At 36.5% G+C, this 60,948-nt stretch overlaps 3 protein-coding genes and 2 long non-coding RNA genes across 6 annotated transcripts; 1 reads left to right on the top strand and 4 right to left on the bottom strand.

Moving 5' to 3' along the window:
• Nucleotides 1-23,510: 23,510 nt before the first annotated feature.
• On the bottom strand, nt 23,511-24,208 carry LOC132798857 (uncharacterized). 2 transcript variants are annotated; one of them, XR_009633984.1, is made up of 3 exons: nt 24,097-24,208; nt 23,950-24,014; nt 23,511-23,798 (listed from the first exon to the last, which is right to left on the bottom strand). It is a non-coding gene; the product is annotated as an uncharacterized LOC132798857 (long non-coding RNA). The 2 variants fall into 2 exon arrangements; XR_009633983.1 differs by having other exon boundaries at nt 23,950-24,208.
• Nucleotides 24,209-39,268: 15,060 nt separating this feature from the next.
• LOC132783742 (protein shuttle craft) lies at nt 39,269-43,275 on the bottom strand. Its single transcript, XM_060789099.1, has 5 exons — nt 43,164-43,275; nt 42,705-43,076; nt 40,159-42,632; nt 39,745-40,096; nt 39,269-39,680 (listed from the first exon to the last, which is right to left on the bottom strand). Exons 2-5 carry the CDS (start codon nt 42,954-42,956, stop codon nt 39,579-39,581), a joined length of 3,180 nt encoding a protein of 1,059 aa, XP_060645082.1. The 5' UTR covers nt 42,957-43,076; nt 43,164-43,275; the 3' UTR covers nt 39,269-39,578.
• Nucleotides 43,157-43,929, top strand: LOC132783743 (uncharacterized). Its single transcript, XR_009632185.1, has 2 exons — nt 43,157-43,247; nt 43,486-43,929. It is a non-coding gene; the product is annotated as an uncharacterized LOC132783743 (long non-coding RNA).
• A 4,440-nt stretch (nt 43,930-48,369) lies between these two features.
• On the bottom strand, nt 48,370-49,086 carry LOC132798651 (V-type proton ATPase 16 kDa proteolipid subunit c-like). Its single transcript, XM_060810589.1, has 2 exons — nt 48,755-49,086; nt 48,370-48,694 (listed from the first exon to the last, which is right to left on the bottom strand). Exons 1-2 carry the CDS (start codon nt 48,984-48,986, stop codon nt 48,477-48,479), a joined length of 450 nt encoding a protein of 149 aa, XP_060666572.1. The 5' UTR covers nt 48,987-49,086; the 3' UTR covers nt 48,370-48,476.
• On the bottom strand, nt 49,038-51,631 carry LOC132798650 (zinc finger protein 883). Its single transcript, XM_060810588.1, has 2 exons — nt 50,648-51,631; nt 49,038-50,000 (listed from the first exon to the last, which is right to left on the bottom strand). Exons 1-2 carry the CDS (start codon nt 51,581-51,583, stop codon nt 49,152-49,154), a joined length of 1,785 nt encoding a protein of 594 aa, XP_060666571.1. The 5' UTR covers nt 51,584-51,631; the 3' UTR covers nt 49,038-49,151.
• Between the last annotated feature and the right edge of the window lie 9,317 nt (nt 51,632-60,948).

Below are 60,948 nucleotides of genomic sequence, written 5' to 3' on the forward strand. Positions count from 1 at the left end.
TATTAAGTTCATTTTTGTTTAAAAGATAAAGATTTGCATTATTTTATCGTTATCTCCTTAGTCTGTCTCATTTGCGTATGTCATATTAGTGCCTATCGTCTGCAGATATTTTATAGGCACTTCATAGTCGACGCAGCATTTTCCCATCCGTCACAATCCGATTCTCTATATTACAATAAAAATTAATAGAGTATATCGTTTGCTTGAAATTAATACTTTAACTTATGCTTAGAATGCATTCCTTAATTTGGATTTAATTAGGTTAACCTGGCAAATAGCCAGAAATCGCGTATGACCAGGGCAAACACAATATTTGGATGGACACAGTTGTCAACTCAAAAAATCTCCGGTTTTCACCAGAATCTTTAAAGTCCAAAATTTGTTTGTGTTGCTGATGTTGGCCCACTTGATCAAATTGAAATGGAAACACTAAGCGAGTGATGAAATGGCGTATTTCGAGAAAACAATCGATACGCCAACACATTTTCTGGATTGTTTATAAGTGACTATCGTAAAGCTGCCACTTTTCCATATTGTGTACTTTTGTGTTAACACAAAAAAAAGTTGGGAAAAGGCCAACAGAATTTCTAAAAAAGCTAGAGTTCCCGCTTTTCACAATTCCCGCAATTCACAAATTTTTCCCGTATTTAGCCTTAAAAATAAGTCAGTTTTGACGGGAAAAAATCCAAATTGGCAGCACTGCTTTATAGTAAGAAGTTCTTACGGCTGTACCTTAGTGTCTATCGACTTGCTAATGCCTACCAGTGATGCCAATATTTTTTCGAAAAAAAAGGACAGATTGAGAAAAAAAACAGGAAAAATAGGATGAAAATATTATAAAAATGATAGAAAAAGGGACAAAATGTTTGTTTACAATAATTTTGTTTTTTATTATTAAGATAATAGTTTTAAGGCAGCTTCGATTATTTTTCCTTCGTCATTATTGCTGTCCTCATAAGTAGCCATGAAGCCAATTATTTGGAGATAGTTTTCAGGCACAGGCAGAGTCTGTCAGACACTACATTTCTAATAAGGTTAGTGCACTTGGTTCTGTGCAATTTAACCTTCTTGGCGTCAAAATGTGTTTTTAAATGTGTTTAAAATGTGTTTAGAAGTGAACTTCTAATACTAATTCAGCTTCTTGGCGACAAGTTTCAAAAGATTTGACCGGCTCGAAATAAATTTTATTTTGTTTCACTAAACTTGATGTATTTTGCGTATGTTTTTTTGTCATCATGTGCACTCTTATTTGGTCAATTTTACAGTTAATACTGCATTTGCAGTATTTGAAATAAGCATTGTTAATGTCTGAATTATGGCTAATCCCAATCTTTAAAATCGGGCTGCAGTAGCCAACAGTCCCGAAACTTTTGCTTATACATTTTTTTTTTGCATTTTTAACTTAATAATACAAATTTTGAAATTGTGTGTTCAGTACCGAAACAGAGAGTGCAAGTAATCCGTGAATAGAGTTTTTCGATTAATTTTTTACCAAACTGTCGATATAGGTATGGCAGCCGCGAAAAGTTGCCACCTGTTTCAAATTTTACAGCTACTAATGAATTTAAATTGGAGCGTGAAAGCAACTATTTTAGAAAAATAAAGAATTTATATTAGATTTAAAAAAAAGGACAGATTTCCGGATGAAAAATTTAAAAAAAAGACAGATTTCAGGTATGCGGATGATTTTCAATTTTTTCCGGATGAAACGTTAAAAACAGGACAGATCTGTCCGGAAAAAAGGACAAATTGGCATCACTGATGCCTACCGATAGTCTTTATCGAACAGCCTCCACATCTATTTAATCGAAGACGACTTTTTCGCTTAGACCAAATGCATCTACTTCAATGATGCAGTTCTATGATGCCAGTATTTACACAAACTGCATCACGCGAACAGCTTTAAGAATAAAATGTAAACAAACTCAGGCAGGAAGAAGAATAACAAAGGTTATGGAAACAACCCAACCGAAAATTAGCATATATGTATTATAAATTATGAGACACTAGTGGCACTCAAAAAGTATAGATATATCAATTTTATTTCTATAGTACTTATATCCGTTTTATATCATAATAAGTAGCTCGGTATGCAACCATCATATTTCTATACAAAGTGGTCAAATCGGCGATTTTCTTTATACATTTTCCAATGCCAATGTTTATTTCATTTCATTCTTTCGACTTTGGTTATTTTTTAGAAGAATTGCAAGCAATTTGCAATAATTACAAGACGCCCGATATCGCACTTTTTTTGAGAAATATGTATGTATGTATGTATATAAAAATATTGCCAACTTTTCAAAATCATTGCCGCATGATCAATGATGCGGCGAAAACAAACATTTTTCGTTGGCACAAAGCTTAGAATAATTAATCTTAATAATTTGTAATAAAGGGTAATTCTGTAAATATGTTGGTTTCATTACGATTTAAATATTCATAATACGAATAGTATATGATTTTCGCTTTGCAAATTAAGCAAACCAAACTCTTAAATCTTTTGACAGCCAATCCAATTTGTCAAGTTTTTACTCGCCACACACATGGCGATGAAGTCCTAGGGAACGAGAATAACGGGAAAGATATGTTCAGGCGCACACAGTAATAAAACAGTTACCGGTAGTATTACTTAATATGAGTAAACTGTGTGGCATCAACTATTATGCATTGCATGTTATCTCCTATTATCACAACTACTGCTCTATCTTCCGCTTGCAGTAGCCTAATGTTGCCTATCTTACTCCATCCCACTCCCACTCCCCTACTCAAAGTACTTCATCAAAGTTACCAGGGCGCCAGGTCGTGACTGTAACAATTTATCATTTAAGCATGACGCACGCACATAGCACACACACGCACATTGCACACACACGCACTCGCACACACTTACACGTTCAAATGCAATGGCAATCGCACTGCAATACCACAGGCAAAGGCATTTAACATGCAATTTATGTTTGCCACAAGATCTATTACAGGAAATTCACATATGCCGAGCAAGCAATGAAACGTCGATGCGCTACGACCACGCCCACCGCATGCGGGCAAGTGAGTAAGTAAGTGGGCATGGTCATGCAGCAAATTCAAATCGAAACAAAACTTGATTATTTCATGTGGTTTGAGGGCTGTGGTATTTTACCTTAAAACAAATAAATTCTATTAAATATTTTTATCTGGAGACATAAAACATAACGTAACACCACCATTTTCTCACCTAGATTCCTGAAAAGAATCGTTCTAACAACTTCGGTCAAATATCAAATAAAGAAAAAATTATATATGATATAAAAAGAAATTAATTTTAGCATACAGTCCCATTAAAAATATATAAAGCTGAGTTCAACCATCGCTTTGAGATGAAAAATATTGCTTTAAAATCGAAAAATGATCAAGTTTAGAATGTTGTGTTTTGTTCTTAAAACAAGTGTTCCAATAAGAAAGTGAGGACCTCAGGATGCTCTGAGTTAGTAAAGACTAAAAAACATTTAAAAGTGTGATTATTTATACATAAGTAATCTAAGATAAGATCTAAAAATGCATCTTTCGCACGCTGTATTGTGCGCATTTGAAAATAAATAAAAGTGATCCTCTAAACTATGGAGTTATCTTAGAGATAAGAAACTTTTGTTAGCTATATAAGGATCAGGATTTCAAGTAATAAACCTCAGTTCATTCACCGTGATTCAAAGTAGAATAAATATAATAAAAAAGTTCGCGCAAGAAAGTAAATATTACGTTTTAGCGGGGGAGTAGTAGCATTTTCGAAAAGAAATATTGGAGAGTAAAGTTGTACCATAAGCCTGGCGGAGATGGAAGACGACACAAATGCATACCAAAAGTACATCAAAGACAGTCGACTATAGCTTAAAGAAGGTCGATGGCAAAAACAGAATTATTAAAAACACATTGTTGGACATCTCTCGAGCAGAAACCTCAAAAACCAGACCAACTATGGAAATCAATCTATATTAAGATACTAGTTAATGGTATTTAAACCTGCTACCCATAGGGTAGAAGGGTATTATAACTTTGTGCCGACAGGAAATGTATGTAACAGGTAGAAGGAGGCCTCTCCGACCCTATAAAGTATATATATTCTTGATCAGCGTCAACAGCTGAGACGATCTAGCCATGTCCGTCTGTGTGTCTCTCCGTCTGTCCGTATGAACACCTAGATCTCAGAGACTATAAGAGATAGAGCAATAATTTTTTTCGACAGCATTTGTTATGTTTGCACGCAGATTACGTTTATTTCAAATTTAATAATAAATAAGAAAGCTACAGTCGAGTGTGCTCGACTGTGAGATACGCGCTACCCATTTTGAATAAAAGCAAAATATTGCGGTACTATTCTCAAAATATACGAAAATACAATTAAAATACTAACATTATGCAAAACAGTATATTTGGTATAAATGATTCAGATTCTTAAATGTGGGACTTGTTGTATAGAGCAGCTAATTGAGGTTCATCATCTTAACGTGTTCGCCCGATTATTGAATATGAATTTTATAGACGTTGTCCCAACGATTTATCTAATCAATTTATCTAACATATACCTAGATAATAGATATTAGATATGTGTTCGTGATCTTCCGTCAATGCACACTATGTGGTGCGCCCCTCTGTTTGGTGGGCGTAGAGCTGTATGTACAACATCATGGGTCCGCCAGTCAATCACACAAAAGTTTTACATTATTGAATTGATTATGCTGCCTTGGATTTACTTAAGTTGTCCTTTGGATGGATCTGTTAAAACCAAATATATAACTCGATGTATCAGATAGTCTTTTTCAAGTCTAAACAAATGATGCACAAAACTTTGTGAAATACAATTGTTTATGTAGACAGGGCTTCATACAGTAGTAAGGTTCGTAATATTATAACATAATTATTCGCACAAAGATAAACTTCTTGTACACTGCACACGCTGACAAGATTATGGTTCCACAAGCTCATTCTGCACGATTTGCCCAGTATACTATACGTCCTTGAGCTTGTGAAGAACTTCATGAGTCTATTAAACGTTCGAACAGAGAAGTTCCCAGCACGACATAACTATACTACAAACTACAAGGGCTGTCAAGTTTACAAACTGAAACTTGCTTGCCCTCTCACGTTTTAATACCTTAAAACATTATACCTCTTCTTTTCAGCAGCAGCCACGCTTTGAAATCAGGTCTGGGAAGCCGTTCAACAACTGGAAAAACAGTCATCACCAAAATGAAACTAATAAACGGAACATGCAGCATAGAATGATGAAAATGTCCTAATAAAACAGCTTGTTTTATAAAAACAGTCAAACTAATCAATTGCTGACAAACTTGAGCTACCTCGATAAATTAACAATAATCATATTGTCGTCATGCTCACGGAGAAACACATCTCACAAAGCCCTTCGAAAAAACCGGACGAATAGCCCATTAAAACATCGGATTCCTGATAAGAAATCACATCAAAAACTCCGTTTTCAAAGCTTTTTACCTCTTTCCCGCATGATAACAAAAGTAACCAATCTGAATTCTAGATCGGAATATTTAACCTATCAGACATGTAATATACGAACACAGGGAAGCTTTTTCCCTATCAAACATAAACAAATACAAGGTTTTGCAGCCGTTCTTGTCTTCTGCACTAATACATTTATGGTGCTTTGGCTTCTTTCATTGTTCAAATCTATGATACCTATGTACACATTTTTTATACCCGCTACCCATAGGGTAGAAGGGTATTATAACTTTGTGCCGGCAGGAAATGTATGTAACAGGTAGAAGGAGGCATCTCCGACCCTATAAAGTATATATATTCTTGATCAGCACCAACAGCCGAGACGATCTAGCCATGTTCGTCCGTGTGTCTGTCCGTATGTAACACTCAGAGACTATAAGAGATAGAGATATAATTTTTTTTCGACAGCATTTGTTATGTTTGCACGCAGATCATTCCGCCCCCGCAAATCAAAAAAATCGAATAACAAGCGTAATTTTAAAGCTAGAGTTGCGAATTTTGGTATATGTAATAACTACTATAGTAGTTATGATTCCTGAAAATTTGGTTGCGATCAGATACTACTACTACTACTTATAGGGGTCTTAGTTGCTTTGGCTGACAATCTGGTATATTGTGCCGTCTATGGTATATTTTGAATGCGGTACTATGTCGATATACCAAATATACCATTTGATATATTTTAGTATTTTTGCAGTATATTCGGTATATTTTGAGAAAATACCGCAAAATATATTTCTTTTATTCAAAATGGGTAGCGGGTATCTCACAGTCGAGTACACTCGACTGTAGCTTTCTTACTTGTTTTTTATTGCACACACATTTAGTATATTCATGTAAATTATACAGCCTTAAAACAATTGACCATATTGGCTTATTGAATGCAAGATTTGGCAAACAATCAACTAGATATCTTATTTCTGATAACTTTAATTACTAATAGTACACCCAACATCACGCACAACTTGCATAAAGAACAACAACAACGAGTACGAGTGTATGAACATTAATGTCACTTGGCAATGAAATGAATATTACCAAAGAAGAGTTTTAAAACTCTGCAGAGAGAAGGCCGAGGGGGTGTGTTGCACCCCCAAAATCAGCTCTCAATATAATGCGGCGGAAGCTTTTGTGAAATCCTTACGTCCAACTTTTTAATACAAAAACTTTTGCAAAGTTTAGTATAAAAGCAACAAAAATAGCAAACACACAAACAAAAGCAATTGCAACAGTCACTTGGAGGACTTGTTGTAGATAGGCGACAACCACAACTACAGCATAGAGACCAGGCCGAAACCTAAGTCCACGCCTCTCCCTACTTTCTGCTCAGCTCCATCAACTGCTGCTAAATTAGCTCTCTCTCTGTCTCAAGCTCTGTCTTTGGCTTCATCTGTAACGCAGATTTCAGTTTCAGTTGCTCACCCCGGGTGTTTAAAGCCACTTGAGAGTCCAGAAAAGTAACGCTTTCTTGTTTACATTCTATAACGAGTTATGAAAATTAAAAGTTTAAGCGAGCCATAAACAAGCGTGCCAAGCTAACCAACAAACACACATATGTATGTATACATAGATATACACATACACGCATATATGGTACATGCACCGCAAGAAATGCAACCTCATGCCACACACTTAAGTGTCTTATTTAAACAAACCCTACGCATGGAAAACTCGAAATTAGGACAGCAGTGTTATTTACATAGGGTTTAAGCCAACAATCGTTTATTTTTAGTCTTCCTTTAAACCATATATACCTTTGTCCAGCTTCAGAAAACTGTAAGTGATTGCAATTTTTCGTTGGAGAACACTGGAATGACGTAAAACGCACTAACAGAGGATCAGAGGTGGATGGTGTGATTGTATGAACCTGGTGATGTTGTTCTGTTCTTAGATACAACCAGGCATAACTTCTACGATTTGGAATTCCTTTAATGACATTTTTATCTTCGTCTTTTTTCTCAAAAACTAGATTTTTCTTTACAAACACTTCTGCTTTTGAACAACCTAGGTTATTTGTATTACATTTATTTTTTAAAGCGGATGCTTCTTTCTCACTTATTCATACATATATTCCTCCGACTTCCGATTTAACTTTATACCTGAAGTACCTGGATGGAATTCACTAAGGACCATATTGAGAATACATATACATATATTGAGAATTTTTTCCCTTTTTTATTAAGTGTGGGGCAAGTGTGAAGTATCCAGCGTAATGCTTTTTACTTAGAATCAGTTGCATATCTTGAATATACTTATCATCCAACTCTGGATATGAGGACTGAACCCACCAGATGTTTACTTAAAAACTTTAACCATTAATTTAGCTCTATCTATTTAGCGATCGAGTTTGTTGTTTTCCCAAATAAATCCAACATCTTAAACCTCCTTGCTTCTGTAAACAACTCACTATGTCTAGACTTTACAAACGGATTAACAGATCTGACTCTAATTTTACTTTCTTTAAGAACATTCTCGTTCGGTTTTTATCGATCTTAATGCTGTGTGTTATGATAACTACTTAAATCACTGTTATGTGAACTTTATTTCACTCATATGGTAGGAAATAGTTTTTGCTAGCTCTACAGCATAAGTGGAAATAACACTTTTAGCATATAAACTGAGCTTGTGAATTTTTGCAGCATGAAAATTTTTGCGCATTACTTGGTTTTTTGGTCTAATAATATGGGCGTTAACTCGTAATAATTTAATATAAATATACATAAACACCATAGCACATTACCCATATCTAAAAAAAAGCATAAAGAATAAGTAGCTTTATACCCGTTTTGTGGGACTGTTAGAAATGTAAATCTTCAGGTAGTGCTTCATTTTCGTGCTACACATGTGTTTGTCGACATAAAGCCGTGCTTAAGATAAAGTCCAATTTTTTTTTTTTGAGAGACTACAAACTAACGAATACGAAACAGAGGATCATAAATAGCTTCGTCTTTTTTGTTTCGATTGCTTTCATCATGCATTGAGAAATATTGTTTGATCAATTCGAATTTTCATGCCATGTATGCAATTTTTCATGTTTGGTTAACGATAAATTTACATATGTATGTAAAGAAGGAGGTAGCAGGTATCTCACAATCGAGCTCACTCTGCAATATTTATAGCTTGATAATGGTGGAATAACGGTTTGGAATTTTTGCATCCATGAACATTTATGAATAGTAAAAAAGAAAGACTGCTGATTACGCCGTTTTATCAATAATGCAACATTGATTCTAAAAACGGGGTCGAATTTTCGCTAATATTTTGGTATATAATATTTATGGGAAAAAGTGCAATATTGGTCGCAATGAACTGATGGACAGCGGCATAAGACAATGTTTAACGAAAATCCCAAAGATTAAAATGACCACAGGAAAGCAAAGCAGTATTATTTTTTTAATATACCAAATGAATATACCGAAAAAATACTTAACTATACCCGAAACAAAAATTACCCAATTGTCTTCCGAAATAACTAGGAACCCAATGTGGCAGTCGTTTTTGCCATATAAAACTGTTTGTTAAGCAACCTACAAAAAACAAGTAAGAAAGTTACAGTCGAGTGTGGTCGACTGTGAGATACCCGATAACCATTTTGAATAAAAGCAAAATATTACGGTAATAATCTCAAAATATTAAAAATAAATATGGGCATTTCCAAAATCGCGCACGGGACATTCGTACGCGTTCAAAGTAAAAACACGGTAAAAAGGAAACGTTTTAATTTTCAAATAAAAAGCTTAATGTATAGCATTTTACTAGCTCTTTCATTGGTGCAAAGATTGATGTGGGCTATTTTTTCATTTAGAAGATAATTGCAGAAGTCAAGTGATTCGCACGGGACACAAAACAGAAGTGGTTTAAGAGGTCAACCAATTCAAACGCAAATTTCAGCGAATCCAGAGGCAATATTTTAATGCAACTAATTTTAAACTTTTAAAAAGGTTATAATTTTTTTCAAAGACGACTTATATTTTTTTTTAATTCAATTTGAAGTAAATTCGCACGGGACATCGCGCACGGGACATTTATTAACGCCACAATTTTTATGTTATTGTCATTGCTGTTGTTGAGAAATATTTGAAAAAATCCATCGAAAAAACATTTTTAAATTAACAAAAATAGTGAATTTATTTATTTTTACAAAAGAAGAAACTTAATAAATACTTTAATAAATTGTTGTGTTTTTTTTAAATCGAAAAAGTTTAACTTCAATGATATTTACATTAAATTAATTGTAATATAGATTGTTGCATTAATTTATTATTTATGTTATTTTAATGTTATAAATTTATTTAATACAAAGAATAGTATATTGCAAGGAATAAGCAGTCCTCGCTGCTTTTACCTCGTTATAAGACGACGAAAAAAAGTGGAACTTAGATATACCCGGTATATTTCTTACCTCTTTCCATTTTTCGTCTAAGTTGTATTTCAAAATATCTTTGTTAATTTCATCTGTTGACAAAAAAATTAGTTGTACACCTTTAACATATTGGAGTGCACACTGATAAAAAGAGAATGCATCAGGTAAAACCATACTTTTTGATTTTGTCATCTGCCAAACTTTTCGTTTTACTACTGCTCCAACACCATCAACAGCTCCTTTCCCATGAGAGCTAGCAAAAAAATTCCACTCCAATGTTGGACATTCTATTAATACTGCTATATCAGCTAGGCTTGACAATATGAATTTATTTTTAAACTGCGAACAGCAGCCATCAGAAAAAATTATAGCTCTATCTCTTATAGTCTCTGAGATCTAGGTGTTCATACGGACAGACGGACATGTCTAGATCGTCTCGTCTGTTGACGCTGATCAAGAATATATATACTTTATAGGGTCGGAGATGCCTGCTTATGCCTCCTTATGCCTGTTCCATACATTTCCTGTCGGCACAAAGTTATGATACCCTTCCTGTAGTTCTGAGCACTAGTTCGTTGCTGGTGAAATAAGCACTTACCAGGGTACCGGGTATAAAGAGGCGTTTTTATATTGTCAGGTAAAATATACTACTATTTAGTGGTTAAATATCTCCTACTGTTTTTTTAATATTAGTTCAAAAGCTTCGCAAAAATACTATACATACATAAATATTTTATGTTCCTAGTTAGTTGTGTATTAAAAATTTTTTAATTTTTTGAAGATGAAGCTTATTTTTTTTTTTTTAATCCCATTGGAAATTGGGTTATGCAGCTTATGCATACATCTGTAACATTAATTTAATAATTAAACTACAAGCAAATTTGTCTTTAAGACTTTCTTATAGTTTCTGTAAAAATTCGTGAAGTCTCTACAGATATGCACAGTGTTAGACAAAGCTACATTTCTTCAGTAGCTGCATCCACAGGTTCCTTATACCGCTAGACAACGTCCAAGTTGAAGCCTCCCAGGTACCGTTGACACGTCATACTGCAACTAATTAGTGTAGCGAACCGACGGGAGCCCACTTTAGCAACGGTGATACTCATAGTGACGTACGAACGCCGTAAACATCTGCGTTGCCCTGACATATGATGCCTAACACGATGTTGTTGTCCTAACGAACGGTTCAGTACTTCGCGTGATGCCTGTCATCTCCCTTCTACTTTAAACTATCAATTGTATTTCCTGCACAATAATAAGAAGTATGCACTTGCTTTTTGCTTTCACAGCAACCTTCATTTCCCTGCTCTCTAAATTTATTGTCTATGTGTGAAAAGTTGCCTTTCCATCTCCGATGCGCTAGGCTTCTACAAAGGTCCTGTGCTTTAAGTAAACCCTATTAAAAAATATAAATTTATAAATTAAATAAAAACCGTTTAGCATTCTAAACCCATTTTTAAAGATAAGCTCTTTTTCGTTTTTTAAACACGCCATACCCATATGGTAAAAGAATTTTACAACTTTGTGGCTGCAGGAAATGTATGTAACATGCAGAGTGAATCATCTTCGACCCCATAAACTATATTTGTATCTAGTAGGTTGCGTTCATTAAAAATATAAGTCATTTAAGAAATACTTATGTATGGCAAAAACGCAACTACAACAATCGGGACTGTTGTTTTGGCTGACATCTGGTATATTTTGTACTCTTTGTAGAGTATGGTTTTATTATACCCGCTACCCATAGGGTAGAAGGGTATTATAACTTTGTGTCGGCAGGAAATGTATGTAACAGGTGGAAGGAGGCATCTCCGACCCTATAAAGTATATATATTCTTGATCAGCGTCAACAGCCGAGACGATATAGCCATGTCCGTCTGTCCGTCCGTCCGTCTGTCCGTATGAACACCTAGATCTCAGAGACTATAAGAGATAGAGCTATATTTTTTTTTCGACAGCATTTGTTATGTTTGCACGCAGATCAAGTTTGTTTCAAATTTTTGCCACACCCACTTCCGCCCCTGCAAATCAAAAAAATTGAATAACAAGCGTAATTTTAAAGCTAGAGTTACGAATTTTGGTTTATTCAGTAATAACTATAAGAGTTATGATCCCTGAAAATTTGGTTGCAATCAGAAAAAAATTGTGGAAGCTATTAAAGAAATACTTTTGTATGGGCAAAAACGCCCACTTGCTAGGGGTCTTAGTTGCTTTGGCCGACAATCTGGTATATTGTGCCATCTATGGTATATTTTGAATGCGGTACTATATCGATATACCACCATTTGGTATATTTTTAGTATTTTTGCAGTATATTTGGTATATTTTGAGAATAATACCGCAAAATATATTGCTTTTATTCAAAATGGGTAGCGGGTATCTCACAGTCGAGTACACTCGACTGTACCTTTCTTACTTGTTAAATTGGGAAGCGTCACTGAGACTCGACTGCAGTGCTGTCAGTTTAGCAATTTAGTTGCTAGATCTAGCAACTTTTCAAAAACTTTGCACATTTTTTTTTTGAAAATGCTATTAACTACAAATTTAGAAACTTTTTATTTTATTTAGCAATTTTGAATGGCAAAAAGGGAATACAAAATAAAAAGGCTTTAAGTATAAATGAAAAATTGCGAAAATAGCTGAAAATTTTAGCAATTTTTCATTTATACTTAAAGCCTTTTTTATTTTGTATTCCCTTTTTGCCATTCACTGCAAAGATTTCGATTAATAGTTCACAATGAAATCGGAACTTGTATTTACTCAACGGTTCGAATATATGAACTACTTGAACCAAAACCCTTTTAGTGATTTATCAGATTTTGCGCTCAAAATCTTTTCCCTGCCATGGTCGAACGTTGAAGTTGAGCGTATATTCTCACAAATGAATATAGCAAAAAATAAATTACGCAACTGTATGAGCCTTAAAACATTAAATGCGATATTGCATATAAGGTTAGTTCTGAATTTAAGTAACTTAAAACACGAGCCGATATAGCAACCGGTTGATAACCCATAGAAGCAGACTCGCTAGGAGACTCCTATCGTAAACTTCACATAAACTCCTTAAACTAATATGAGGTTTCGCCCAAATAAATACATTTTTACCTGTGTTGTTAAAGTACTATTTTCTTCCTGCTGTACTGGTTCGATACTTAATAAAAAAGCTAATTATTTGAAAAAAAAAAAAATTATTAAAAAAAAAAAAAAATAAATATTAACTTTATATATGTATTAGACTGCATAGAAATGACAAATGTTGCCATATTTATGTACTTCCCTACGAGTACTTAGTTAAAATTTCAGGAAACGAAAAGTACACGGATAGTAAGGAAGCAGAAGAATTGGACGAAATTCTAAGTATTTTGTAATGTTAACAAAAGAAGATATGAAATCCTGTTTATTTTTATTTTTTTATTTTTAATTTCAATATTTTATTCTCAAATTAATTAAAAATGTATATACTATTTGATAAAGAACATTTAAAAGATTTAGCAATTTTTTTTGGCAATTTTTTTTTTTATAATTTTTAGCAATTTTTAGCAACTGTTTTTTCTCAAATCTAGCAACTTTTACTCCGGAGAATCTGGCAGCACTGCTCGACTGTGTGACTCAACGCTCAGCATATTTCATTTGTTAATTAGTGTTCTAGGGTTAGACGCGTTGTTCTAAGTAACAAAGAACATTTGTAATAAAATTTGTCACTGCACTTTATTTGCAAAAATATGCTAAGAGTACTACAATAATCACAAAATATAATGATAGAACACTTAATTGTGTTATAATTATGAACCTTTATTTTTGAAGAAAGTTTAATTAAAAAGCAATAATAAATATTTTTGGCAAATATTTTTTGGAAATTTCTATGATGCAACCCAGTCTAAACAGCGTACTGCTTTGGGAATATTCAACGAAAAGCGAACAGAAAAAATGTTTTTGTACCATCGGATATATTATTTAGGACCTAAAATTTGAATATAAAATACATACATATGTATGTAGCTACGTAAGCTACTCTCACCCTCCACTCTTTGGAGCCTCATAATTTCGGTGATGTGCAAAGCATGTTGAAGTGTTTGTATTAGTATAGTAGAAGTACTAGATTTTCAATGTACGGATTGTTTCCAAATGCTTGTCAATATTTCTTGGAAACAATCATTTCGATGCAAATGGGCATATGGGTAATTCTCTGACGGATGTCGCGTGCGACCATCTTTTCAGTAGACAAAAAAAAACAAAATCAACAATAATACTATAGTTTTTTTTTGCATTAGAGCATTGAATTCGTTTTTAACGAATCGATTAATTATCGCCTCTTTCAGAATAAAATTCATCAATGAAAAAGAGGGAAGATCAGCGAAAAGTAAAAAATTAATTTAACTGCAAATGTTGTTGTTATTCTAAATACATATGGGCATTTCCCCGGGTCGCGAACGTACTTTCGTACGAGATAAATTAAAAAATAAAATCGAAAACAAACGTTTCCTGAAACTTTTTTTTACTTTTCGATAGCATTTGTTTAGCTCTTTGGTTAGTGTAAATTATGGGGCTTATCGATTTTTAATTTTTATAATATTGTCAAAAAACATGCGGTCGCGAACGTACGCAAAATGGAAGTCGACTTTATCTTAATACAGTAAAATGGCAAACTCTTCGAATTGAGACAGAATATTTTAAAGAAATAGCTTTACTTTTAAAATAGATTCATATAGTTTTCTATTAAGTCTATTCCCAAGAAAATATCTCCATTTATTTATTTTTAATTTAATTAAGTTCCGGTCGCGAACGTACGATTTTTCCATGTTGTATTTATTAAATTTTTTTTTACCACAACTTTTTTCGTTAATAACTTAAAAAAAAAACGGATTTAATTCAATTTAATGTGTCTAATAACATTGTAAGCAAAAAAATAAATTTTTATTTTTTCAAAAATCCATGCGACGCAAGTAAAAATCGATATTTGCTTATAGGTAAGGTCGCAAACGTACGCTACTTTGACAATCAATAAAAAAAGATTGGTTAGAGTAACCCCAACGATTTTTTATATTTAAAATATATATACCAAAATTTCATTGACCTGCTTACACTAAATGCGAAGCAATTAAAACAAAATTATGTTCTCGGTCGCGAACGTACGATTTGAACATAGATAAGAAGCAAAATAAAAATAAACAGTTAATTGAAAATTTTTTCGTTCACTTTGCATTTTTTATCTTATTATTGGATTGCTATTAAGAGATTTGGTAGAAAAAATACAAACATATTTTATGTTTTCCTTGTGAAATAATTAAACAAAAAAATGCATAAAAAAGTAGCTAAAAGTGAAAAAATTACATTTTTCCAGTTTTCAGGCAAGTTTTATTATAAAAACAACTAAGATATGCTATGGATCCATTGTATTATGAAAATTTGGATATTTCTTTATGACATTATACAAAAAAATACGATGAATGTGAAGATTTATTTTTCGGTCATGGTTTACCATTTTCAGGAATTGCCCATATGCTTCAAAATCAATCTTTCAACGTAAATTGCTTTGCCATTTATACACATGTTTTAGAAATTCTCTTTTTTATACCCGCTACCCCTAGGGTAGAAGGGTATTATAACTTTGTGCCGGCATTAAATGTATGTAACAAGTAGAAGGAGGCATCTCCGACCCTATAAAGTACATATATTCTTGATCAGCGTCAACAGCCGAGACGATCTAGCCATGTCCGTCTGTGTGTCTGTGGTTCTGTCCGTCTGTGTGTCTGTCCGTATGAACACCTAGATCTCAGAGAATATAAGAGATAGAGCTATATATATTTTCTATATATTTTTTTTCGACAGCATTTGTTTTGTTTGCACGCAGATCAAGTTTGTTTCAAATTTTTGCCACGCCCCTTCCGCCCTCGCAAATAAAAAAAATCGAATAGCAACCGTTATTTTAAAGCTAGAGCTAGAGAATTTTGGTATATACAATAACAACTATAGTAGTTGTGATTCCTGAAAATTTGATTGCGATCAGATAAAAATTGTGGAAGGTATTAAATAAATACTTTTGTATGGGCAAAAACCTTCTTACTGGGGGTCTGAGTTGCTTTATCCGACAATGTGGTATATTGTGCCGTCTATGGTATATTTTGAATGTGGTACCATATCGATATACCCAATATACCGCTCGGTATATTTTTAGTATTTTTTATAGTATTTTCGGAATATTTAAAAAATAATACCGCAATATTTATATATGAGTATGACAATTTATAATCTGATTTTACATTGACGATATATAAATTTACAACACGAAAAATATACAGAAAACGTTGCTAAGATAAGACTTCGCTCATTGTAGGAATGTTGAAATATTCAAAAACATTGTTTTCAATCATCATTTATGATATGTACATAAAGTTATTAGTTCAGAATTTTAAGTATGCATGCGCATATTTAATTTACTATATAAACTAATAACTGTCTGTAATACCATAACCATTCATTTAGATAAGTTAAGCTTTTTACATAAAATGTAGAAAATATTGAAAATATGTAAATGTCAGGGTGTCCTCTAATTGAATTGTCACATCAAAATGTTCTTTGATTCCAGTTGCAATTTATTGCATGCAGCAACACATTTCATTAGAAACACCCATTACTGGCCAAAGTCCATTTCTACCTAATCCTCGGAATACTCCACCCGCTGGGCTAGCTTTCAGTTCAACGGCTTTAAGGGCGGTCTGACCAAAACCAATCTCTTAATTTGTTTACAAGATTCGGTTTTCTTTGCCAACCCGTCCATTCATCCCATTTGTTCGATCTCCTCATACTGCTCTCTGCGCCTAGCTGTGTAGTAGTTTTACTACACTTCTGAAACCCTCAAAAATATGTAAAAAGGTAAAAACTTGGCGTAAAGATATTTACAAAATTGCCACCAATGGTAAAACAGGCTATCTCAGCGCCATACACAGATTTTGGATTTATTTGTAACTTTGCATATTTTCACCCCGAGGCCAAAAAATTTCCAGCTGAACACAAGTACATCTATATGAAAACGCATATGTTAAATACTTACATCTGCTAAGTATATACTATATTTATATGCATACGAGTATATCAAGCTTGCGCTTTGTCAGAATAATTTTAGCAATGCGATAGGATAGGACGCTTCATTTTTGCAATCACCACTGTTTACCAGTTCAGGTTTAGCTCTTATGCCAGTAAAAGAAATACGATATATAATATACCGTAAAAATACTAAAAGTATATCAACTGGATTATTCGGTATATTTATGCAGTACATTTAAAACATACATAGAATGATAAATATACCAGATTGCCAGCCAAAGCAATTAAGAACAACCAAGGAATCACAAAAACTATAGTTGTATATTCAAAAATTCGCGACTCTGCCTTTGAAAATACGCTTGTTATTCGAGTTTTGTAAATTTGCGAGGGCGGAAGTGAGCATGGCAAAAATTTGAAACAAAGTTGATCTTCTTGAAAACATAACAAGTGCTTTTGAAAAAATTTTATCTCCATCTATTATAGTCTCTGGGTGTTTATAGATGGACATGCCTGTTAAATACATACATTTCCTGCCGGCACAAAGTTATAATACCCTTCTAATAAATGATTTGTTTATAAAGCCAATATCAAAAGTGTCAACGATTCTTAGGATGATTGGTATAAATAATTTAGTACAAAAAGTGTTGAAACAACCTTAAAACTCAAAACGTATTTTCTTTTTAATTTTTCGTTAAACTAACATAAGGCAACGAGAGATTGAAAATGCCTATACTTATGTTATCTCGAATATTTATATTTCGATACATTTAAACGCAAATACCATTTTAATTTTGTTATGCTTTTATTGAATAGACATTCGACTGTTGTTATCTTACTCGTTTTAATTTGTTCGAGATCAAATGATTGAATTTCTCTCTCATCTATTATTGTGAAGAAAAAAGAACAAAGAATAATGAAAGTATATGGCTTAAATAGAGGCTGCCGGCAGAGTCAAACACATTTATATCCGATACCCATAGAGAGAAGGGTATTATAATTTTTAGTCTACAGCAAATACAGTCTAACAAAATTGTTGAGATTGTGTTGAGAATAATATAAAACAAATATATTATGTAATTATAATTATGTAATATTGACGATGCTAAAATGCAGACATTAAAAGAATTGATTAAACCAATGAATATGGAAGAAAGAATATTAAAACAAGTAAGAAAGCTACAGTCGAGTGTACTCGACTGTAAGATACCCGCTACCCATTTTGAATAAAAGAAATATATTTTGCGGTATTTTTCTCAAAATATACCGATTATACTGCGAAAATACTAAAAATATACCAAAACTGGATTTATTGTTTTTAACAGTATTCTCCAGCAAGATTTATACATTTTTGAATGCGCTCAAACTAATTGTCGAAGCACTTTTTCCACTCTGATTGAGGCACCTCGAAAACATGGCTTTTGAACGCTTCAACAGCATCTTCTGACATCGAAAATCGAGGACCACGCCTTTTTCCTTGATGTGCGGGAATAAAAAGAAGTCATTGGGTGCCAAGTCAGGGCTGTACGGCGGATGACCCATAATTTCCACTTTTTTACCGGAAAAAAGCGCGGGTTTGAACTGGTGTGTGAGAGTTCGCGTTGTCATGCTGCAGAATGATCCATCTTTTCTTGTTCGTTTTTCGAATTTCTACAAGGACTTCAGGCTAAAAAATTGTGGTGCACCACTCAGAATTGACCGTCCTACATTGCTCAAGCGAAACAGTCACCACATGACCAGTTTTACCGAAGAAACAGGCGACCAATTGCTTCATTGTGCTTCTTCCACGAACAACTTTCGTCACCTGTGGCGATCTTATAAATGTCTTTTGAAACACAGCGAATGTATTTTTCAATCCACACAAGCCTTTTTTTGAGCAATTGTCAAATTGTGCGGGATCCAACGAGAACAATCCTTTTTTACGACCAGGTGCTTATGCAATATCGAATGTATTCTGGTGAAAGAAATGTCCAAGGATGTCTCTATCTCATGATATGTCACATGACCTGCTGATCCTGCATTTTCAGTTCACGCACGGCAACAATGTTTTCTGGCACAATGACTGTTTTTGGACGACCTTCACTACCTTTGTCTTCGAGCGAGCATCGGCCACGATAGAATTCAGTAAACCAGTTTTTTACAGGCCTATAAGATGGCGCTTCATCGCGATACAAAGATTTAAGTTCATCGTTACACTTTTGTCGTGATAATCCACGTCGAAAGTTGTTAAGAATTATTGCTCTAAAGTCCTCACGAGTTAATTCCATTTTTCTTTTTTTTAGAAAATAGCCAATTGGTCCTAATATGGCTATAAGTGACCTAGGCCAGAAACTTAAATAGCAACCCTCGTATAGTAGTTATTGTATATACAATTTTTCGCAACTCTATAAACTCTTTAAAAATACCGCACAATAAATGAAGACTCGAATTTTTCACGTTAACAGCCGAGACGTAATATCCATGTCCGTCTGTCTGTCTGTATGAAGACTGAATCATTTTTTACATTTGCAGGCAGATTTAGTTTGCTTTAGATATTTCCCAAGACGACTTTCGCCCACACAAGTCGAAAATTCAATTTTTTCAACAGTAATTTGTAAGCTAATTCCCTTCTTTATGATTCCTAATTCCTATATTGATGTTCTAAATGTAGCACTCGGCGTATTTAAGTATTTTTTCAGTATATTTATTTAGTATATTTTAGGAATGGCACCTCATTGTTTTGCTATTATTGAAAATAAGTAGCGGGTATCTGACTACCGAGCACACTACACTATAGCCTTCCTACTTGTTTTAAATTTCCACACCGTCATCTATGTATGTAGATACGCTGTGGAAGGTATACAGTCAAACAGTCAAGCAAACAAGTAGACAAGTCGTCGGCCGGACTGACAAAAAGAGAGATAGGCATTCTATGTTCTTTTCTATCAGCCTTTATATTTTGCTTTGTGTTTACATAAAAGTGAAGTGAGGCAGATTGTGCACGAGTGCGTTAATCAGCGCTTCTGGGCAAGGACACGGACCATAAAGACCTGAATGCCGTCGTGAGACCATGGATACGAGGGACAGAGAGTGTTTTAAATCAACTTCAGCCAGCAACTTTATGTTGAATTTTTCTCTTCTGTTGGTCAGGTTTCTGACAAAACAGATTATACAGATTGCAGACTGCGAAAATCAAAAAATGAACGTGCGGTAATTTACATACCTATTTTTTCCTCCCACTCTCGAACCACCGGGGGTTGTCTTACGAATTTATTGTGCACATGTTTTATACTACCTTCGTCAGTTATACACTTTTCCCTTCTACAATATAATATATATACCTACAAATATATATTTACAGCATATATATACATACATACATACATATACTTTTGAGTTTAGGATTACAAGGAATTTCCGGGGATTCCGTTATAATTGAATTTCTTTCGGCTGTTTGTTGCTTCCTCTCATTGTTTTTCGGTTGTAGCTGCTTTACATATTTTGTATTTCCTAATTGTAGCCGCTTTCCACTGCCCCTGCCAGATTATTTAAATGGCCTCTGGACAACACTCGCTTTTTTTCAAGAATTTAACATATTTTGTTGTTTTGATTGTTAGGTGATTATTTTAAGCGAATCATAAAGGAAACTCGTAAGTAGTATTACGGCATAATTAAAATTTTCAATTTAGGTTAGAACTCAATTAAATTAACTTTAAACTGTAAAGGTACACTTAAAGAAAAAGATGTGGACAAATTATAGGTATTTAACGGCATTCTTTACCAGTGATGCAAATTTGTTTTTTCAGATAATAATTATAAAAGTTATTTTAGCGGGTGTATAGAGTCTAGAGTGTGAAACACCCGCTACCGATTTTGAACAAAAGTGAAACAGTGCGGTATTATTCTTAGAATAAACTATACCTAAAAAGGACTTTGGTATATTGACATAGTACTACATTTAAATATGCTATAGAGTTCAAAATATTCCACATTGTCAGCTAAAGCAACTAAGAACCAGCGTTTTTCCAATATAAAAGTATTTTTTCGATAGCTTCTACAATTTTTATCTCTTCACAACCAAATCGTGAAGTCATAAATATTGTAGTTCTTATTGTATGCTTCGAAAATTGCGCTTGCTATTCGATTCTTGTCAATTTAAGGTTCGGAAGTGTGCAAAACATGTGAAACAAACCTGATCTGAGTGTAAACATAACAAGTGATGTTTTAACTTTTAAGCGTTCCTTTGCTAAAAATCATCACATAACTGTGCGAAAATGATGCGCAAAACAAATAAGCGATTTTTAGCCTATGCATGGCAAATTTTAGTTTGTTAGCTTTCACTCTCTGCTGATAAGAATGCATGCAGACAATTACTTTTATGCTGTTGAGCACGAGAAAATCTAAAACCAATTAAATTTAACTATTTAATATTTAAGAACTATTAAAGAATTAGGTTTAATAAAAGTTTATTTAAAAACATGGACAAGAAGGCTGAAATAAGTTTGGCTGTCAGGTCTTCAATGGCAGCAAAGTTCAACGCTGGAATAAAAGTAAAAAATCTCAAATGAGTTCAAGGTGATGCGTCAAACTGTACATTATCAAATTAACAAGTTCAAAAAACATAATGACGTAAGTGACGAGAACAGGCCCTCAACGCAAAACTACGATCAATGAAGACAGACTCCTTTTGCGAGAATTTAAAATAATATAGTTTTCCAAAACCTCAATCCTCCCTTTGCGAGAATTAAAAAAATATATATATTTTTCTAAAACCTGCAAATCAATGGAATATCACCGCTAAGGATCCTAAGCGTAGGACAATAAGTGAGCGCAGAGTCCGTCAACGCTCTAAGGGACAGGGCTTTAGGACACTAAGAGGTAAGGATGTGCCTTATATAATATAAAGCAAATGAGCTTAAAAGGGTGGCCTTTGCAAAACAATATCTGAACAAGCCGAAGGAGAAGTGTTTTATGGACAGAAGAGAGCAGTTTTATGTACAACATCAAAAAATAAAGGCTTTGTAAGATTACCTAAAGTGCAAAGACAAAAAATAAGGCCTTTTTGCGAAAAAGTGAGTCATGGCGAAAGCTATTTCATGCTGTGACTTGGTTCCTATTACCGGCTCAATGAATCAATGGCAATATTTGAAGGTCCCAAACAATAATGCCTTTCCTTCCGGTGATAGGCTCATTTATTCTGCTTCAGGATAATGCCCCTGTTACAAAGCCAATGAAAGTCTGGTTACTTTGGTGGATTCAGTGCCAAGACGCTTGCAAAAAGTTATTGATGCCAAAGAAGGATAGATATTTAACAAATAAATTCATAGCTTTTTGGTTTTCTTTGGACTACAAACTTATTTTTCGATTTTGCGTTTGTAGGGCTGCGAGCATCTGACCCGAATCTTGGACTTCCGGGTCAGCCGATCCCACTTCTGATGTCGGAAATTTACAGTAGGTCACAGCTTATTTCAACCAGCACCAACCGACAATTTTGAGTTAGTGTACTGGCCAAACTAAAAGAGGTATTAACTTTATTTAAACGCAGGATTTTAGTTTAATGTTTTAACATACAAGATACCATTTCATTTATCCTTTAATTTTTTTTTACTATATAAAATTATTGAAAAACAAAAAAATGCCAAAAAAAAGTACCACAGCTTATTTCAACCAGCAACTTTGCTGCTGTGCAAAGATCAGTTTCCTAGGAAAATAACGGTTCTTTATTGATCTATTGCATTGTGTATAGTATTTTTAATGCTTAGAAGTTAGATTTTCGACATTTTAAGCTTTAGATCTCAAGAGACACGCGTATTTTACAAAATGGGTCCATGAACCACAATTGAGAAGGAAAATGATTTAATGTATGATTCATAATTTTCTTATTACAGCAAGTTCTGATCGCTTCCTCGCTGCTTCACCAATATTTATTTCATCATGCCACGAAATTCATCAGGATCATCGGCGTCTCTTTCTCTCTCTCTCTCTCTCTCCCTCTCTGTATCTGCCACTATGCTTATTGAATCAGTGCGTTTGCAACAAAAAAGTACCGCAATATTTGCCAAGTGTGTCTCGCCCTTATTCTTGTAGTTATTATCTACGACATATACTATACTTTGTACATACCCATCAGTACGGCGGTACGGCTGGACGGCAATTGGCTAGTCCCTAACTAGCTACTTGGTAGATTTGTGCGATTTCTGCAGAAGGTGACTGGCTCGTACCACTTGGTAAACGAATACAGGCTCAAATTTATAAAGGTTGCATTCATGATCATTGCATTAATTTGTAAACCGCACCAAGAAGCGAACGATGTAAAAATAGATAACGAGTAGATAAATAAAAATATTTTTTTTGTAAGCGAAATAAAAATAGACGCGCAGAACCAAACACTCGATTCGACAGTTGCTATATGCGAGACTACATCTATTGATAATAATATATTAATTATAGATCAGTTTTTACGTTATTTAACTCTTAACTTTAAAAAAAGGACATACGTTTTAATAGTAGACAATATGAAAAGAGTAAAGCCATTAAACTGACTATTGTTAATAATGTGTTTTAATTAATTTATAGAAAACAATCTTGCTGGTCTCAAATTAAATATTAAATCAAATTAATCAAAAAATGTAATAATATATTTTATAACTTCATAACATCACACATACCAATCCCGTTACATAAAATTTGTAGGATGATTGATACGTTCTGGTTCCGAGATAATCTGGAGGGAACAACTGTACTGGCACTATGATATCGGCATTCACATTCAATTTCATGGCTCATGTATTGATGTCGTACTAGTAATGCCCCCAAGTTCTCTAGTGATTTCGCTTGTGACGTACTAGTACCTCGTTTTAAAGGGCAGTATGCAGTCTGCTGCCATTGTATTGGCAAACCATGTCTGTGTGAGTGTGTGAGAGAGAAAACATGTAATGTTCTTGGAGAAACTCTTGTTATTTTTATTGTAGCTCTGATTCGTGCTTTATTGCATTATAATTGAATCTTGAAGCGCACAACTAACGCAGGAAATGTTGGCTGACTGGTTGCCTTACCCTTTCTGCTTCAACGCCGTTGCCTAGTGGCAGCTTCTCTACTTTCCGCGCTTGTCTTCACACTCCTGCTGCATTTAATGCCAATGATTTAAAAAGACAAAAAGCAAATAAGATTTCTCTTTTCAAATAAACACGAAGTCAAAATACCCTAATAGGAACCGTTTTAAAAGTACTCCGTAATCACAGCATACAAAAACAATCCATAAAATAAGTACAAGATTATTAACAGACGATCAATTAATTTGAGATTTTGTGTATTAAAACATATTTTATGTGCATAACATACATACAGAAGGTGTACGTATGTGCATAAGCTTTTTAATGCTGAAGATTAAACCATGTGCTACTTTGATTTTTTCAAAATCTGAGTCAATAGCTCAGGAAATATTCAAGCTTTAACTTACCAAAGTACTACATGCATATATACGCTTTAATGAAACTATAATACACTCTACCATTACAAACATAAAGAGATGGGCAAAGTAATATTTACTTACTGGTAGCCACTCTATCTTCTAACCATCATCCATCTGAACTCCCTTTGGTTCATCATTGATAACAGCGTTTGCTATCCACCATTCGCCTCGTCACCTCACCGCTCATTTTACTCATTGCCAGCAAAATGCAATAAAAATTGTTTTCTCATAGACGACGAGGACGGGCAAGCAAATGTTGTTGTATATGAGCTACATACATATATAAACGAGAAATTCTATTTTGCGAGTACAGTAAGTTTTTGCAACACACAAACTACTGAAGTCCTCGATTGATAGTCCTTTTCTCTTAATCTTTCTATGGGTGTTTCACTTGCACGTCAACGTTATTCATGCCACTGTCACAGATAATCCGCTGCTAAGTTGTTGGCTTCTCTTGACTTCGCTTGGGATTAGGTCTACGTTTTATATAGTTCGCTTTAGTATGGTATGATATTTTGCCATTCGGTTCTTTGTGATCTTCTCTTACTTAGTCTCGGCAGCGCCTAACTTGGCTTATAAGCTGCCAATATTAAAATTATGACAAGTTTACGGCAAAAAGGCAACAGAAAAGAGAGCAAAATGCAATTCATGACAAGCTGATGTCTTGCGGTTTCACTTTATTGCCCTTAACCAAAGTGTTCCTCCTAGGAACAATAAGTAAGAAAGCTACAATCAAGCCTGATTGACTGTGAGCTACCGCTACCCATTTTGCGGTGTTATCTTTAAATATACCAAACTAGTATAACAAAAAATTCACAAATATTCCTAAAGCTGTATTTGATACATATATACCATAAATCACAAAACATACTAAATTGTCAACTAAGGGCCGACACAAACTGTCATTTTTTGCCACATACTGAGAGCGAACTTGCCGATCAAGGATAAATGTATATACTTTATGGAATTACAATTCCTGCCGGCACAAATTAATAATAATTTAAAAAAAAAAAACAAAAACACTACGAACTTTAAATTTAAGATTTACTTGAATAATATCAATTTGAATTCAGCACCAGTTTACCAGTTCTGTTTAAGAAAACGAATAAATGAGAACAAACACGAAAGAAGTGAAGAAAGAAGCACCATAAATAGCTGCACAGCATTTGTGCCTTTCTAGTTGCCACATTTGAATAAAATATGAATAAAACCGAAATGCATTTAGTTGATAGTACGACGAGCGAGGAGCAAATAGTCAATTTCGTAGAAGAAGGTGCTCATCAGTCCGTTAACTGCCTTTTCCCAACTTGCCAGTTTCTCACTTTTCATTTTTGCTAGCTCTTCACATACTCTCCTACAAATACGATAATATTTGCATTCAGTTGTCCCTTTATCCTGTTCGCAGTAGCTTTTTTATTTTGTCGTCAAAACGTCAGCGTCAGCCCCGACGTTGTCGACGTTCTGGTTGCCTTCGTCTGAGCTCGTTCCGGAGTAGCATTCGCTTGGCTTAATTTTGGCTAGGGAAAAAGTGCATAAAAATCTGCGGCGAATTTGCAATTTGATGTGGACTGTAGGCCAGTCACAGTCACCATTTCCACGTCGTCAAATACCGTTTGCCGTGCTGTGTGGCCTTTATTGAGGCCAGAACATGAATGTTTGGTCTTCGGTGTATGGTTTCTAAAGCGTCTTGACAACCAGTCAGGTTGCTATTTAGGAAGTAATTTTCGCGTTTTCGTCGCAGTTCCTTTTTTACCTTGAGTGTTATCGCTGTCTTTGTCTCTGACTGTCTGCGGTTTCCTTTTGGGCAGGTTTTTCACGTTAGCTTTTATTTGATCTGAGACTACTCTCTTGCAGCTCTACCTCTCCATTTCTATAACATAGCTGCTTGACAAGCTGCTTTAATGCATTTTTTAAAAAGCCAAATGCGCAAATTGAATGCGCCTTGCCCGGCTTTTTTGCGGTGTCCTTCTAGATAGAGCACGTGCGCTCTCAAGCTGCCAAACAGGCAGTACACAGAGACCGGAAGCCAGACCAGCAGAGAAACACACGCCGCAGAACGACACGCAGGCATAATTTCTGCTGTTGCACTCAGACTTAATGAATATTTCAACAGTCATACTTGTCCATACATTAATACATAATACACTTGTTTTATTTACGTGCAAACGTATATACATATATAGGTAAGCATAAATGTTTTGCATTTATGTATCAGTGAACTGTGCAATTTAAACGCCAAATGCAATATACATAGGGTCTAATATTCTTCGTTTTCATATTTTTCTTGTTAAATGGTTGTTAAAACGCAGTGTTTCAAAAATTACTTTGTAAATAAGCAAACATTTAATCGCTAATTTTTTAAGCTAATCTGCACTACTCACTTATTTTAATGATCTCTTCAATTCGACAAGATTTTGACTTCATTCAGAGATTTTATTTTTATACTCGCTACCGATAGGGTATTATAACTTTGTGCCTGCAGGAAATGTTGGTAACTGCAAGAAGGACCCTATTACGTATACTTATAGTATACTTGATCTGCGTCAACTGCCGAGACGATATAGCTGCGAAATCCGTATAAAACACTGGTTCTCAGAGACTATAAGAGATTTAATTTATCATATTTTTACAGATCAAGTTTGTTTGTTTTTGCCACGCCCACTTCCGGCCATGCAAGTCGACTAAAATCGAATAACATGCGTAATTCCGAAGCTAAAGCGCATTTTGGTACATACAATAAATAGGTTTGTATGCAAAAAGCGCCTACTACAATCGGGTCTTAGTTGCTTAAAAATTCTGATATATTTTCTACTCCAAGGTATATTTAAAACTAGTTGACCCGGCGAACTTTGTTCCGCCCTTATGACAATAAATAAGCGGATTGTTTTTTTTATTATTTCATTCATTATTATTTCTGCATTTTAGTACATAGGTTGCTCTTCACCTAAGTACCTTGTGATATTTATTATTTATTTATTACCAGGCGCAAAAACAAACAACGCAGATGGTCTTCCGACCCGTGAACATGCCACGTATAATTGACCATGGGAAAAACATGAATGTTCTAGATTTAAACCACAATCTTTTAATGATTGGCCTTGTGATTTGTTGATGGTCATGGCAAATGCAAGACGCATCGGAAATCGAATTCTCTTAAATTCAAACGGCATATCGGTTGGGATTATCGAGATCCTCGGAATAAAAACTTCCTCACCTTTGAATTATTATCGTATTCGAAAATTACATGGTTCATCAATTTTCTAACCACCAAACGCGTACCGTTGCAGTTTTGGTTGGTTTATGTATCGAAGCATGATTTCTACGGAGCCAACTCTTTGGATGTGCCTGGCTTACCACCGCACAATTTACGCCTAGAGTTTAAAAATTCAATTGGATAGTTGGTGGCTTCTCAGCTTCATTTGTGACACAGTCAATAGATTTGAATTAATGCATTGTTCCAATGATCTTATTTTGAATTATGTAATTCAGGTCATCTACATCTTTATTCTTAGCCGTTAAAATTGCTCGCTCACTCAACCATTCATTATTTTATTTTATTTATTTATTATTTATTTATTTTTATTTTATTTTTTTCATTATTTATAATTTATGTTTTGAGTAGAAAAAGGATTACGGTATTGGAAATTAAATTCAATGTATACCAGTTTAATTTCAATTCATTTAATTAATTTTTTTATAACTTCAACTTTTCATTGCTCCTAACAAGCTCCAAGGAACTGACCCTATAAAAACTCTTTCCCTATCCATTAGCATGTGTAATATGCGAGTGGCTTCTTAAGGAAACTTCCAACCACAATTTAATCTCTGTGGTATTATTTGTTCCAATGCTTAATCCACATTGGTCTTACAAGATACTCAAAACAGTCACCCTCTTTCTGTATATTGCTCCACTTTCGCAGTCCAGGTGTCCTCGTGTTTTTTTATACCCTACTATACTTGTTGAAAAAGAAGAGGTGTATTAATTTTTTCTGTGAACATAAAAGGCAAAAGAAATCATTTGGGATGTAATTTATCGTACTATATATACACTTAACATATAATTAAACTACTACTACAAACCCTCATTACAAAATTGTTTGAGGATTTTCAAAGATTCTTTGTGCTTGTAATTAACTGTTAATATAATATAACTTAACATACTATATTTCTTTTTACAAATAACGAACATATAATATAACATATTTTAATTCTGGCATTCTGGCAGCACTAACAACAAAGCTATAATATATTTTTTAATACAACCATTTCTAAGAGATGAAAGTAGTAGTATCTCGTACTCGAGCACTAAGTATTGGTGAGAGCATACTTACTTCTTTTCTGTGTATTTGTTAATAAACTCCCTGGCAGACTAAATTCAAATTACGCACACATCTTAAGAGCAGGCAACTGAGACATAGGACGGCAATGCTCTGGAGTCGACAGTCATTTCGCTTATAGGCGTCTCATTATGTCAGGTCTATATTCATATACATACATACATACATACAAACATACTCGTACACAGTACTTCCCACGTCGTGTCCCGCATATCCGTTTTCGTATCCGTATGCGCCAGTGCGTTTCAGTTCTTGGCATGACTGCCTAGCTGGCATCTGCTTAGGATGACTTCTCCTTTTGAGTTTGCTTGTCGTAACATTTCATCTTTATTTTAGCATGATTCCCTAGGCGACGCTTATTGTTTTCCGTGGAAAAGGCAAATGCAATGGCTACAAATTAGAAGCGTGCTTAACGCTCAAGACGAGGCATGTAAGCATGTAGCTCGAGCCAGTTGGGCAGTCTCTAATTGGGAACACGACTAGAATAAACAGACCCCACTGCCAAATAATATATGTAAGTATTTTTTTTGGTTTGTAAAAAGGTGATGTAAATTACTTATAATTAACTATTTAATCAAAAAATCTTTTATATTTTTGTCCATTTTAATTTATTTCTTTTATAATTAGATGCTAGTTTACCTATTAAATACCATACATATGTTATGATATGTATGTACGTACATAAATAAGATTATAATTTTTATACAATAAAATTGATTTAATTATCTAAGACATTTAGTTCTTAGTATTTATAACAAACTAATTATAGCTCAAGTTTTCGAGAGATTTTTTAAAAGCTCTGAACTCTTTAAAACAATTTTATTATTATTGTGCATAAAGTACAGCTGCAGCGTTTGGATTGTCCAATTTTGTGCTTTTGCATAGAACCGAAAAATTCTTGTATGTTCCTTAATTTTTACGAGGGCTACAATATTTCAATTATCGATCAGTTGGTTGCTGCCAGAAAAAAAACCAGAAAACTCTGAGCTCTTGGCATTTTTTTTATTCTTCCACTAAATTGAAAATAATAAATTAAAAATATAATTCAAACAATATAATATAGTATTAATTCTTTTGAGAGTGAGATAATCGACAATACCACTATGGTCGACTGATGGATTCTAACATACATATGTATGTATGTACATCACATGTGTCTACAGTTTTTCTCAACACCAAGACGTTTATATGCAACAGACCGAAAGCTTCGTCGATGAGACCCACCCGATAGTGTTTTGAAGCTGGCCAAATCTTTGTAATACCTTAAACAAAGTTGCCGAGAGTGAATTGAGAAGTTCAACAACGTTTTGGTGGAGCTTGGATTTATTTCTTGTATTATGTGTACACCCTTTAAGTCACCCACATACATACATATCAGCTAAGAACACCGAGACATGACGAAAACATGTTGTCAAGACATGTTGGTTCAGTATGGTACCGAGAATTGTAAGCCGACCATTACCGTTAGAAGCAGACTGTCAGGTGTAAAGTGATGGCTTTTTGTAGGCTTGTATTTTGTATGGATATTTATTAGAATAATGAGATATGATGAATTATAATTAATGTACACTTTTTAATATAGATCTTGCTTTCCGCGTGGTTTCCCTTGTTCGCTTCTTGTTAGAGTGTGGCCACATATCATACGATATCGATAAAACGATAAATGATACCGTAGCACTCACTGCAGGGCTCATGTGGCACTGTAACTGTTATGTTGGTAACAGCTTCTGTTACCCGAGCTTTACAGTCGGCCTCTCCTGACAAATCGCAGCGTCCTCGCAAGAGTCGTTTGCTGTGATCTCGCCATTGTCTTCTTCGTCTGATTCATCCGGCGGCAGCCGACACCAATGCTTCATTTTATCGGAAGAGTAAACCGATTTGTAGTGTCTCTGCTTTCGCTGTGCATGGGGAATATCTTCCACTAGATATCTATCCCTGGGCAGCACTTTGGTGACTATGAACGGTCCTTTATAACGTGGCTCCAATTTACGTGAGGTACCAGTCAGAGAACGGCACGGGTATACACACTCAACGGGTGCACCCGTTACTCATGTGCCTTTTCGGTAGCCTTACACTCGCGAGTGCGAGTGGCCAAAAATACACACACTCGCGAGCCTTATACTCATGAGCAATAAGTGTATCGCGAGCCTTACACTCGCGAGTGCGAGTGCCGAGGCACACTCGCCACTCGCGAGCCTTACACTCGCGAGCCTTACACTCGCGAGTGCGAGTGCCGAGGCATACTCGGCAATTTGCGATCGGTGATTCTATGCACTCGGGTAAAGCCGGTGCCGGTGGTTATGGGTGGACCGGCATGATTGTATGTATGTACATACATATGTACGTTTGTGTGTATGTGTATTGAGATGCAAGAAATGCCGTCGGCTTTTTGTATTGTTCTTGTTATTTTTATGATTTTATTGTTTTAGGTAAAGAATTTCAAAAAATTCCAAAAGGTTTAACAACTAAATTTACCAACCTGACCTGACCCGACAAAATGTAACGCCCATTCATACCTAATGAATATTATAATTCAATAGGAAATGTGGAAAATCCGGGGTTTGTAAAGTGAAATTTTACCTGTTTTATGAGTTTTTGGGTTTTTTATATTCATCAATAACCGGAAAATCAGAAATTTTATTAACTGTTTATAACACTATTGTAAATGCCTATATAATTACAAAAGGGTATTTTGCAAATTTGTGCAATTTCCATAAATTTCAGGAAAACCACCTGATATTTTATTTGACCATTTGTCAAAGTAAAAAAACACCCAAAAATCATTCAAAGAAGTCAAAAGTCATAAAATCTACCCGCGAGCCGCGACACACAAGCATCAATAGGGGTGGGGGAAAAACACCCGAGTATTTGCTCAGACACTCGCGAGTGTCTGATCAAACACTCGCGAGTGTCTGAGCAAAACACTCGCGAGTGTCAGAGCATTTCGTCAAGAGTGTCTAAAATGATCGGTTGCACGAAGAACAACCACCCGCGAGACACAAGTGTGTACAAGCCGAGTGCCTAAAATGATCGGGTGCCGAATAGGCGAGTGCAAGAAAGGCTCGAGTATGACAATGACTCATACTCGCAGCACTCGCATGATTTTGAATAAGTGTGTATCTCTCACTCGTTTTGCGAGTGCACGAGTAGCACTCGCACTCTTAAAAGTACGGGTGTGAGTCGAGTGTCGAAATTTGCCACCCGTGACGATGTCTGGTACCAGTACTGGAAGGCTCATTCTCGACCAAAACAATATCTCCGCTATTGTATGTAGTTGGCTTGGAATGCTTGGCGTCATAGCGTTTCTTAGCTGCGGCTCTATGGTCGTTGATACGCGTTGCAGCGTCTGCTCGAAGGTTTTCCAGCTCAGCATCCGTAAGCATATGTCGATCTTCTCCTTGGATCACACTCGTCAGAGTGTTCTTAAGTACATCTCTGGGTTCATAACCATACAGCAGCTGGAAAGGAGAACATTTAGTAGTGGTGTTTGCCATGGTATTAACACTCCATTGGATGGTGTTCATCTTCTCGTCCCAACGCTTGTCAGTTTCATTCGACGGGAGCAGCATTGACAGTATAGTCCTATTTGTTCGCTCTGCATGACCATTTGCTCTCGGAGTCCGTACGGCATTTAAAATATGCTTTACATGATTTGCTTTGCAAAACTTCTCAAAGTCTTTGGAAGTGAAAGCTGTTCCTCTGTCAGTAACAATTTGATGCGGCATTCCAACGTAACCTGTTATTTCCTGAAGAACATCTATGACATGTTTCGTTGCAGTACTTTTAACAGCTCTCAGTACAGTAAATTTCGTGAATGCATCGGCTATCACGAGAATATGCTCATTCCGCTTCGAGCTCTTTGGAAATGGTCCCAGGTGGTCCATGTGAACTGTGAAGAACGGTATTGGTCTGATGTCATCGAAGTGATATTGGCCCTCCTGGCGGCCTCCTGGTATCTTATAAAAGGCGCAGCCCACACAGGACTGGACATACGTTTTCACAAATTTACGCATGCGAGGAAACCAAAATAAGTTCAGAATCCGTGACAAAGTTTTATCAGTGCTCATGTGTCCAGCCTTGTCATGACATTCATGAAGGACATGGAACCTCAACTGTTTTGGGACTACCCACAGGAGCTTGTTATCGTGCTTGCGAAACAGTCTGTCTTGTTCGATCACATAGTCGTCGTTCTCAGATTTCTTGTCGTTTTTCATCTCGGTGACAATGCTTTTTATTTAATCATCTTGTAGTTGTATGGCAAACAGCCAATCGGTCTCGTCCAAAAGAGTCTTTGCTATCTTTAGGCTGGCTGTATCCATATCATGCGCCTCTTCAAACGGAGTACGGCTCAGTGCATCTACGTGATCCATTTGACGTCCAGCTCGATGTACAATTTCGATATCGAACTCCACCATCTGGCAATGCGAGGGATGAGATCTTTCTTCTCCATAGACGTCTTTAACGCATTACAGTCAGTCACAACTCTGATCTGTTTACCATAAATGTAGTACTTGAATCTCTCCATCGACTCAACAACGGCAAGGGCTTCTAACTCATAGCTGTGATAGTTTTTCTCGGCTTTTGAAGTTGCTCGACTATAGTACGCAATTGGCTTCATCTGGTCAGCCTCTTTCTGCAGCAATACTCCAGCTAAACCGACTGCACTGGCATCTGTGTGTAGTTCCTGGTAGGCATCTAGACGGTAGCATGTGATCACGGGCTTCGTTGTGAGGCACTTCTTAAGTTCATCGAAGGCATCTTGCTGTGACTTTTCCCATTTGAACGGCTGGTCTTTGCGCAATAATATACGTATTGGCTCTGATATAATGGCATATCCGGGGACGAATTTCCTGAAGTAACCGCTAAGTCCTAAAAACTTTCTAACATCAGTGATATTCTTTGGCGACGGGAACATGGCAATAGCGTTTGTCTTAATTTCGCCCTGACTGATTCCATCTTCGTGTATTTTGTGACCTAGGAAGTTGATAGACTTTTTAAACAACTCGCATTTGTTCAAATTTAATGTTAATCCGCATTCTCTCAACACAAGCAGAATTCTTTCAAGTTTCTCGTACATTTCTTCGAACGTGTTGCTGCCAATAAGGATGTCATCCATGTAGTATATAATATCGTCTTTTTGTACACGTTTTTGCAGTTCTGCCATGAGCCTATTAAAGACGGCTGGAGCATTCTTTAGTCCAAACGGTAAACGTTTGAACTTGTACAACCCGTCTGTGGTGATGAATGCCGTGTACTTACGACTGCTTGGTGCTATCTCCACTTGATAATAACCACTGTTTAAGTCCAGTGAAGAAAACCATTTATGACGTTTTGCTTCCTGTAACTTCTCCTCGATGTGTGGCATAGGAAAGTTCTCCTTTTGGATAAGCTTGTTCAATCGCCGATAATCAATGCATAGTCGGTCACTACCATTTGGCTTCTTGATAAGGACAACTGGACTAGCATACTCTGACGTAGACTGCGTGATTATGTCGTGCTCCAAAAGCTCATTAACCATTTGGCATACTATTTCTTTTTTTGGTTCTGGCACTCTGTATGGGGCTTGCGAAACTATTTTGCCACTTTCGATGATGATGTCTGCCTGGACGATATTTGTTTTGCCAATACCATGCAATCCAACTGAGAAAACTGTAGAATATTTTTCCAACAACGCACGCATTTTGTCCATCTCTTCTTGTTTCTCGAAATTACCAAGAAGTAAGTCTGGAAAATTATCGCATGGACGCTCTGCTGACATCGGTACTGCTCGGTTGACACTAGACTGGATCTTCTCAAAATCGAATGTCAGTTTAGCACTTACGATGACGTCTTGGCCCAACAGAAAATCTTCTGGGAGTATCTCATCTGCGACAATGTAAACTTTGGCGGAAACACTTTTTCCGTCGATGACTATTTCCAGCTGTATAGCTTCGGTTAACATACATGTACCTCCACAAATGCCTCTGATTTGCATAGCACACTTGCTGTGAACGGCTTTAATTTCTTTGGCTACTGACCTGCGCACAATACTAGCCTCACTTCCGGAATCAATGAACGCGACATAACAGTGCGAGCTGACAACAATATTCTTTAGGAAGGGCATGTTTGGTTGCAAGGTGCCCACGCGCATTACAGTTGCTGACTGACAATTCTCATTCCGTGCATGAAACTTATTGCACTTGGAACATCTTGTTTTTGTTGGTGGCTTTGGACAAGAATTGGCAAAGTGTCCTGACTCTCCGCAATTATAGCATTTCAAAGCTTCCTTCTGCTTTGCTGACTTAGCATTGACCTCGCCTTTTTGATTGTCGCTGTAATCTTTTGGTGGCATACTCTTCTTATTCTCGCTTAAACGGCTTCGGTTCATGAAGAAGTTTTCAGTTGCATCCGTAGCTGCTTCATACTATAAAACTGAATCGCTGCAATGCTATTTTGCAACTCTCGATGCTGTAGACCGGCTCTGACGTACCTGATGACCGCTGCTTCACTAAGCTTATACCGAACACCAAGGGCTGACATACGAAAACAATATTCTTTAACAGTTTCGTTCGACTTTCTCGTTGCATTGGCCATAGTGAAGTGGATCTCTGCTTCGTCTGGTTCGATACCAAACTCGTCGTTTAAAGCTTCGGCAAAGTTACTCCATCGGGTATGCACCACTGGTGATGAGTCGAGCCACATCTTGGCAGGACCCTTGAGGCGAGTGTAGATGGCGAGCAGCAAAATTTCTGATCCCAATTGTAGGCATCAACTACTTTGTTTACCCGATCAATGAATTGTTTGGCAGTGATGGCGTTTTTGTCACTGGGGTCGAACTCTGGCAAGGTATTCGCTATTTCTTTCACTGACGCTTGCCTCGCTGTGTTAATTACTTGCTGACCTTGACTGCATACATTGTTTGAATCTGGTGATTGAATTTCACTATTCATTGCTAGCGGTTGCTGGCTAGGAACTGTCGATGTATTCTGTCTTTGAACGCTCATAAACTGGGACATCATCTCCATTAGCTGTCTCATTTCGCCTTCTAGTTTCGAAATAGCCGTTGCCTGTGACGCAATTGCATCTTCTTGTTGACTGGCAAGACTAGCTGCTTGCGGCATCTCAATCTCTGTCGAACCCTCATGCTCGATCAGTCTCTGGATTAATTCAGCACGCGTTCCTGATGTTGGCAAATCCACACCGCGAAGAAGGAATTTCAACTGATCCACCTTAAGATCAGTTATTTTGTGCATATTTTGTCTTTTCTGTTTAGTTCTCTTATTGTTTTTAATAATTCTGCACACACTCACACACGTACACTGCTGCTACGTATTTCACAATGTCTTGTATTCCGCAAATACACACACGCACACTGCTGCTATGTATTTCACAATGTCTTGTATTCCGCAAATACACGCACGCACACTGCTGCTATGTATTTCACAATGTCTTGTATTTCGCAAATACACACACGCACACTTCTAGTATGTTCTCTAAGACTCCACCGTCTCTTGGTGTAACCACGACTTTGAATCCGTCTGCCACGAAGAAAAGGAACTAATCCGTTATTTGCAGTTTTCTTTGTCACACAGACCTTGAGAACACATCTCACTGCAAACTTTCAACGCCGACTATTCTTGCTGGTTTTCTCTGTCTCAATTTTGTCTTTTCCTATTTCATCATCCTTAAGTTTCACGCTTTCAAATCCATACAACTTATCAGATCCCACTTCTGAACTGTGAAGTGATGGCTTTTTGTAGGCTTGTATTTTGTATGGATATTTATTAGAATAATGAGATATGATGAATTATAATTAATGTACACTTTTTAATATAGATCTTGCTTTCCGCGTGCTTTCCCTTGTTCGCTTCTTGTTAGAGTGTGGCCACATATCATACGATATCGATAAAACGATAAATGATACCGTAGCACTCACTGCAGGGCTCATGTGGCACTGTAACTGTTATGTTGGTAACAGCTTCTGTTACCCGAGCTTTACACAGGTGACGTGCGAAACTAAAGGATTTTAAGCGGTGCACCAACACAACATAACACACCACTCAATAAGTTCCCGGCCTAAGAGGGAAAACCACATTTTTTTCCAAAATTTACTTTTATTCATCAATATAGTTTCCATCTAAGGCTATACCGTCAGTCCAGCGGTTCTCCAACCTTTCGATGCCATTTTTGTAGAAGGATGAACTTTTGCCCTCAAAATAGGCCTCAGTATCGGCAATCACCTCCTCATTTGATTGATATCTCTCGCCTTGAAGGTGCTTTTTGAGATCTGCAAAAAGCCAGTAGTCGCTGGGGGCCAAATCTGGAGAGTAGGGTGGGTGTGGCACTAGTTCGAACCTCAATTCGCTTAATTTCAGCATTGTTGCCATAGACTTGTCACACGGTGCATTATCCTGATGAAACCGCGGTTTCTTCTTTGCAGCTTTATATAATATTCGTTGTCGATTGTTTTACCTTTCTCCAGGTAATCTATAATCAAAATCCCGTATGGCTTCTACCGTATTCTTTCCCATTAAAATACAGTGTTTAATGAAAATGTAGAAAAACTCAAAGGTTGTTTCACTTTAAAAATTGTAACTTAAAAGCACGTGGTCGCAGAGTTGTAAAATTTTTACACAGAGCTTATGATAATTGACAGTATCCAAAAAAAATATCGACGTTTGCTTACTACTGCCCCCTATATGTCGGGCCGGGAACTTATTGAGTGGTGTGTTATCCCGATATTACTAACTAAAGCCAAAAAACGAACTTGTGGTAAGGCCATTTACACATACATATGTACATACATAGATACAGATGGGCAGGCCACAAAAGTGAACGCAAGTCGTTTAGCACTTGGGCTTCCTATGCAGCGAGAACTGCATTCACATATGATTCAAAGGCGCAATGTATGGTCGCACACTGATGAATTCATCAGCGGCTAAGAAGGCCAAGAAGTTGTTTGGAGAAATGGGGATTTATAAGATGAAGTATAGAATAATGTATAGTAGAGGTGGGCACGGGCCGGCCTTTTTTTCGTGGCCCGCGGGCTTACACAGGCCCGGAGCGGGTTCGGGCGGGCCCGGGCCTTATAATTAAGATTCGTACGGGCTTCGTGCGGGCCCGGGCCTTAGAAAAAAAGGCCCGGCCCGTAAAAACCCAAAATAGGCCCGTAAAAGCCCGAAGTAGGCCTGAAAACAATTTTGATTTGACCGAATTAGAACCGCCATTTATCGCATTTTAATTGCTTATCGATGCTACTATCGAATTGGTTATACAATATTTTACTTGTTTGCACACCACTAATTAAAAATTGGCGGCCTATTGTGAAATTACCAAATCTGTAGGCCATGGTTTAATGAAAAACGCACTAGGCTAAAAAGCAAAAATTTTGAAAAAAGTTTATTTTTAAATAAAAATATGAATTAATTTGTTTTTCATTAAATACATAACAATATTCAATATAAATACCTTAATAAATATATATATGTATATATAAATTACATGTCTTTTGAATTTCCTTATACATATGTGTAAATAAGTTTCGTGCCGGGCCGGGCCTTAGTGAAAAAGTTTCGGGTTCGGCCGGCCGGGCCTCTCAAAAAAAAGTTTATTTTCGTGCGGGCCCGGGACTTAAAATACAGGCCCGCGCCCACCTCTAATGTATAGTGATAACAAAAGTGCAGGGTCTTGTAAAAAATTCTACATATAGATAAATAGATGTAGATAGAAATAAGTAAGAAAGCTACAGTCGAGTGTGCTCGAAATATACCAAAAAAAAAAATTACAAAATACTGAAAATATATTAAATGGTCTATTTGGTATTTCGAAACAGTACCACATTCAAAATATACCATAGACGGCACAATATACCAGATTGACAGCCAATGCAACGAAGTAAGTGATTTCCCCATACAAAAGTATTTATTTAATAACTTCGACAATTTATATCTGTATATACCAAAATTCGCGACGCTAGCTTTAAAAAGACGCTTGTTATTCGATTTTTTTGATTTTCGGGGGCGGAAGTGGGCGTGGCAAAAATTTGAAATAAACTTGATCTGCGTTCAAACATAACAAATGCTGTCGAAAAAAAATATAGCTCTATCTCTTATAGTCTCTGAGATCCAGTGTTTCATACGGACGGACACACAGACGGACATGGCTAGATCGTCTTGGCTGTTGACGCTGATCAAGAATATATATACTTTATAGGGTCGGAGATGCCTCGTACTACCTGTTACATACATTTCCTGCCGGCACAAAATTATAATACCCTTCTACCCTATGGGTAGCGGTATAAAAACCTCAATCTCTTATAGGCTCTGAGACTTAGGACAGACGGACATGGCTATATCGTCTCAGCTGTTGTCGCTGATCAAGAAAATATATAATTTTTAGGGTTTAGGGTTACATTTCCTAACGGCACAAAGTTATAATACCCTATGGGTAGCGGGTATAATAAAAATATTCACAGATGTCAAAACTTAACGCTGGCGAAGCTGGTTAGTACCTATAAAATAGGAAGTTCATTAAATACATCGCGGTTAAAGTTTCAGAGCACTATGGCTAGTGTAGTATAAGCTTCTAAAAATTAAAATTTCTTGCAGTAATAATTTCATTTTATTTTTCATCCGCAACATAATAAGAGCATTCAGTTTTACATTTATTCATCGTACAATAAGTTGATTAACACTTTTCATTTTCATTTAACTTTCAATTACTATTTTGCTTCGGTTCCTCTAGTTCCTGATGACACCTTTATCATAATATTAACAATGCCCAGTTCACATTTGATTAAATGTTTTAATATCTTTCAAAATGTTAATAGCCGTTGAAAATAGTCTTGTATATAGTCTTTGCGACGTAAACTAGAAACATGTAAACATTTTAGGGACTTCTACTTTTTCAGGCCCCAGGCGTTATTACTGGGCACCGGAACACGGCGTTGGCCTGACTCACGTGCCAATACCTCCATGATACTAGTGGCGGGTAACCAACACTACACAAAAAAGAAAGAAAGTTTCATAGTAGTACTAGTACGAGTTTATGGATGTTAAACTTACACGCTCCTTGCACGCCGTGGCAACCACATTGCGATTGGGCTCCTTGTCATAAGACACGGACTCAATGCCAAACACCTCACATAGCTCGTGGACCAGTTGTCGCTTCTCGCGGTTCATGGTGGGAAATGAGTGGCTTCTCGATTTCTGCTTGCTTTCCTTGGCTAACTTTACTAAATCGCTTAACGTTTCATAGACGCTCTTGGTCAAAGCTGGATTTCGCTTGGCGAATCCACGAGTGAATTCCGAGTACTTGGTGAGTGACTTTAACTGTGTATCCGGGTTGCGTGACTGCAAACCGATAGCCAACCGACGATTGCGTTCTAATAGGCGGCACTCTTCATTGCAGTCCAATCTGTAAGTAATTATAAATAAAATCTAAATAACCATGACTAGTATAATTCATAAAAGCATTACGTTTTGTTTGATTTGCTTGCTTTCCCTGGAGCCAAAATTTCGCTAAGTTCCATGTAGTTACCACGAGACATTTCAGCCATTGACGAAGCCAACTGGGCTGTAGCAATCCGACTGTGCTCTCTGGCCAGCTCTTGACAACTGCGGTTCTGCTTCCGGTTTCCACACTCACACTGCACCTCGACGAGCTCCTTGCACGGCGTCTCTGGGCAACTACCTTCATGGCACGGTGCAGCACATTTGTGACCACAAAGCACACGTGGCTTGGTACAGCTTTGGCGGCACAATTCACCAGCTTGCTGACAATCGTCTTCGTGACATGGTCTTATACATTTGTGGCGTCCGCAGGCAAGTGGCTTTCCGCAAGCTAGACCACAACTAAAGCTAAGCTGCGAGCAAGGTATGGTCTTGCGCTGCTCATGATTGCCGTGACACCATTTGGTCGTGAACATCATGCATGGCGGACAAATAGCCGCCGCATGGCAATTGTGTTGAGGTACATGCTCGCATCCATGAGTGCGAGAACAGGGTCGCTTGCAGACGGGTTTCTTGGTGCCACAAGGCACCGGTGGGTAGATAACTTCTGCACCACACTCGCAATAGAGCTCCTCAAAACTACTTCGATAGCAGGGGGGACAGTTACCGCGATGACATGGCTGGTCGCACTTGTGGCGTCCACAGCTCAACGTGCGATTGCAAGGCAAAGGGCAGGCGTGATCAAGATCAATGCAGCACTCGGCGTTACATTTGTGCTTGCCGCAACTGCGCTTCTTGGTGCAACGTCGCTTGCAGCGCGCATCGTCGGCTCGCGTCGACAGCTGCCGACATTTGATCATTTGATCCATGTGTCCACAGCGGCATTTGACGGCCGTCTGCTTGGGACACGGCGGACATTGTCCCAAATGGCATTTGCTCGTGCACTGATGAGGATGAGCAGGCTTGCCACAGCGTAATGTCTTGCCACACACGCTATCGCAGGTGGGCACTGGATCAAGGCAACTGGCACGCTGCTCAACAGCAACGGGCAGCTTACCGCAAGGGCAAGTAGTAATCTGAATGGGGCTGAGCTTACAAGGTCGGCAGGCGCCGGCATGGCACGAGTCCTTGCACTTGTGATTGCCACAGGGCAGCGGTTTCCCGCAGCATTCCTTGCACGAGTAGCTACGCCTGTCCTGGCTCTCCTTAGTGCACATTACGCCACGCTGCTGCTTGCCGCAGTGACAATGCTGCTGCACCTTTTCCGCGCAATTCTCGCATTTTCCCACATGGCAGAGTTGCTGACATCGATGCTCGCCACAATTGAGTAGCTTGTCGCAAATTGATTCGCATTGCAGCGGCTGCTTCATAGAGCACTGCATCAGTTTGCTGCTTCGTCCGCAGCCACAACTGCGACTCACATTCGCCTGGCATGGCGGACATGGACCCGGATGGCATAGCAAAGTGCACGCATGGTTGCAGCCCTCAGCACGGCAGCAGAGTTCCCCACAACTGTGAGCTAACTCGGTGCGCGTTAAGGGCGGATTTTTGAGCTTGCCACAGAAGCACAAATACTCGCGCGGCAGTTCCTGCAGAACGTTCTGACAAGCTGGGCAGCGCCAGCCCTCCGCCGACTTGGAGCTGCTGGCCCACGTAATTGTACACTTGAGATGAAGCACATGGTAACAATTCTGGCAGGACCATGTGCCATGATGCGGCTTGATTTGTTCCACACACACCAGACACTCGAGACGCCGTTGCTCAATATCTCGCATAAGTTTCTCGCGTTGCGACAACTTCTCGTTGTCCGGGCCAGCGCGTCTTGGCGATATTTGATGCTGCTTTTGCTTTTCCGGTGATGGATGGGCGCTGTCATTACTATTGCTTGTATCGAGCTCTTCGCTGGCACGAGCATATCCATTGATGCGGTCTCGATTACGATTCCAGTCGTCGCGTCGTTTGTTGCTTCTATGATTGTCATAGCGCTGTTGCTTCTGCGGCTTCTTGCGATCATAGCGATCATCATTGCGATCGATGCGATCCTCGCGGTAATCGTTGCGTCGCTGTTGGCGACTGTTAGAACCATGTGCCTTTGGCTGCTGGGCTTGTTGATTATGCTGCTGGTAGGGCTGCTGTTGATGATGATGATGGTTAGTTGTTTCACTACTTACTATGGCAGTGCTGTTGTTGCCATTAATATTGCATTTATTGTGATTATTGCTGGTGCTGCTCGATCTAGGGGACTGTTCTCCCAATCCCGTTGCCGTTGCAGGTGCTGGGGAAGCACTTAAACTTAGCTTTGCAAAAGTGGGCACAAATTCTGGAGCCGAAGCCTGAAGCTTGGAAGTGCTGAAATCAAAACTGCTGGCTGAGGCAAAAGGATTGATATCCAACGCATGTCTTAACGATTCTTGATAATTGTTGCTAGATGCAATTCCCCCGCTGCCACCGGCTGCTCCATCGCCATTTTGATAGCCGAAAAAGGGTTGTGCATATGGAAGCTGTAAAAAAAAAGAAACCAAAGTTTAGAATATCTCCAAAGTAAGCAACTCTTTTAGTTAAAACACTCTTACTCCACCATAGTTGCTATTATTCGGCGTTAGTCCAAAGGCTGCACCGCCGGCTCCATTACTATAACTTAGATTCGAAGTTGCCAGATTATGTTGCGTGATGAACTGATTGAAATTCACATAGTTGTTATTGTTTCCACCGTGGCATACAGCAGCGGACTCATCTGGAGCTACCAAATCGCCACCTGATTCGTTTGCAACAAACTGTTCTTGTTGTAACTGTGGCTGTTGTTGTCGTTGCCAATACTGGTCCATGACTAGTGCCTAACTATGAATCCGCGTGTTTTTCTTTTTTTCTTTCGACGTCGTCTATTGCCCACGCTGGCGAAAAGTTGATCCGAATTAATGTGTTAGACGTGTCTTTTATTCCTGCGTCTACAAGTAAACACAAATACACCGATTAGCTACAATGTTGAACGTAAGCTTCAGCTGCTAAATTTCACAATAAATGGCAACATTCACCCAAATTTTGATAATTGAGTCCACTCGAAGAAAAACATCTGAAGACACACGTTATACGCGTGTGTAAGTGTGACAGCTATATATGTAAGTTAGTGAGAGTTGCTGACGTTCACTGTTACTTTTCACAGCAAATATCGCTCAAGTAACGAGTCATTGCTTGAGGAGTCAATTTTGCTAAATTGAGGAGCACACATTGTTGAAGAGCTGTACAGTGTACAGCCTACCAGTATTTTCTCAAAATTATTTTTTAATCATTTATTCAACTAATGTCATATTTTTCAGTTTACATTTGTTAAAAGTAATTATTTTTTTATTATTTCAGGGCAATATCGATATATGTACATATATCGATGAGCATATATGTACACATTTTGGGCGATTTAAAATTATTTCAAATTGTTTTGCAAAAAGGTAGCCATTCGCGAATGTATTTAGCGCTACTTTACGCTAATTCACTATTTATGCGCTGTTTGGACTGGACTGCATTGTGGAAATTTTCAATATGTGAACCTTACGACTTGTTATTCCTTAAGGGGCTGTATGTATGAGAGGGATGGCTATTGGAGCCGCATCATTGATCATGCCACATTAAATTTGAAAATGTGGCCGTATTTTGCCTAATATCAAAAAACGTTATCGTTGCAAATGAACTGATTATTCCACTGGCAAATTTTGGCGCCATAAAACTACATATTTAAAAATGCTTTGCTATTTATAAAAAAATTAAAAAAATATTAGCGATTGCAGAGCGATTTATAATGTAAAACGGATATAAATAGAATCAATTGATGATAAAAAATTTAATTTAATTTAAATTCATTATTATTTTTTTCAGTGGATTTGCTCTTATTGCCTTGACATTTTGTTTCCTGCCTGAGTTTCTTTTTTCCACTTTTTCACCCCTAAGCAGCACTTAGCATGTTGCAAGTTTGGCGTAAACATTTGCATCATAGAATCGGATGATTGAATCAGATGCTGTTTGTCTAGATGAGGTATAATATACACACCTACAAATCATCTGTTCATATACAGGAGTGCCACAGAAAACACTCAAGTTTTACTTCAATTTCCCTTGTAGGGAAGGTTCAAACAAACCCCTTTTACGGTTTTTCAAAAACACTGACTATTTTGCCAGCGCTTATACTACAAGAAAAAATATCATTGATTCATAGTGTTCAATTTATGATTAAATTGATTAAATATATTCTGTACATTAAAATTATTAAGATTAACATTATTGTAAATCACTAGTCACTTCAGTATTTTAACGCTGATTTTTATTTATAGTGATGCCACATTTTTATATCCGAATTCGGGTCACAAGTGTTTTAAAAAAATCTATTTAATATAACTAAAATTTATAAATAATAAGTTAAGAAAAATGTATTTTATTTAGAATGGATTAACATTTTCTACTTATTTCCGTAATTATTGTGCATTTTCCAAAAACATTTCAAGCCTGTGTTGTTTAGATTATGTGGCAGCACAAACATTTTAGAACACTGCAGTAAACAAAATGAGTGATTGTTTGGTAGAAGACAATTTTACCCCTTTTTTTTTAGAAAGATACGATTGTTTAAAGTTTTTCATTTTCCATTGTACATTAATTTACGTTTTTAAACCATTTATTATCGCAAATTAATAAAAAAATAAATAGATTTTTGATTATACAATGTGGCCGCTTTTAACATACAATTCACATTACAAAGGTTTTTGTCAATCACTCGAAATTCTGTGGCATTCCGAAAATTTTTCAGTGGTTTGACGTTTGGTGATTTCCCAAATTACTAGTGATTTCTTTGGCACCTCTGACAAATAAAAAATTAGACGCATATCAACGGTATGCGAAGACAATCAATAAGAATTATGAACAACACTTGAAAAGTAAACATGCAGACTTATTTCACTTACGCACAGTAAGCAATAATTGTAAATATTGTTACAAATAACAAAACAAATATAAGTTATTTGAAAATTTCAAAAAATTCTGAAATAATTCTTAATACTCTGTGCTCATTTCCTTTGCAATTTTTCAAAATAAACATCCCAGATGAGCTAAATTTTGAACTTGCGAAAAAGCAATATATTTTGCAAGTTCCACAAATTTTAGAGTGGCTGTTTACCTTTATAACCCCAAATTTTGGTAAACAAGGAGTCTTAGTTACTTTAGCTAACAATTTGGTATATTTTGTACTCTATAGTATACCTTGAATGTATCAGTGATGCCAATTTGTCCTTTTTCCGGACAGATCTGTCCTGTTTTTAACGTTTCATCCGGAAAAAAATTGAAAATCATCCGCATACCTGAAATCTGTCTTTTTTTAGATTTTTCATCCGGAAATCTGTCCTTTTTTTTTAAATCTAATATAAATTCTTTATTTTCCTAAAATAGTTGCTTTCACGCTCCAATTTAAATTTATTAGTAGCTGTAAAATTTGAAACAGGTGGCAACTTTTCGCGGCTGCCATACCTATATCGACAGTTTGGTAAAAAATTAATCGAAAAACTCTATTCACGGTTTACTTGCACTCTCTGTTTCGGTACTGGACACACAATTTCAAAATTTGTATTATTAATGTATTTGTATTAAATTCAAAAAAAAATGTATAAGCAAAAGTTTCGGGACTGTTGGCTACTGCAGCCCGATTTTAAAGATTGGAGTAGCCATAATTCAGACATTAACAAGGCTTATTTCAAATACTGCAAATGCAGTATTAACTGTAAAATTGACCAAATAAGAGTGCACTTGACGACAAAAAAACATACGCAAAATACATCAAGTTTAGTGAAACAAAGTAAAATTTATTTCGAGCCGGTCAAATCTTCAGAAACTTGTCGCCAAGAAGCTGAATTAGTATTAGAAGTGAATTAGTAAAAACACATTTTGACGCCAAGAAGGTTAAATTGCACAGAACCAAGTGCACTAACCTTATTAGAAATGTAGTTTCTGACAGACACTGCCTGTGCCTGAAAAGTATCTCCAAATAATTGGCTTCATGGCTACTTATGAGGACAGCAATAATGACGAAGGAAAAATAATCGAAGCTGCCTTAAAACTATTATCTTAATAATAAAAAACAAAATTATTGTAAACAAACATTTTGTCCCTTTTTCTATCATTTTTATAATATTTTCATCCTATTTTTCCTGTTTTTTTCTCAATCTGTCCTTTTTTTTCGAAAAAATATTGGCATCACTGGAATGTATATTACTTCGGTATATTTTAAGAATAAAGCTTTTGATTAAAATACTCATTCTTGAATGATTAGTTTCAATTATTGACATGATTATGATATATGGACAGCCCCATACCAGAAACATATTTAACAGGAATTGCTACAAAAATTGCCGCTTCTATAAGCTCTTATTCTCACATGAGATGAATTTATTTGGAAATGAGTAACTAATATACAGTAATCACAGCTTTTGTAAGCATTACATTTTGGAGCATTTGTCGATTTCTTAATAAAACGCTGTTTCCAAATAATCGAAATCTTGTTTATTTCCGCGTAACTCCATATGAAAACAATCGTCAATAATTTTCACGGCGGCATTTCGTTTCACAGTTTCCAGCATAAAATGAATAAAGGGTACGGTACTGATATTCCAATGCTGGAATTTACATATATGTATGGATGTCAAATTAGCTGTTCCACAGACGAAAAACCCGACATCAGAATTGTTAATTGCGATCTCATATAAAAATATAAAGAATTTTAAAAATATGAAAAAATAGCGTGTTAGGCATTTTCCTGGGAAGATAAATAGTCACAGGACTGCATGTGAAATATAAAATCCAAAAAATTTGATTGGGATATTATTGCCATAGAAATAGACAAGGAATGTGAGCTCATCAGTTTCTTACAATAATTTAATTTGTGTGGACGTAAATGTTTGCTTTTTCGTAGGTCATTTATATTACTAATGATTAAAAATTTGAATCAAACTTAATCTGCGTGCAACAATAACCTTTGATATTAAAACTTTCTGGAAACCTTAATGACCCTAAATTTTACACGGAAGTGATAAATCAACAAAAATGTATGGCCACAGCACTCAAACACAAGCACATACTACTGCAAGTTGGTTGCAAGATTTTCTTGATTTTAATGCAATATGCAGTCTTGCGACTTCAGAATTTTACAGGAATGTATGTATAGTGAAGTCAAATCAACTGTTTCACATGCGAAAAATAGACAATTTTATTGTACACAACATAAGGATGGATAATTAAAAAAAATAAAATTAAAGGAAGGTGAGACATTTTCTCGAGAAGGGAAAATATGACTAATGAAAGCTGTGGAGTTACAGGATTGTATATATTTTTGTTAAATAGCTTTCCCGAAACACATGAAAAGTTACTTAACAACTTTAAGAATTATTTACCAATTTCTGGGAGTAATCAAGTGGAGTCAGGATAGGAAGGCGATGGCCCCTAACAGAAGTATAATTTCAACTTTTTAAGTTTAATTTGTGGTCTTGGTTTCGAAAATCTCAACCGAATAGATGGCAGAATCATTCCACTCAAAATTTGTCATCGGAGTGAGGTGTGCCACTGCGAAATAGAATTGATGCGAAATTGAGCGGAAGCGATTACTGTGCCACCCCTGAATAAATATTTTGGAATCAAATTTATTTTTAGAATATTGCAAATGGAATTGGCGATTTTATGACACAGCCTGAAAAGTCACTCAGCATTTTTTTGAATATTCATTTTGTATATTTTGTTGTTTGCAGTTTTGCTTTTATTCAAAATTGGTAGCGGGTATCTCACTGTCGACGACACTTGACCGTCGCTTTCTTACTTATTTCGTTTTTAGTTCACTAGTTCACTTCTATGACAATGTGTTTGCAATTTCATTACTTCTGCCATACAAATTTACTATTCTGGCAATACTACCAGTTGCTTGTGAATAGGCTGTTCACCTGACAATGTTTAGTTATTATTTTGCTTTCATTTTGATACTGAGATATGTATACATTCATGAGTGGAGATTTTTGTATTAATTAATTAATGTAACCATTTCGTAAAGAATTAGGGAGTTTAAAATCTTATTATTATTTCGAACTCAATTTCATAATATGAACCAACTTTATTCAAATTATAACAGCCAAATCTTGTAAGTCTCTTATGCTTATTACGCAAATTGCTTTTCTGTACAAAAGATCGTAATACAAGCTGAATTCGACATTTCGAGACGGATATATCTTTTTTCTGCGTGCCCGTCATCAGTGAAATACGCCAGTGAATTTTACCAAGGCACAAAAATGCATATGTATTAGATATCTTTTAGAACAACATAATGTAATATTTTAAGAAATATCTTTAGTATAAAGGTAAATTGCCACAATCATTCCATAAAGCCCCAAGACCTCTGCGAAAATTAAAATGAGAATCATTCCAATAAATAATCGAGGCTGTAAGGCGGTATTGCGGACCCCGACGTCGCCAACTACTCCAATAGCATAACCTGAAGCTAGTCCACACATGCCCACAGACAAACCAGCAGCTAGATGCACATATCCCTTGGCTATGGAATAGGACGTCGCTGAATTCAAGACTCCAGCAATTAGTACAGAAACCACCAAACCATAGATCGCTATAATTCCAGCCATAACAATGGGTATAATAGATTTCATAATCAGTTCCGGTCGCATGACTGCTGTTGCTGCTATCCCAGTACCAGATATTGCGGTTCCGTAAGCAGCTCCAAACGACGATAAAACCATGGCTGCAGATACGCCCATTACTCCATAAAAAGGCCCATACGACGGAAAATTCTCGTACCGCCTAATCGTAGCAGTATTCTCCACACTGTCCATTATATTCAACAAATTTGTTATTTAATAATGTTATTTATTTATTAACAGGTAAATCACATTCGAATGCAAAACTAACTATTGTATTAATGCTTAACTTGACAGTAATAACATAGAAATATTGTTCAATATTACTTAACACTAATAAGCGAGAATTTAAAGTAATGCTTAGAAAGTCCTCAAGTTACTAAGCAGTGTTTGGTGTGCCGGCGGAAAAGTGGAATTTGCAGTGACAGCCTGAACCGGGTACGATGTTGGTGGAAGAGTAAGGCTGGGAGTGGCTGCCATGGCCAGAGACAGCGTTGTCTGTGGCAGTGGCAGCTGAAGTTGTTGCTGTGATTGCTGCTGATGTTGTTTAGTGGTCACAGGAAATGCTTGCGCACTATCTAACGGTCGGTATTGACATTTTTTAGCATGTGTTCGCATATTGCTGGACTGTGTAAATGCCTGGTTGCAATTCGGATGCGGACATACATAGGGCTTGCAGCCCGTGTGGTAATTGAGATGAGTCTTCAGATGGTGCTTTTTGGTAAATGCTTTGGGGCAAAGCGGGCAGCTGAAGGGTTTGATGCCAGAGTGCAGACGATGGTGAAGCGTCATATTGCTGCGATCAGCAAAGGATTTGCCGCACACGGAACACTGATACGGTTTCTCGCCACTGTGTGTCCGCATGTGCTGCTTCAGCAGCATTTTGCGGGAGAACCTCTTGCCACATTCGGCGCATTTGTGCGGCTTGACGCCTGTATGAATGCGAACATGCATGTTGAATGCGACGCGTTGATTAAAGGACTTGGGACAGTAGGGACATTCGTATTCTTTCCGGTTTCGATGAATTTTCATATGACTACTGAGGTAGCCCTTGTCATTGAAGGTCTTACCACATTCCGGACATTCTGCAGCAAACTCCTTAGTGCCTCGATGTACGGATAAATGATATTTATAGTTTCGAAGCTGAGAAAAACCTTTGCCACAGTCCGAGCATTCGTAGCGTGGTGATTTGTGTGTCTTTTCATGCGCCTACAGATAGAGAGAGAGAGGGGGGGAGAGAGAGAGTCAAAGAGAGTGAGAATGAGAAAGAAACGTTGGAGAAATGCTGCTCATTGGTTGGTAGCCATTTTGTAAAACAACTCTCATTGAAACCGAAACAGATTATCTAATGTGACTTTATGTATGTGTGCGTGTGTAAAAGTGAGCGTGAGAGATGTAGAGAGAGCACGGGCTGCACCCATGCGCATAACCAGTTCTCGCATCTGCCTCAGACTTCTCTCTCGTCACTTCTGTATTTGGGAGCCTCCATTTTATCTTATTGAGATTTGCATAGGCTCTCTTCGACTCTATTGGCAACTGTTGCTCCGCCTTCGCTTCAGACCGCCCATTTGAAAAGTGTTTACATTGAAGCTGGTCGACAAAGATACGCCCAGTTAGTCTGACAAATTAGAGAAAATGTGATCTTATTGAGGATTTAAAATCCTTGCAATAAAACGCAAGATCTTGTGATCTCACGCAATATGTGCATATGCACATAATCTTCTTGTATGATTCATAAACTGAGCAAAATTATAAAAATTAAGTTGAATACTAAGCTGTAAAATCTGAATACGCGAAGACAATTAAATGTCTGGATCTACAAATAAATATATTTTTTGTAGATTAATGAAACTCACCTGTAATGTTTCAGAGCACCCAAAGACCTTGTCACAAATGCGGCACTTATAGCTGATTTCCTCAGCTATGATTGTGTTTACACTGGATCCGATCTTCGATTGCAATTCAGATGTTGACGCAGATGAAGATATAAGTTTTACATTGGTAACTGTTGTAAGGGAGATGTTCGTGGTACAATTTCTCGCACGAGCTGGCTGGGTACTGCTGGAGCTGCTCACCGAAGAGGCTGCTGGTGATGTCAATGGTGAGAGTTTATAGCCAGCTCCAAATTGCTTATAATAATCCAGACATTCCAGGCAATCGACTCGACTGCAAGCGGCCGAAGCAGCATTCAATTTAGGTTGCGATGGACTCTGCGAATTAATCACATAGGGAGCAAAATATCGCTTCTGATGCTGGGGCTGCGGTTGATGATAGGGGGATGTAGGCGGAGTGGTTATGCCTGCTGCAGCCGCAGCTGCAGCATAAGCTGGTAGCAATTGTGGAAAGAATTGTGCATAGAATTTTGTGGCGCTGGCCATAGCCAGGAAGTCCGGGGGCAACATGGCGCAACTCCTTGCTCTATCGCCCGTGTATCCAGTTGAATTGATTGAAGCGGGCAGTACGTTAGAGGCTGCAACAGGAATTGAAGGTTGTGATGATGTGGGTCCAGGTACTAAAGTTGCAGTGATGACATCTTGATTGCTCCTGGATAAGTCCAGAATATTGTTTGAGTTAGGCTGTGCCTGCGGTGTTCTCTTAACATCATTATCCTTGGCTAAGCCGCCTAAAATGCGGCTGATACTAAAGTCAGTAACTTGCTGTGGCACCGCAGCCGGACCCGGCGCCAACTGTGGGCTAGGAGATGCCGCCATTTCATAGCTGCGCTGCAGCATGGCTTGCTTAAAACCCATACTTTTTTCTTGCGTTATGTTTTTGGCGTCGGCAGCGTTCATATACTTGAACCGTGTCTGAACGTGTGGAACTGTCACGCTACGCGTCGAAAATCGAAATGTGCAGGCTAAAGTGTTGTCAACAGTCCACAACGTCTTGACCAGCTCGATATTGTATTACGGCTTCTGGCTCTCTGGCGTTTAATTGGTTAAAAAACTGGTTTACAACTCAACAGAGAGCCCAGCCCGCTATACGACTGGTATCCAAACTCATACTCACTCTCTGACTGCGACGGCTTCTCAGACTAAGATTTAGCTCAATCTCGCATTCGTACTCAAGAGATTCGGAGCCAATTAAGCAGCCCTAGCTGCCACTGCTGAGACAAAAAGTCGCGCCTCCAATTACGAGAGCTGCCAAAGAAGTGGCCGAGAACAATTTCGTAGTAGCATTTTACTAGTCACATCTATCATAACGTTTATCACAGATCTTTCGTTTTGGGTCTTCTAGCCTGGCTCATGCTCTCCATATGTTCTTTCTCTCCCTCTTGCATTTTCTTTTTCTCTCTCGTTCATACTTGTATGGTTGTGTTGATCACAGATTGTCTTACCAAGATTCCTTTCTCAACGTTGTTTTTGTAATTAATTGTGGTAATAAAATGTGTTCATCGTTAAATTTTCAAAATGTTTTTCTCTTGCTCTTTATACTCAGTTGTTGTTGTTATTTGTTTGTCCGTCTTGCAGAATTGTTGCTCTTAATGTTAATGTTGCTGTTGTTGCATGTGCGATTGTATGAATACTATATTATGGTTATAAGCAAGAAAAAACTATGGTATTGTATTTTGTCCAGTATTATGATTATATACTAATTTAAATTAATGGGATACGTTTATCCAAAGTATGCTACTCTTATATAATTTTCCGTAAATTACCATATATAACATCAAAAACTTAATTCATTTTGCAATGTACATCCCCGCTTCGGGTTTTCGTTATCGGTCTCTTCACACACACAACTAAGATTAAAGTCTTAGTTAACGGGATCGTATAAGTCTCTTTCTGCTTGTTAAATACATTTCCTGCAGGCCCAAAGTTTTAATATCCTACTACCCTACGGGTAGCGGGTATAAAAATTGTTTGTGTTAGAGACAACGCTAGGCAGCGTTTGTAGTTAGATTTGTACTTTTTCTGGAATGTTTAATTGGTTAAAATTTACGCAAAATTTAGTTATGGTAGATCTATATTGTGTTATAATAATTTTGTCATGGGATACATTACTCTAAATACTCTTCTCTTGCTTCATTTCCGCAAAGTGGCAAGAAATATAAATTCATATATAATATTACGTAACAAATATTTATAAGATTTGTAAAATAAATAAAATATACTAATATAGAACTTCACAACTTTATTAAGATTAAAAAATATTGTGTAAGCAAATACTAGCCACCAGAAGTGAATTCTATTTTTTTTCGTCACGTTAGCGATATAGTGTTTATACCCGCTACCCATAGGGTAGAAGGGTATTATAACTTTGCGCCGGCAGGAAATGTATGTAACAGGTAGAAGGAGGCATCTCCGACCCTATAAAGTATATATATTCTTGATCAGCGTCAACAGCCGAGACGATATAGCCATGTCCGTCCGTCCGTCTGTCCGTATGAACACCTAGATCTCAGAGACTATAAGAGATAGAGCTATAATTTTTTTTCGACAGCATTTGTTATGTTTGCACGCAGATCAAGTTTGTTTCAAATTTTTGCCACGCCCACTTCCGTCCCTGCAAATCAAAAAAATCGAATAACAAGCGTAATTTTAAAGCTAGAGTTACGAATTTTGGTATATACAGTAATAACTATAGTAGTTATGATCCCTTAAAATTTGGTTGTCGAAGTTATTAAAGAAATACTTTTGTATGGGCAAAAACGCCTACTTACTAGGGGTCTGAGATGCTTTGGCTGACAATCTGGTATATTGTGCCGTCTATGGTATATTTTGAATGCGGTACTATATCGATATACCACATATACTATTTGGTATATTTTTAGTATTTTTGCAGTATATTTGGTATATTTTGAGAATTATACCGCAAAATATATTGATTTTATTCAAAATGGGTAGCGGGTATCTCACAGTCGAGTACACTCGACTGTAGCTTTCTTACTTGTTTTAAACCTGCTGTAGAGTTCAAGGGTATTATAACTTTGTGCCGGCAGGAAATGTATGTAACAAGCATGAAGAGGCATCTCCGACCTTATAACGTATATATGTACATATATTTTTGATCTGTGCCAACACGAGACGACCTAGCCATGTCAAAATTGTCGAAGTTATTAAAGACATACTTTTGTATGGGAAAAATGCCTACTTACTAGGGGTCTTACTTGCTTTGGCTGAAAATCTGGTACTATATCAATAAAACAATTATACCGTTTGGTATATTTTTAGTATTTTTGTAGTATTGTTGGTATATTTTGAAAATAATACCGGAATATTTTGCTTTTATTTAAAATGGGTAACGGGTACCTCACAGTCGAGCACACTCAACTGTAGATTTCTTACTTCTTTATTCATAACGACAGAGCACAGAACTTTAAAAATGCAAATGTGCAAGGACATAACTATAGTGGAACTACATAAAGTTACACAAGTTTTAGTCTCTTGCAGCAATGTTACGAAATAAAGTTAAATGCGAGTTTGTATAATGAAGTGGTACTTATTTACAGGAGCAAAGCGATGAGTATCCAGATGGAGAGAGGTGATTATAGAGAGGAGATATGCCACAATATTGTAAGCCCAATTAGGGGACAGTTTTTATGCATTGAAAGTACATGAGTTTTCTGCGATCACTTACAAAGTCACCAATATCTGGCTAACTTACCAACTTGTCGCATTGCCAATAGACTGATCTAAGAATAGGGAGTTTTGCTTGATTAATGACGATGCTGTTAGCAAGCGGACGAATTACCAGAAATTCAAGATCTGTATACATTATATTTACGAATATAAACAAAAACTTACAAAGAGAAGTCAACAAAGACAAAATGAGAGAGAGAAAATGAGATTGGAACTTGTTCATTTATTCGTGGAATTCCGCACGATCATTTACATAAGCAAGGTAAAGAAACTTTAAATTTTAATTACACTCACTAAATCATCGACCCATACCAGGGTTCTCTAGCCCCGACTTGTGGTTGCATGACTAATGTTTATTAGCTGCTAATGGTTTGTTTTACAAAAGCTACGTGGCTTTGCAGCTTGCGAACGTGGACGTGGGGCCTGGAGTCTGAGTTCGAATCTGGATTCCCAAACTCCAGGCAAAACAAACTGTTTCACCCGTTGACATTTTGACAAATTCTCATGAGCTCACTACTGTCATGTGGGGATCCAACGGGCTCCAATGTAAGCTGATACCTATCTGATATGGTGCCCGTGTGTGCCTTACTGTCATCTCTGACTCCACACTCTTGCGCTCACTCCTCTTCACGGCTTCAGCTTCCTCTTCGCTCTCGTCGACGCACACGGTCTCAATCTTATTCTCTTGCTGATCATCGTTCAACCTATTAATTTTCCGCTTGTTTTTCGCCCCACCTGTTCGGCCTTACGCTGTCGTTGTCGTTGTCATTGTTGTTCTTGCTGTGTTTGTTGCCGTGATTGTGGCTCTTTTTGAATATCCATGGGGTGGCCAGCATTTATCACATTTCTTGTGCGTCTAAACTCTTTCACTTTGTTGAACTTTAATGTCATGTGTTATCGGTTAATGATCAGCCGTTGCCAAGTGATTTTCTGTCAGCGGGTGTTTCCCGACGATACAACTCGCGCGCTCCCGATTACCTGTTGCTGTTCGGCTTTTATTTTATTAGTTCTGACTTTAGCGGTGTCTTCTGAATTCGTCTTTTCAAGTATCTTCATATAAAACTCGTCAAAGGAAAGGAATAGGTTGTAGAAAACTTTTGCGTAACTGACATTCATATAATATATACATTTAAATATATGTAAATATTTGATACATATTCTTACGTACATACATACATCTGTTGATCCGAAAATGCCGTTTAATTTAATAATTTGTACAGATGTATGTATTTCGCACTTAAAAATGCTTGATGGAAAAATATTAAATTTCTAGATTAATATTCATTTTCACCTTAATAGACGTGCAAGTTGCTAATACGCCCACATTGATTTGAGTCACAAGGTTCATTATGTACATACATACATATGTACATATGCATGTATGTGCCATAAAAAGGCACAGTAAATAGTCAACATTTGAACGTGGTACGAACAAAAGGTATCTGGCAATGCTTACGGAATCATTTAGGAGGTGTTAGACTATAGTGTTTTCTGTATAATTTATATGTACGTATTCCAAAAAGTTGACCACAAAAGACAAAGAGACGTTAGCATTTACATACAGTCCAACAAAGCGATATTCATAAATAATGTGTATGCATGTATGTGTATGCGCGTACCTGGCTGTCGTTGCTTGCATACTCGTATGTACATGCACACTTATGTATGTATGCATACTATAGTACAATACATACACACATACATATGTATATGTATATGTATGTATGTGTATACAATACATAGTATGCTCGCCGACCTGTGTTGTAGATCACAATCATTTCAATTAATTCAAATATAAAATACGAAATACGCTCGAAATGAGATAGACGGGCGGCTTCGCAAAATAAACCGCGTGCTCAAATATATCAAATTTCAATATCAATGAGCCACACACATAAATCAAGAGACCTCCCCAGTCAGACAGGGTTACCGAAATCCAAAAACGAAAGTGTAGAAAAGCACACGCACTCAAATGGAGCGAACATCTCCAAATGACAGCTGAAAACACATAACACAAAGCTGACTTTTTATGTATCCTAAAAAGACCAAATTTAACGATCTGACGAAAAGCTGTCAAAGTCAAAGTATCGTGCCCCTTCGCACAACTCCCCTCATCGCTGTAATTTATTTTCTATTTACAATTCTAGAAACAATACTAACTTAAATTCCACGTTAATTATGTTAATGAAAACACATTTAGAATACAGAAATTAAAATCAAATTTTTCAATTTAAATTCGATCGTATCGCATTTACCATTTTAGTTTTATCGAAAAACACATTTCATTGGAATCGGCGGTAAAAGAAATAGCCACACTTAATACTGGCAATGCGTACAACAAAACCAGCAAAAGTGTTTTGAATCTTGATGGCATATTGAGAAATTTTTGTGGAGCACCTCTATAATCCGCAATAAAATACATACTTATTAACATATGTAAGGTAAGGTACCTTATGGTTGGCTACGCCAACGTAACCAATGTGTTGGACATGCAATTATATGAGCACTTCTATTATGGGGAAGTCATTTTCGCCTATTTTCGACTATTTAAAACAGCTTTTTTCCCTGCATAAAAGCCTAAACTGACCTTTGTCTATGACTAAAATGAGATACACAAAATATAACTAAATATACAGCATATACAGCAATCAAATAGTTGACAAATTTCTGTTTGTCTATGCATTAACTTTATGATCGGTTCAAAAATTAACGCAATATTTTGATATTTTGCGATGCTATTTTTTTCGTCACTTCTTGTCATTACTGTTGTATTTTGTCAAATTTTGTGCCAGTTTATAAGTTAACGGACAGTCATGTTGGCGGTTCGGAGAAAGTACATATATGCATATTTAGAGTGATCAACGGAAATGAGGAATAATTTCATACTTTTTGAGGTATTACTAATTGCTATTTCAGCACCAAAACTTAAAAAAAAAAAGTATTGAGGGTGTTGCGCAAATCATAAGATAAATAATTTGAAAGGAACTCCCTGGCTGCTGATTAAAAGTGTAAATCAACTAAAAATATTCAAATGTATTAATATAAAAAAATAACTACTTATGGTATAATAAACCAAATACAGTAGATTCCGGTTATAGCGACTTTCAAGGGACCGACGATTTTACGTCGTTATACCCGGAAGACGCACTAACCGAAAGGAGCAAAAAAAATTGTTGTTTTTTTTATGGTTGCCATGTTCGTAATAGGTTTTTAAGATAAAACAAATTAATTTTTAAACAAAACTAAAAATTTATAAATTTAATTTAATAGCATGGTCCAAAATCCAATCGTATACCTTAATGTTCTTTAGCATAAGCTAAGGCGTCAGCTAAAACTAACAGAGAGTAGTGAGAATGTAAGAACCTTTGTGTCGCTCCTACGCATACAAGCAAGAGTGCCATTCACTGAATGCATACATTTATGACAGCGTCGTTTGATACTTACATAAATTTGTTGGCATTATTTCGCTTTATTTTTTTTTTCGTCGCAATATCCGGTTGAATTGTGAAAAATTTCGTCGGTTTAAGCGGTTTGTCGCTAAAAGCGGAGACGTACTAAGCGGAGGCCGTTTCATATAAGTTTGTATGGGGACCAACCAAGCCATCGACTTTTCGTCGCATTAACCGGACGGACACTATAAGCGGAGTCGTTATAACCGGATTCTACTGTAGTTAATTTCATTTTTCATATCAAACGAATAGTTCATAGCCTAAAAATAGGACACAAAAAGAAGTCGAAACTGTTAAAACATGAATCACAAATGGATCTTCCAAATGAATTTTTGGAAGTGTACCATTTTGAACGTTTAAATACGTCGAAAGACTAAGAGTTTGGAAATGCTGACTAAACTCGAATGAATGGATGTACGTATGCTCGTGTCCCAACAAATTAGTGATTAACTATAAGTTTGTATTTAGAACTCTTGTTCGGCACTGAAAGAAAATCTCAAAGTTCAAGTAGTGTCAACGTGTAATCATTTCACGCAGGACTAAATTTTATTTGGCAAAAAGAAAAACGGAACTTTTTCTTTTACGATTTCTGCAGTGTTGTATCAAAAATTACTAGTATTGTTATGGTATAAAATGTTTTTTTTTTGTGTTATCTTATTATTTATTATTATTTGTTGACCAACATTTATACATATAGACTCCACAATTTCAGAAAACTTTCAGAATTATTGTTTGAATTTTGCCAGTAACATATGCATATTTCATATATATATATATACATATATACAGTAAAATATTGACAATTTAAATCATTTTGGGGCAGCCGCGGCTGAAATTTTTCATAGAATTTATTTTAATGAAAAATGTTGCCTGTAAAGTTATACAGGTGTAAAGTTATATATATGTATATATAGATATATATATATAGATATATGTATATAGTTATACAGGTGTAAAGTTATATATATGTATATATAGATACGAGTATATATGTATATAACTTTACAGGCAACATTTTTCATTAAAATAAATTCTATGAAAAATTTCAGACGCGGCTGCCCCAAAATGATTTAAATTGTGGTTTTCAGACCCACCTATTTAATTCAAAGAGATCAGACTTCTGATTGAATTAAAATAAATATTAAAAAAAATACTTGAACTAACTGTGTAAACATGAACATGAAGTTTAACATTATGTTCACAAAATACTCTAAAAATCCAATGCGAGTGAATATGTAATAATATAATTTTAAATAATTTTGCTTATATCTAAAGTTTTATTTTATACGTTGTTATATCCTTTTATGCAATGGGTGCCGGGTGTACAATCTCAAAGACTACAACTTTTAAAGGTTTTTGGATTGTAACACTCGAGTTGGTTTAAAGGTGTCAACATTTAAATGCATTCTCTTTAGTGAGAAGACACAGCTGATAATGGCTGGCTTCCTGGCTGTGAGTAAAATCAATCAAATTTAATGATATAGCTGGGCGTTAGCCGCTTGTTGGTATTGGTGTTGATTCGCTTGCTCTTCATGTTTTTGCTATTTATGTTGCTGTTGGGTAGCTTTGAAGCTACCGCCATAGAGCACGAAATTTGCATAATCTAATTATGAGTTTTTTATGTGTGGTTCTTGCTGTTTGCTGTGTGCATACTCTATCTGGGTGATTCAATCAAGATAAGATCTACCATTACTTTATTCTTTTTTTGCGATTTGTGAACTTTTTCTCATTTGCCTAGAAGACTAGGCAGTGCCATTGTCATAAGTTTCACACAAATAAATCAAATTTTGTGCTCATTTACAGTTGTAAACATTAACCTTAGCAATTAGTGTAACAGTATTTAGAATCCATATGTACATTTTTATACCCGTTACCCCTATTGCAAAAGGTTTGCACATCTTTGTGCTAACAGGATATGTTTGTAAAAAGCAGAGAGAGGTATCTGCACATCCGTATGAGCACCGCTCAGCTGACAATTTTGGTATATTTTGCACTCTGCGGTATATTGAAATGAACCACACTCTGTATTATTTGAAACATGTGTGTGCTTTCCCACTTGCGTTTACTTTTCCCAGCTAAGTGATCTGGTATTAAATTTCAAGATAGCTCCAGTTGTTATTTTATTTTCATAACTTTTCATTTAATAAACTCTGTTGGCCGTCGGCCTAACAGCATACCTGTCATCCCAAGCGGCCACTTAACTAATTATCTCAATGACAATTATTACCGAAGTACAGACCACACTAGATCTGAGTATAAAAACCTGGAACCCGTTACATTGACTCATAATTATCAGAAATGACCATAATTATTATCAACAAACGATAAAAAAAGAGAAAATGGCAGAAGGAGCCTAAAGACCTCTTAGACCACACATTAACGAATTAGTACTATATTTAATGAACAGTAGTCCCCAAAGTAATAAGGAAGTAATAAGGTGAATGGGATTTTCTGGAGAAAGTTGTAAAACTATTATCACTCTCTGCTTTCTTGTACCCTTGAAGGATTTGTCAAGTGAAAAAAATTATATTTTTTTATATTTAATGAATTTCCTATAAAAAATCACTATTCACACATAATGAGAGAGGTTAATGGAGATTTAGAGATTGTTCTACAATTTTAAGAAAGTGTCTATTTGACTTAAATTTGTGCCTACTTCCGTACTTGTTTGGATGAGATCGAAGGGATCATTCTTGGAGTTGCTTTGGTGCAAGTGTCTAATCTATCTGTTCATAACGTTGGTAATGATTGACATGAAAATGTTGCAAGTTTACCTTAAAGCAATGATAGAAATGCTGCCCAGATAACTTGAGCAGCATAATAAAGTTGAAGCTACTGCCAAGTATCGGCTGCAGCTTAAAACAAAGCAACACCTGCCGTCAATTTTGTCGGCCTTTTGTTGTATTTGCTTGTTAATTAAAATCTCGGCTTCTATATAAAACATTTTTTAATAAATAATATAAAATGGGAGAAAAACAACAAAATTACTTACAAGAAAAACAATTAAACTAAGCAAGCGACAGCAACAACGAACACTGAAAAAAGCTAAACAGTTAAAGACCTTAAAAAATGTTAACTGACGACATCTCTCTGTGATTTCAGGCCTCATGGGCTACACAAGCCTAC

Source organism: Drosophila nasuta, chromosome 2L (genome assembly GCF_023558535.2).
Source record: "Drosophila nasuta strain 15112-1781.00 chromosome 2L, ASM2355853v1, whole genome shotgun sequence".
NCBI classification, from domain to species: Eukaryota; Metazoa; Arthropoda; class Insecta; order Diptera; family Drosophilidae; genus Drosophila; species Drosophila nasuta.

Coding starts and splice junctions, on each gene's coding strand:
- LOC132783742 (XM_060789099.1), bottom strand. CDS start 42,956: ATGGACCAGTATTGGCAACGACAACAACAGCCACAGTTACAACAAGAA. Junction 40,097..40,158: donor GCAAGCAAATCAAACAAAAC/GTAATGCTTTTA, acceptor AATTACTTACAG/ATTGGACTGCAATGAAGAGT. Junction 39,681..39,744: donor CCACGGCGTGCAAGGAGCGT/GTAAGTTTAACA, acceptor TTTTTTGTGTAG/TGTTGGTTACCCGCCACTAG.
- LOC132798651 (XM_060810589.1), bottom strand. CDS start 48,986: ATGGACAGTGTGGAGAATACTGCTACGATTAGGCGGTACGAGAATTTT. Junction 48,695..48,754: donor TGGAATTATAGCGATCTATG/GTTTGGTGGTTT, acceptor CCTATTCCATAG/CCAAGGGATATGTGCATCTA.
- LOC132798650 (XM_060810588.1), bottom strand. CDS start 51,583: ATGAACGCTGCCGACGCCAAAAACATAACGCAAGAAAAAAGTATGGGT. Junction 50,001..50,647: donor GGTGCTCTGAAACATTACAG/GTGAGTTTCATT, acceptor CTCTATCTGTAG/GCGCATGAAAAGACACACAA.